Source organism: Astatotilapia calliptera, chromosome 16 (assembly GCF_964374335.1).
Source record: "Astatotilapia calliptera chromosome 16, fAstCal68.1, whole genome shotgun sequence".
Taxonomy (NCBI): Eukaryota; Metazoa; Chordata; class Actinopteri; order Cichliformes; family Cichlidae; genus Astatotilapia; species Astatotilapia calliptera.
In genome coordinates this window covers 22,729,537-22,790,484 of record NC_137437.1, presented here as the reverse complement: position 1 = coordinate 22,790,484, position 60,948 = coordinate 22,729,537, and the positions used below count along the sequence as shown (strand labels likewise).

The 60,948-nt window shown below is 39.1% G+C and overlaps 2 protein-coding genes across 5 annotated transcripts in view; both read left to right on the top strand.

Annotated features, from left to right (window-relative positions):
* The first annotated feature begins 900 nt into the window (after nt 1-900).
* On the top strand, nt 901-37,881 carry galnt13 (polypeptide N-acetylgalactosaminyltransferase 13). Of its 4 annotated transcripts, none has more exons than XM_080290332.1 (14): nt 901-1,355; nt 6,635-6,915; nt 11,266-11,431; nt 13,742-13,908; nt 14,595-14,802; nt 17,720-17,890; nt 18,508-18,625; nt 19,557-19,737; nt 21,404-21,543; nt 23,457-23,555; nt 24,669-24,803; nt 25,105-25,134; nt 27,989-28,211; nt 34,446-34,585. In XM_080290332.1, the coding sequence occupies exons 2-13, from the start codon at nt 6,774-6,776 to the stop codon at nt 28,172-28,174; spliced, it is 1,743 nt and encodes a 580-aa protein (XP_080146458.1). In that variant the 5' UTR covers nt 901-1,355; nt 6,635-6,773; the 3' UTR covers nt 28,175-28,211; nt 34,446-34,585. The 4 variants fall into 4 exon arrangements, with proteins under 4 accessions (XP_080146458.1, XP_026000359.1, XP_026000360.1 ...); XM_026144574.2 differs by having other exon boundaries at nt 904-1,355; nt 11,263-11,431; XM_026144575.2 differs by lacking the exon at nt 25,105-25,134 and having other exon boundaries at nt 904-1,355; nt 11,263-11,431.
* A 7,239-nt stretch (nt 37,882-45,120) lies between these two features.
* kcnj3a (potassium inwardly rectifying channel subfamily J member 3a) overlaps nt 45,121-60,948 on the top strand; it is a 24,266-nt gene continuing 8,438 nt past the window's right edge. The window contains exons 1-2 of the mRNA XM_026145052.2: nt 45,121-47,162; nt 48,132-48,348. Of these exons, the coding sequence (XP_026000837.1) occupies nt 46,485-47,162; nt 48,132-48,348 (895 nt within the window). The 5' untranslated portion in view covers nt 45,121-46,484. The remainder of the gene's footprint in view (nt 47,163-48,131; nt 48,349-60,948) is intronic.

Genomic DNA, 60,948 nt, shown 5'->3' with positions numbered 1-60,948 from the left:
ACACTGCAGATATGAACGGAAGATTTATTTCACAGAAAACAGATTGCAGTATTTAATGCAGCTTCTTTATTGTCGCTGAGGTAAATGAAATAGCAATAAAGGAGAGTTTGGAGTCTGTGGCTGCACATTGTTGACAGTACATCAGAGTTATTATGATTCCCTGAATGTTTATTAAATGCTTCGGTTAGATTTTATCTGGCTAATTGCCCAGGGGCAAAACCGAGTTTCTTATCAATAACAGTAGATGGCAGCATTGTTCAACACGATCCACCAAAAGTCTGCTTCAAAATAGCTGTGATGTACACAAGTGTCTGTGTCGTTTGGAAATTTTCAGTGAATTGACCTTTAGACCGGGTGTAATCTGCCTTAGAGTGCATTTTAACCAGCTTTCTCCTTGTCCCTACTGGAAACATAAACAGGAAAACGCTCTAACAGTTGCTTATAAGCTTTATAAAGGCGAAACTACAAAACCACACGAGGAATCAGGCTTAGTTCAGAATATTAGGACAAAGTTAAAACCGAGAATGTCAATAAAAGATCATTTCACAAAGAGCATAGGTATTTGGGCGTTTCTTTTGATTGCTTTTATAGCTGTATTTCTTGCTGCAGGTAACCTATGCTAAATGAAAAGTATGGGAAATAACTGTCATCAAGTTGACCTCCTAATATATGTCTGAGAAGATTCCGTGAAAACGAATTTAAAACAAAATAAAAATTCAAGTATCTAAAATCAAATTAAGCGTATTTCGATAAATGTATGTTAATATATGATTTAAAAAAACAAACACTATATTTGGTGGCATGCACGCGCCTACATTTACCAGACGCCCGTGAAGCCCTACTTCAAAGGGATTTCGTGAGCGACGTCGCTGTGAGCCAATCAGAGAGGAGACTCGGTATATATGCAGGTCGGTCTGAGCTGAGGTTAGATTGTGCTGACTATTATCTCAGCCTGTCCTCTTAGCGTTACAATATTCACTCGGAAAACAGGTGCGCGGAGAGAGGCGTCTGTTGCAGTGACCGCATATCCATTTAAACGCAAAAGGGGAAAAATAATGGAGACTCTTCATATCCACCGGTTTAGTGCGGCTCAGCCGGAGACTTATCACATTAAGGAGTCCACACAGGTACCATGAGAAGGTTTACTGGACGGACTGGATTTTGGACTACTCTGCGCTGAGATGGACTGCAACTTAGGTGTCTTTTTACGAGATGTTATGCGCTCGCGCGGTAAATTTGGCCCCGTTTTTTTAAACCAGTAATTAGCATTAGATTTGGGTATGTCGTCCACGTTCAACACGTTGCCCGGGAGCGAGTCAGGAACAGGTCAATGGTTCACTCCATCCATAATTTAGGTAAGCAAAGAGTGTCCCCGTTTTCTGTTGCGTGCACACCTTGCATAGCAAGACTAAAATTTGGCTCCTATGGTTACACATCACACCATTAAACCGTGATCTTAATGTGGTCGAGAGCTTGGTTATAGTTTAGATTTAATCTATATTACCATAAAATGAGTGGTTTTGGTTGTATTTGTCGTCTTGTTCATGTGACATCTAACAATTAATAAACCAGTCTTTGAAGCCAAGGCCTAATGTACCTGAACATGAATGAAAGATTGACAGATTGAGGGTAATCAACACTTTTAAGACCACCACAGTGAGCTATATAGATGGAGTCTTTTCTTCCAGTAAGCCTATGATTTTCTGCTGCCACAATCTCTTGCATATGCATAGTGGGCAATCTAAGATCAGTGTATGTATTGTTATTTTTCAGTGCCACTGCCAGTGTGACTTCCAGTTTGTACCAATATGTTTAACCCAATTATTAATTGTTTGTATGCCAGTTTTTTTTCTTTTACCATACATAACAAATACAGTTTTCATTTAACACTTAAGAAAGTACTGCAGCTTTACATGATGCTTGTGACCTTTTAGATGCAGGTGCGTGATGGGAAAATATCAAAGTCAATTATTAGCTGGCCTGGTCTCTCTTACTCCTAAGAAAGCACCCAAACCTCAGTGGGTGCTTTGATGGTCAGCAGGGTTTGTACTGTAAATGTGGAGGAGAAAAAGATTCATGCAAAAATGTTATGTTTTTTTAATTTATTAAATTTTTAGTCTCCTGTTACTGTCACAGCTCCATTGTCAGATGCTGATGTGAGCCGTGTCCAATTATATTACTGTGAAACGCAGTTTGGCAGCTTAAGTATACAGCCTTTCATTTGCATACAGTAGAAGCACTCCTGTTGAATGGGCGAGGAATACATAATTTAACTTGTAGCACTGCACCAGACATTTCACAACAAAGAGTGTTGCTAACAACACAATTAAGTGTCACTTGAGAAGCAGTTAATAATGGCCAGTGGTTTACACTCCTATTGAAAAGATTGAAAGAAAAAAAAATTGCTTCAAGTCGAGAATGTAGACATGTATTTTTAGAGCTGTGCACAGCAGACAGGAAATATTCATCTCTCCAGATGGTGGGACTAATTGAGTCAGACTTCTTCAGACCAGCAAACTCTTGGTGGTGTGGCTGGTGCAGTCATAGTCACCCAAATATGTTTGTAACACACATGCAGCAAAGCAGATGGTTAGAGATGCAAACAGACATCATAAAGGCAGAATCATCATTGATCTGTCTACAGTGTGAGTGGAGGTGATATGCTAGATGCAGACTTGTGTTTCGCTTTTAATGTCACAGTTTTGTTCATTACAATCATTAAGTGTAGACTGCATCCATCTACTTTATTGAGTAGTGTGCAGTTTCTGTCTGAGTGACTGAAATCATCCACTGCACTGTGATTTCAGTCTTGATGCAGCTGGGTAGAGGCTGCCTTGTTTTTGAATGAGATAAGAGTTAGCCTAAGGTAAGCGTGTCAGCCTCTGTGATGGACATTTAGACAGAGGGCACAGAGTTGGACTGAGAGATGCGTGTGTGTGTGTGTGTGTGTGTGTGTGTGTGTGTGTGTAGTGCAAAGTCTTTACCATGCTGCATGCGAAAGATAAGGAAATCTGTCCTTACTCCTCTGCAGGCGTTTTTCAGCTAGTTATGAAAGTAACTACTCAGGTAAGTTATATCTAAATGCATTGGCAATTAAATGCATAGTTATTTATGGAAACTATGTTTAATGTATTTTACATTTTGAGAATATCAAGAGGCTCGTGTGGCTTTAATACATGGGATGTACCACATCATCCTAGGCTGGAAACAATCTGTAGACCATCCAATCTTTTTGATCTGTTTTACTACCCAGAGTAATGTAAAAGCACTGTGGTGTATTTTGTTACAGATGTTCAAAAAACTCCTGACCATTTCTGTGCTTGGTTTGTGTATTTGAATGTAAGCGTTATTCATGACTGTAATATCATCCAGATTGTACTTTCGTAAGTCTTTCAGTTAACAAAAACCTATAATTTCAGTCAAGTATCCTTTTAGACAGAAAATTATGTTGTCTTTCATCAGAAATATTGTGAGGCGCACTTTCCATGCCAATGAGATATTTAACCTCTGCAAATTGCCTCTGGTATTTAAGCATCCCAGATGGTCTTAGCAGCACTACTGATGAAGTGGGTGAAGACTGTACAAGGGAAATGAGCATTCACTCATCCTCTCAAATGGAAGAATGCGAAGGGACTGTGGTCAGTCCAATGTGGGAGACTGGATTTGACCTTCATTCCTCAGTTTTTAATTTTTATTTATTTATTATTCTTGTAAAAGCAATAAAGAATGGAAATAGAAAATGAGAACCGTGTATGAAGAAAATATACTATGTGTAGTGCTATTTGTCTCATATGTTGCTCATCATTATTAGTTATAATTAGAAAATGTTTGCAGTAAAGTTAAACACCTGTAGAGAAGCAAAGATTGCTTGAGAATTGACCGTGATTTATAGAAGCACAGAGTTTGAGTAATAAGCTATTTGGCTATTATTTTACTCACCTTTTTTACTCTCTATGTGTTTATACACGTTTCTGCATTTAATCATTAGTTATTATTAATCTAGGCTCTCTTCCACCATATGTCTTTGCCCTGTCTTCCTCTCCTCACCCCCAACAGGTCGCCCCTGTCTGGTTGTCTGGTTCTGCCAGAGGTTTCTTCCTGTTAAAAGGGAGTTTTTCCTTCCCACTGTCGCAAAAGTGCTTGCTCACAGGGCGCTGTCTGATTGTTGGGTTTTCTGTTTTCTCTCTATTATTATAGGGTCTTTTCCCTGACAATATTAAGCTTCTTTCGGCAACTGTTGTTGTGATTTGGCGCTATATAATTTAAAGTGAATTAGACTCAGCTGAACCTAGAGTCATGATAAAAGGAAAGTATGCCCTAAGGTTTTACACTCTATGGTTTTACATAGCATGTAAATGTTACCAGGTCATAAAGTTAAGTAAATACGACATCAGATGACCTATAAAACATGACAAATTGCAGTACGCTGTGTTATTATTTATTTAACAGAAAATGAACTGAAGTGCAGATCGGTGTGTGAAAAGCTACATACCCACATGATTTAGTGGCTTATAGAACAACTTTTAGCAACAATAACTGTATTATTTGTTCACTTTCTCACATCACTGTGGAGGATTTCTGTCCCACTGTTTTTTCCAATGTTGCTTCAATTCATTTAGTTTTGCAGATATTTGTTCATGCACAGTTTTCTTAAGGTACAGCCTGTTTTCTTTTTCAGTCATTCTGTAGATTTGCTGCTGTGCTTGTGATGATTTTCCCGTTGCATGACCAAATTTTGGCTGAGCTTTAGCTGTCGGACAGATGGCCTCACATTTGACTCTAGAATATTTTGGCATACAGAGGAGTTTGTGGTTGACTCGATGACTGCAAAGTGCCCAGATCCTCTGACTGCAAAACAAACCCAAATCATCACCAATTTATCACCGTACTTGACAGCTGGCATGACATGTTTGTGCTGATTTGCTCTGTTTAGTTTTCACCAAACGTGGTTATGTGCAACCATCTCCACTTTGGTCTCATCTGTCCAAAGGAAATTGTTCCAGATTTTGCAAAGCTAGGCTGTGCTGACATGTTTTTGTTTTTGTTTTTTTGAGAGAAAAAGCCATTCATTCTTGTTCAGTCTTTTTCTAAACATATTGTCTTAAACTTAAACATTTAACTGAGTCTGAGATGTAGCTCATGGGTTTCCTGCATAACATGTGGACAGTGGAAAAAATAGTGATTAAAAAAACGTGGAGTGTTCACTCACAGCCACACACTTACATGCTGTTAGCATGAAAGCTCTTCACTGTAAGCGAAGACCCAAAGTTCACCAAAACAAAGCGTAGGGGACCACTACGAAAATGTTCCTATCAAAAAACCTGATCAGACACTGAAGTCACACTCATGTAGCTGAACAAGAAAAAATAATCCAACAAAGGAATTTGTTGCATTGAAGAAGAGTATATTTTTGTCTGTATATGCTGTCAGTTATACTTCACCGGAAGAAAATATGATTTGCAAAAATCAGTACAGGGAGGTCATGCTTAGAAAAAATGAAAAATTAAGTGTGATATACAGTTGAATACAAAACAGGCTACTGTCAAGCAAGATCATTTTTCATGGGGTGTAGCCTGGTGGTCCTCTCAGCTGTTGCACTGTGTCACATGCAAGTGCATCCTTACTGCTCCACAGAAACTAACAGCTGGTTTTGGCAGATCTCACCATATGTTTATTATGTCCTGACATGAAAACCATTGAACTGAAAGAGCAGTGTACTTTTACAGTGACTCCATATAGCAGAGTGGAGTCCCAACAATGCTGGGACAGGATCCCCTGGAACCCAGATGCTGGTGACGGTGGAGAAGAAGTAATGAAAAGTTAAATGAAGATCTTTTAGTTAGGTGGAGGCAGGGAGGAGGCAGGTCGCACGAATGAGACTCTGAAAGGCAGAATGATAGAAGAGCGCTGAGATCAGAAGGACATGAAAAAGTGGGTCACTAGCTTGTAGAAAGTGGGAAAATGAATGGGCTAAAGTGATGAAGACAGACTCGAGTGTTTTAAGAATGGACTAGCAGGTCAAACACACAGATGAGTAAATAGAGAGCTTACTTCTTAAACTTATGCATGAACTTCATTGTTGTTTTGCCACAAACTGAACCACTACTAGTAAAAAAAAGAAATCGCAGCTTGTATAAGACCCCCTGGATATTTTTAAACATTTCTAGGGCAATGACTCAAAGCAAAAAGTAGATCAATTACAAAATAAATTACAAAAGGAAATATTTGAGCTTCATAATGGTCCTCCTCCTAAAACAGTGAAGAAGCAGTGTCATTACTAGATTATAGCTGATCAATCAATATCTTAGAAAGATCATAGAAATTTTACTTAAGTTTAGCAGGTCATACTCATACTAATGTTTTTGCAGGTCTTTTAAGTAGCTACTGGAAACCTCTGACAGAGGATGCTAACAGAGCAATGGAACTGATAAAGTGAAGCCTGAGAAAGGTTAAAAGAGGTTAATATTGATCTACTTTAATGTAGTTCCTCCTTTGCATTTTATGTCATTTTATTGTAAGGATTGATATCAGTTGGATTCATAGCAGGAATACTTAAACTATTATGATGTCATTTCACATTAAATTTAGTATTCTGTCCTCTTTTTTTTTTTTTTTCTTCTCCCATCTCCTGAAGGATGATGCCCCGCGGTCAAACCTGCTTGGTTTCGTCCCTGTTACTTCACCCTGTCATTGGACTTCAGATGTTTCACTGGCAGCCTGAGCGCTCCTAAGTGCTCGCTATCAACTTGCCTGGCTGTCATCCTAGAGAGGTGATGCGACGGTTTGTCTACTGCAAGGTGGTGTTGACCACCTCTTTAGTGTGGGTGCTGGTGGATGTGTTCTTGCTGTTGTACTTCAGCGAGTGTAACAAATGTGATGATAGGAAGGACCGCTCGCTGCTCCCTGCTCTTCGAGGTAAGTTGATGTTGCAGAATTTCCCTGTTATTTTGTATCAAACATGCATGAGAATGTAAGCTGGAGACAATAATACCTTCTAAAATTTCACTTGAGTGTAAAATATTCATCATCTGTGACAAATCCTATTAAAACAGTGTTCACTGAGGGGAAAGCTTTGCCTGAAAGAGCAGAAAAACACATAAAACATATGAAACAGTTAATAGTTGATGGTAATGTAAGAAAAGGTAGGAATTCTGGTTTTATAACTACAAAAACATTAATACATTTATAGGAATTAGATATTTCTGATGTAGTGTCTTTTTTGCTCAATGGACTATGAAACAAAACTGATGAAATTGAGTTTTTTGTTGTTGTTGTAAAACTGTGCTTTTCTGTATAAAGGTGTGCTGCTCAAATCACTTTAACACACTTCCTCTTGGAGAGTTAATTTCCTCACATGTCCTCAAGTAAGCAGGTTTCTAAGAAGCTTAGTAATCTGCTTTTAAGGTTAGAATGATGCTGAGCTCCAAGTTACTGTCTCATTACCATACAAAAGTCAGCAGTTACATTGGATGTTATTTTGCATTTAAGATCGCAGGATTTTCTGTGTATATGAACTATATCTTAGGATTGCTGTCAAACACTGGATTTTGCAATGTCTCTGCAGGTGTTTCAAGTTTTATCTTGTTTAGTGTACCCCTGTTTTGTTTTTGTTTTTTCAGCTGTCAAATGAAAATATAATTTTTAGTCTAGCACAAATTCACTGCTATATTTTGGGTTTAAAATAGTTCTTTGCTTGGATTCACATTAGTGAAAACAAGTCTTGCATGAAAAATTTGCTTTGTCAGTACTGCAAACCTGCTGAAAACACAATAAAGCACGTGTTAGTATGTTAAGTAGACAAAACAAGCTCTGAGGCTGAATAATGAAGCCCTTGGGGTTCCACGAATGACTGCTCGAGGCCGATTAAGTATTCCCTATAGAATATGATTTAAAAATGCTTAACTTCAGACAGAAAATTCATATCTCTTGCAGTTTAATATAAAAATAAGTTTTGTATATGTCTCCATAACAAATTTCTTCTTTCTAAAAAATATCTACAAGGCAGTTTTAGGTTATCAGGAGTATGGCTGCTTTGGTACACCAGTGCAACAGCTTGATAAACAAAATGTGTAATCAATGACACCAATCAAGTGGTAGCAACTCAGTGCATTTAGACATGGTCAAGATGACCCACTGAAGTGGATCATCAGAATGGGAGCAAAAAGGTGAACTAAGTGACTTTGAATTTGGTGGTGTTGTTGGTGGCAGATGGGGAGATTTCATAAACTTGGCTTTACAGAAAATGGTCCAAAAAAGAGAAAATCTCCAATGAGCTGCAGTTGTCTTTGTGAAAATACCTTGTTGATGTGAGAGGTCAGAGGAAAATGGCCACACTGGTTTAGGCTGGTAGAATCAGGGTGCGTTATTACATGTCAAACCATGAAGCAGAAGACCACACCGGGTGCCACTCTTGTCAAGTCAGCCTCAGTTGCCTGTTTTCCTATAATTCGCATGGTCTCACTTGATTGATCTCCATTCTGCATTGTTGCTGATCATATCTATTCCTTTATGTGCTCATCTTCAGATGGCATTTTCCAGCAGGACAATGCACCTTGTTACAAAGCTCGGATCATCTCAAGCTGTGAATGGTCTTCATTGTCACCAGATCTCAATACTATAGAGCAACGTTGGGATGTGGTGGAACTGAAAATTCTCTTCTTGGATGTGCAACAACTGTGTGATGTTGTCATATCAATATAGACCAAAATCTTCCTGGAATCTTTGTTACATCTATGCCAAGAATAATTAAGCCAGTTCTGTGTACTTACATTTCACAGATGGTACATTAATTCTAATTGGCTGGAATCTTTCTATGAACAAAGCCCCTTACCTGTCATGTACCACCAGAGAGAGTTACAGTTAAAGTACATATCAGAGACTTGTAGAAGCACTCTGTGTGATGTGTGTTCATGGTCTTCTGTGGTTATGTGTTCAAGAGGAGCTTCTCTGATCTTTAATGAAATGGCAGCTGTGCCAGGCAGGAAGCAGAGCAGAGCAGGAGAGGGAAGAAGAGGAGGTAATGTCTGGATGAAAAAGAATGGATTGAGCCTAAGGAGGAGACTCCAACTGTGTAACACTACACAGATCTTTTTCTACGTAAACGAGAATGAAAACAACAGGGGAACCTTAGGAGCCATGTGATGATGACTGCACAAAATCTGCACGCTCACGTGTGTGTTGGTCTCAGCTGTGGCTTCTTCTCTTACCTGGCATTGCCTAAATAGCATGTTGGCTACTGTTCTGATATTCCACTTTTACATCTTTCTCTCTTCCAGAACCTTTCTTTCTGATTTAGCTACCACAGCATTACAGAAGGTTGGAAATATTCTAGAAAACCAAGCAATTTAATTAGATTGCTAATTGCACTGGTCTGTTGAAGTGTTTCTTTAGGCCTCTAGGTTCTCTCTTTTGTTAAAATCCTGGGTTCAGACTGTTTCAACACTTATCCATGCGTACACTGACTCGGGCTCAGAACGTCATTAGGAAGTTGGGCCCTAATCAACTGATAAGGACTTGGAAACCAGGTCAAGAAGTGTCATTAGGGAGTGTCAGTTTATGATAATTCAGAGACTGATAAATTATCAGGCCCTTCAAATGTTATGGGCTCCTTTAAGAAAGTGACCGATGATGTGAAGTGAAGCTAATTGGTGCCTACAGAGTAGGGGAAGACTATTAAAAGATGTCCCTTCCAGCTTGCATTTTCCACTAGGACAAGCTTTATGACCATTGAAGGCTTTGGAAAAAAAATCACAATGCCAACACAAAGCTCACAACAAAGATGCACGGATGTGTTTAGTGCACATGGTTCGTAGCTAACAATCAAAACATGACAACTCTTACCTGTATAGTTTAAGTTGGATCTTGAGAATTTACACATAATTACACATTTAACTCTCATTTTAGCACCTTTCGCTGCCTTTCATTTGCCCTTTTAACCCTATTTTCACATTAGCATATCTAATACTTTGTCAGCCGCTATAAATTAGGCAGTACAAATTAGCTTTCAGATAACACAAACCTGTACTGTACAGCTTCCAGCTTTTAGTCATTGCACTGCTGCTTGGCCGCCATCCATCTATCAAGCAATATTGCACAGTCTCAGCTTTGCAGCTGGCAATTTCACTACAATTTCTTTAGAAACCCAAACTACTATTGATGGTTTGCTTGGTGCTCTCTCTCTTTCAGCAGGACGTTTATCCACACACAAAGAATGATGGATTGGAGTATGGCTGGAGCAGGCTGAGAATGTTTTGATGCTCAGTCATGCAGCTCGAGAGCTGTGTCCATCAGATGTCAGCTGGTGTCCAAATGAAGAGTGTCAGCAGCATTATAAAGAAAACCCAGGATCAGTTTAGGTTATAATCCGACCGATCCCAGTCCGTCTCCACAAAGGGGTCTTAGGAAATCCTCTTAGCAGGAGGCCATGCAGCTAATGTGAACTATGTGTCCCCCTTTCATGGAAATCACAGCCTCTGTTCTAAGAGATTATTAGAGAGAAAGAGAGTGAGAGAGAGCAGAGCCATAAATCAATGGGTGGTTACTTACCTTCGGTGAAAGAAGCTTGCGCTGTGCAGCACCAGTAGCAATTCTGATATTTTCCAGGCCTTTCATAGCAAAAACTGTAGCAATTGTTTTGCTGTCATGCTGCTTTTTTTTCACCTATTAATACATCGGCCTAAATCTCTGAATTCAAAACCTCCTAATAGATTAAATTTTTAAATTAAATATAGCTGGCAAAGTGTACAGTGCTTAATACCCTGTCAGCCTAAGCCAGAACCACCAGGAGAGGGCTTAAGCGGAGTGGATGCACTGTCGCTGTGTTAAAGGTTTTTCTCTGCTGAGCATGCACTGATGTTTGAAGAAACACATTTTTCCTTGCTTTTAATAGCACAGGCTTTTAGAGGCTTTCACTTTTTTTTGTATATACAGTATTATAATAATGTAATAAATGTGAACATGATGTACTGTTCATATGTGAACACCAGCTGCCAGTACATTTATTTCTGTTATCAAACGCACATGCACATTGATCTGGAAAATTAGGTTTTCATGCTCTGGGTGCTATATGAGTTTAGAAAATTTACAAAGTGGACAGAAATAGAACACGCACGCTTTTCTGCACTCTCCTTGTTCCACAAGGTCCATTTTTTATGCAGTAGGATTTGTTTTATGATGCAGTTTGATGTTAATTTTTTGCCTCATTGGTGAGAAAAAATGTTTTCTTATCAAATATTTTTCTGTGGTGTCCTTGTTACGTTACAGCAGTGATATCACGGAGCCACGAGGGTCCAGGTGAGATGGGCAAAGCGGTAAACATCCCTAAGGATGACCAGGAGAAAATGAAGGAGCTCTTTAAGATTAACCAGTTCAATCTGATGGCCAGTGATATGATTGCACTCAACAGGAGTCTGCCAGATGTGAGGCTGGATGGGTGCGTAGGCTCGTGTGTCCTCACTAACAGCAGATCTTTGATATCCATCACATTTCATGGCACATAATGTTTTTACCGTCATTGCTAAGAGGCTTGTTTTGTTTTTGTTTTTTTTTGTCAGATTTTTACTAACATATAATTAACTCAGAGTTACTGAGAAAGCAACAGAGAATAATAGAACAAGACTGACTCACTCTACTCAAAGCAAACAGCCTGGTAAGAATACAGAGGTGACTTCCATGGTCGACACCATATCTGGCATTTTATTCTTGGAGGAATTTTTATAGTGATAAGCCGCTACACAAAAACCAGAGCCAAGTATGTGACGCACTTACAGTTTTGAGCAAGAGCTGAACGAAGCTGTACGGAGACTATTTGAGTGCGAAGGAGACTGCAGAGAGAGCTTAATGATATCTGAAAGTGAAATCAAGAAATTATGCTATCAAATTGATTGAAAGATGCTTATCTAGTCTCATAAGGACTGCAGAAACTAAGGAAATGTAAGAAAAGTTTTATGATAATTTAAATAGAATTTAAACAGTTGGGTCCATTACATGTTATTAGTAATAACAACTGTACCCACTGTGAAAGATATCTTTAATAATGACTATCATTTCCATGCAGGATCTATTAGGTCCCTCGCGTTTTGCATTAGGCTTGACATTTGAATGGGAGTAGGGTTTGTTTACTGTCATTCAAGAGCCTCTTGAACACCTAATGAAAATTCAAAATGCATCTTGTATGAAACATGGGCACATTCATTTAAGGCTGCTGATATGCACAGACGTTTGCCTAGTGCGGAGACAATATCCAAGTGATTCATGTTTAACTATTCCAGTTGAGTTCTTCACGGCACTTTTCATTAAGTGGTTATCAGAGTCTCTACCTGTCAAATGAGAAATAAGCCACAAAATTATCTTTCTAAACTCCTACATTCTTTTTGTTTTAGCTCCTGTTTTTGCCTGTTTCAAGAAGAAGACCACTCCAGATTGTCTGGGATGTGGAAAAACTGTATAAAATACAATACATAAAAATTTATACAGTGCAAAAGAAGATCTATATTAGAGAGAAAAAGTTGAACATTCAGATGATGTGAACTCTGTATTTCTGCCCAATATGGGTCCATATAAATAATACAGCATCTTTATTACAGCGCACAGCCGAGCTGTGCAAAATTTCACCAGCATTATGTCTTCAAGGCAGCCTCCTGGCCTAGTTATGTCAGTCAGTGCTGTCACATTGAATAGACAGGACAGAACTAGCAATGCTGCCTGCTCCGGTAACCCCCCTCCCCCACATCACCACCTCCTCTAGCCATACATGCTGCCTTCACTGTCCACATCCTCTTCTGTAATGTAGCTAATTCTTTATTCAACAGCACTGACTACAGCACCGTCCCACATTTACACCCTTTGGCTTTGACAGACTTCACATTAATCCAAGGACATGCTGACATAGCTGTCAACACTGGTTTAACTTTTTCTACTTTCTTTCTCAATATCTTTCAGTAAACCTATTGTGACAGTGTTTTTGCACTGATGGCGAAACTGGATAACACTTGGGAACTTTATGTTCTCTGATACAAAATAATGGGCTGCATTTTGAAACTAACTCAGTAGTAGTACAGCAACAGATTAGATGCTCTGTGCAGTGGTTCAAACATATTGAGAAATTATGTTTGTCATTGTAAATGACCATTTTAGTTTTGGGATACATTTTCAAAGTATGAATCCTTTTAATAAACAGAATATCAAAGATTATAACAAATGATAATCAGATCATCAGCTATCGTAACATTACAGTTTTACCATATATTAACCTTTTAGAAACTTTAATTGTCACAGCTTGTAATTTTACAGGACTAAATTATTTGAGACTAAAAGTATAATTGTTTTTCTTTCAAAAAATGAAATAATATTTTTAAAATTTGTTATACAGTAATACATATTGTTACACAATAATCTGCAATCTCCAACAATTGTCAGTGTAAAAATCTAAACAGTCTAAGATTAATATATTGTAAAATGGTGATTACATATTAATAATTATCAGTATGAAAAACATCCAGTATAGTTAAAATATTTGTGAAATATTTGAACTATAAAAAAATAAAAATTTAATGTTATTTTATCAACAAAGGACAAAAACACTCTTTAAATTAACTGTCAGCAGATATGGATTTAAATTAATAGGGTTTATTAAAGCTCTGACTTTTCACCTAGTTTGTTGACTCTGCATATCTAAGGGAACTTTCCTCTGTAAAGTCTTATGTCACTGATTTGCCTTTTCCCCCCTGTGTTACTCTGTCAGCTGTAAGACCAAAGTGTACTCAGATGACCTGCCCAACACCAGCATTGTCATCGTGTTTCACAACGAGGCATGGAGCACGCTGCTGCGAACTGTTCACAGCGTCATCAACCGCTCTCCTAAACACTTGCTGGTGGAAATTATCCTAGTTGATGATGCCAGCGAGCGAGGTTTGTAATCTATAAATACACCAATTAACCTTCGATGTAAGGCTGTGAGTCCCATTTGTTCTTGTAATCTTCAAATAACCATTTAAGATCTTTTAGATTAATAAAAAAGCCAAATGGAACGTTTGTGGTTCAAATTTACATAATTTTGGGGTTTTTTACTCTGAGAACTCCTCACTAAACCCTGGAAAAAACAAATGAGGAGTGTGATGTTGAAGACTCAAGTAAAAACACATTGATAAGTACATTTTTGAGCATTATAGAAATAACGGTCGGGTTTCCAGGTTTTGATTCAGCCATATCACAGTTTAAGGAATCGTGAAATATTGAAAGACATGTAAGTAAAGAATTTCTTCCTTTATTGGTTATGCTATTATTTTAGGTGGCACATCCACCTCTGATGAGTCAAGAAACAATATTTATGCGCTCAAGTAATTATGGTCTTACTATCTTTACCTTATTTTTTAATTTGCAGTTCTGTAACCCATAAATATGACATATAATCCCAATAGGTAGTAGCTAAAAACCTTGTTTTCAAATGTTATTATTTTATTTTGGAATCCATAAGATCTCAGCTGGACATAAGCTGACTAGCTCGAATTGATAATTTGATGACCTGATTGAAATCTCATCATCATATTGTCCATATTTAACTTGTTATGAATTTTCTTTTGCATAATTTCTTTCAGATTTCCTAAAGAAGAAACTGGAGAACTATGTGCGTACTCTGGAGGTGCCGGTGAGGATCCTGAGGATGGAGCAGCGTTCAGGTCTAATCAGAGCCAGGTTGAGGGGGGCAGCCGCCACCACCGGTCAGGTCATCACCTTTCTTGATGCTCACTGCGAGTGTACTGTTGGCTGGCTAGAGCCCCTGCTGGCTCGCATCAAAGAGGACAGGTAGGAGCTAAAATTGACATCACTAAGTATTTTGAATTTAATGCTGTTTTTTTGAAGGCACTGATAGGAAATCACACATATGTTTGACGTTTTTGCAGCAGTGCACCACACTACTGCAAAACCTCCTATTGTTTTGACAGTTTAGTGTTACTATTGAGCCCTAAAAACGCTTTATTACTGCAGTTGTTATCATATTTCGCCTTGGTTGCATCACTGGGTACTTGAGCCAAAACTATCTGAATACTGATGGGAAAGCAAACTTTCAGTTATTAATACGCTGCCTGGCACTGCTGATATGAGATAATAATTATGCTGCAACCTCAGAGGAAAAGATAGCTTCTGTCAATCTGCAGGTTATGCAAACTGTGTAGAGTGTAAGGTTGAGAACCCAAAAAACAGACACAGGAGGCAGCAGGGTTTAACAAAAGGTAAGCCGTTTAATTAGGCTGATGGCAGACGTCCACAGAGCAAAACACGAAGAGAAACAAAACCTAAGCCGCAAGAGCATGAAGACAAAACCACCCGGGTGATGATCACAGACAGGGACAGAGGGGAAGACAACAACACTTATATGACAGTATTTATAATTAAGGGAAAGCGGACACAGCCCTGTAACGAGACACAGGTGAAGATAATCAAAGACAGCGAGTCAGGTGGGGAAGTAAGACTAAATCCAAAACACCGGAGACGAATCATTACAGGGAAAAAAAGGGAAATGGCTAATAAATGCAGAGATTAGACACACACCTACACACAGCAGCTTTACACTAAGGCAAATACTGGGAAATTTCAGTAAAGTTATACAAGAAAGTCATTAAAGCAAAATAATCACAGCATCAAAAAAGAAACTGTAATAATAAACAAAACCACCAACAAATAAGAATCCTGGGACCATGACAATTAACACCGTCATCATGTCAACACTATATGACTTACGCAGTATCTGTATTAAGTGGGCAAAGGTTTGAGTTTGCTGCATCTGTAAAACCATTAAACAAATAGCTTTGATTTAAAGTGATGAAGAATTCATTTAATTTATGCTGTTTATCAAAATATTAAGATACTACATAAGGCATTTGCCCATGCTCTGTAGACACATTTATGCCATCCACTGTTTCTGTGTGACAGTAATGAATGATGATGATCCTCTTGTGATTCTTACCTTATCTGAGGTCAGACACATTAATTTACCCTCAGGAGGAAATTGGTATCATATGACTCCGAATATTGTATTATGGAGCCATTACACTTTTACTGAATGCTGCTGCACATGTATTGATGTCTTTAAGTCTGAGTGCAGACTGTTGAGATGGTGCAGAAATTACACTGTATGTTCAAAGATTAAATTTCCAGACCTGCTCTTTTTGATAAAGAAATAATTTTGTCTGTGACTATCCTGAGAGGAAGTACATGCATTTATCTTACAAAATAATACCTGTGCAACCATACTTCCTACACATCTGCACCGCCCTTCAATAAAAACAACGCAGGGATTCCAAGAAACTGTATTTACATTGTCTTCCAACACACAGAACTGAGAATGTTTATCGTTGTTTGTCAGCTGCCCAAGAATTTCGGTGGTCCTGTGTTCGATTTTGTTCAATGTATAATATGTAAAATGTTTAAATAAAACCTCTTATTGTGGGGTAGCTACAGTCTTACTGTGCTGTTGTAATGCATGCAAGAAAATTGTCTCGATCAAATAAACATAGACATTGTCTGGATGGCAGCATATAAAACATAGAATATATCTTTTTAAAAATATATCCCATAAGATTTTAGCCTTTCAACTGCGCTGGTAATAAGTTGGGTGGTCCTTTTCCTCTTTATCCCATAGGATGTAGGATCTGTGATTTCCATCACACCACCTGACAGTTTGCCTACTTCCTCTCAATCCATCTTAAATGAGCTCGGGCTCCGTTTTTCTTTGCATGGTAAATTTTTAGCTGCGATAAAATTGCGTTCAGTTGCAATGATTTTCAGAGCCCGTGAAGTGATTTCCATTACAGAATTGTAGCTGTTGTTTTTTGTTTTTTTTGTTTTTTTTTCTACTGCAGTGTTGCCTGAGGGCAAATTCAAAATATTCAAGCTTCAATATTGGTTTTCTCCGTGTCCCTTGTGTACCGAGATCTCCCCGGATTTTCTGAATATTGCTTGCATAATTTCAGAAATGAAATTATTGTGTTATTCCATGTGCCTGCTTTTCTAGGTGTTTTTGTTGTCACTGTTGATCTTTTCTTTGGTCACTTCCGCTTTCCCACTATTTTAAATTCCACTCATTCTTAATTTTGTCGTCATCCCCTCTGATCCCGTAATCTTCTTGACTCCTTCTCCAAAGCCAATCAGCCTCTCAGATCCCTGTCCTTTAAAACACAATGTCATTCTGCCCTTCAAACTGTTACACAATCCTCATTCCCCCAGCTCCACCTTAAAAATGTTGTTAGATATAAATTCAACATATTAAGCTATTATATATTCCACCTAATATTCAATATATTGTCTTTATTTTGGGATTCATCTCTGTTTTTACAGAAATGTTGTTTATATTACAGCAGCTGAGTGGACAAAAGGAGAACAACACATTTGATGATTTAATTTTCATATTTTCTTGTAACTTTTTAAAGACTAACCAGTTAATTGATTAATCAAAACGTGAATGTTCAGCTGATTGCAGCGCTTTACGATTAATGATCATTTTCTTCAGAACATTTAATAATGTGAGTAATAGCTAGTTGCTGGCATGGTGTGCATAGAATTTGCAGTTACAACCCAGAACCTGATTTCTTCACAGTATGCGGTCGATTTTATGATGGTGGGATGTTGAGGCACGTTGAATATGATAATGAACCACATGCTTCATTTCAGTCAAGCCTGTTTCATCATACATGTGAACATTATGGCACTTTGTGTGTTTCAGGACTGCAGTGGTGTGCCCTATCATAGATGTCATCAGCGACGAGACATTTGAATACATGGCAGGCTCTGATATGACTTACGGTGGATTCAACTGGAAGCTGAATTTTCGATGGTATCCTGTTCCCCAGCGGGAGATGGATCGACGCAAAGGGGATAGAACACTCCCTGTCAGGTACATCTGTGTGTGGCTTTGCACTTGCATATCGTCTTGAAATAAGAGAGGCGAGATCAGATTAAACGCTGAAAAAGTTGGAAATATTTTGTAAGCTTAATTAAATGCAGCTTTTTTTCTGTACAGCAGGCTACAGAGGAAATGCTGAAAGTTAAATTTCTCTACAAAATATTATTTTATAAAAAGCTCCATTTTTATCTAGAGCTAGAAATAGATCATCTTTCCCTCTGTGTCCCACTGATGCCAGCTTCTGCCTAAATGGCATCCACAGAGTTGTGATGTTTCTCTTTGTAGTATAAGCATCCATGTATTTTGAAACAGGAAAATAGAAACTGCTTAGAGCTGCCTTTTTTGGCTTCACAAAACTCATCTGTATGCAAATCACTCCAAGCAGCAAACAATATCCTTTATTTAGGACTGACTTGAGTATAGAATGAATTAAAAGATAAAAGTAATTGCCCCTCTAAGGCTTTGTTTCAAATTGTCAAACAAATTGGCCTGTTATTATATCCTCAATGTTCCTCTTAGTTACAAAAAGATGCTAACGAATTCAGTATGAGGAAATGAAATATTACAAAAAGGTTTTGTGTTGTTGCCTTAATTTATGTTTTTTGCAGGACTCCCACCATGGCAGGAGGATTATTCTCTATAGACAAGACGTATTTTGAAGAAATTGGGAGTTACGATCCAGGGATGGATATCTGGGGAGGAGAAAACCTGGAAATGTCTTTTAGAGTGAGTGGTTTCTCTGTGTACCAGCACATGTTTCTGCCTTTTGATGTTCCCTTTTTATAGATATTTATAGATATTATAAAATTGGATGATCTTTCTAAATATAAAAAAAATAAAAAAATACACTGTTGCAAACATTTTTTGTTTCCTGCTGCAACCATGTGGTTGCTGCTGCTGATTTTTTTGTGAGAGTCTCTCTTTGTGCATCATCCTGGCAAATGTACATTGTACATTGATGGGTTTGAGCACTTTGGCAGACATCTGTGGACAGATTTTTGTCATTGTTGTAATGTCACAACTGTACAGGATGTACTCATGAAACCTTGCAGATGTGGAACTGACATCACATGAAAGCCTTAGATGTGTGTGCTCATATTACATGTTGGTGTGTACTTAGCTTTGAGCTTACACAAACATTAGGGAAAAATATTTAGTCTCTTTGCTTTATGTTTGTACAGTTTATTGTAAAAAGTATATGTTATTATTACCAGTTAGTGATAGTGTGGTTCGTACTTCACCTCATGAGTCTCTCTGAATTTGCTATCATTGAAAATTTAGTTCTGGGGACACTTACTGTACCAGAAACTATGACAAGGGCAGTTTATAGAAGGTGTTTTTGTCTTCCTGTCACAGCTTGTCGTTAGTAATCAGAAAACATGAAGTGCTGTTATAAGGCATGCCTGTGAGCTGCAGCATCTAGTCACAAACAGATCTACAGTAAGTGTGTGTGTGGTACGATGGTACGCTGTTAAAATTTAAGAGCAAATCTTTTTACTGGTAACAAACGTTATCATTTATGTAGGTCACCTAAGCATCAAGGGGGTAGAACAAAGGGAACAAGCATTCACTGACTGTTTCATCAGTTTTTATCCAGCCTATTTGTCTGCTTTCCTGTCACATACTACATAAATCTGCCTTGTCTCTACGCTTGCAGATTTGGCAATGCGGTGGCTCCTTGGAAATTGTAACATGTTCACATGTGGGCCATGTTTTCCGGAAGGCCACCCCATACAGTTTCCCTGGAGGAACGGGCCAAGTCATCAACAAGAACAACAGGCGCCTGGCCGAAGTCTGGATGGATGATTTCAAAGACTTCTTTTATATCATATCACCAGGTACAGAGCAATGAAACCGCCACCATGTCACTACTACTCTCAGCCACTAAAATGATGCAGAAAACTGAAAACCAAGAGTTTAAATCAGCTCTGCTGATTTTACATGTTATAAAAAAGGTTTCAGTGTGCACTGCTGGTCAAAGGAAGACGTGAACAAACCTCATTGCTGGACCCCTGTGTGGTTAATTTAGCAAATTGGTGTAAAAGGAAAGACATGTCACTTCCATTTTAGTCTTTCATTCTCTTGCAAGGTTTTTTTTATTCTTATGCAAATGTACATTTTCTTTTACTTTTATATTTGAATTTAATGCAGCTTTGCCATCTTCAAAGTGGGATTAATTAATTCCTTCTCTCAGATACATTTTTTTTAGTGCTCTCTTGAACTTGGGTTCAGAAATTAGTCACGAACGGCCATCTTTCAAACAGAGCTCAAACACATATGGACAAACTAGAACAATACGACTGTGCAGATTGAGAGATGAGTACCCCTCCATCTGTCGACTTAGTAATGTGATTACCCTTTTGCAGGAAGCGGTATCCCAGAAATCTCGGGTTAACTGTTTTAGATGCCAGCCAACCTATAAGGGATCATCCCCAATCTTTCGATCTTACGGCACAAATTGTGACCTTCTCTTCCTCTCAGTCAGGCAGGATTCTCCACGGGCATGTGTGCAGACAGAGCCAGGGCTGTGATGGATGATTCTCTGTATATTGTGGCCCCGCGATGACTGTCTGTTCCTCCAGGACATTAGGGAGAATGATCTGGGTTGTGCTGCTGCCAGACCTCCCTTATTGGTGGAGAAGAGCACAGTAGGTTGCTCAGGCTGAATTTGGGAGTGGCATCTGGTGATCCTATTAAAAGTGTACCCCTTTCCTTGTCCTTCCTCTGCACTGGATCTAAGAGGCTATTCATCATGAGCTATAATATGTGATGCTTAGCCCCCGCAGATAGAAAAAAGAAAGGGAGAGAAAAGTAGACTTCAGCTCACTGTTTTTATCTGCCAACTTGATATTTCTGTTTCCCACATTAAAGCCTGAGATGGTATTGGTAAGCTGTTTGCAATATCTTAGTTATGTGTGATAGATAGATAGATAGATAGATAGATACATACAGTGCTGTATGTCTTACATGTTGACTGGTTTTTGAAAGCTGTCCTCTATTTTCCCTCATTGCAATCATGCTCTTTCATATTAAATTACCACCTTGAGTCTATCTGCATTCAAGCTACGAGTCCTCAAGCGGCACTTTAGGAAGAAACCATCTGTCTAATGTGTTTGTAAGTGTCTGTGCCCAGTCGCTGTCTAATCCTTTCTTAGTCTTTAGTTTCATCAAGGCTGATACATCAGGCAGTTCACATTTGGCTAAAGTGACTTACATCATGGCCCACAGTTATTGCACAGCTTTTGCACTTGTGCGCTATTGAAGGAGATGCATCTTCCACATTACACTGTTTGTAAATGGGATTGCAGGCTAACATTATGATTGGGATATTTTCAGGTAAAGCGCTTTGTTTCCCTTCATAAAGGTTCCCTCTGGTGTCGGGTCTCGGTGGTGCACAGACACAACCATCCTATTTTTCAGAGCAGAAAATGTGTCTCTTAATGTGACGGATGATGTTCACTGATACATATGGCTGCATTTCCTGTCTTGACATTTCATTTGCAGGCGTGATGCGGGTGGAGTACGGAGACGTCTCCTCTCGCAAAACCCTCCGTGAGGCCTTAAAGTGCAAACCGTTTTCCTGGTATCTAGAGAACATCTACCCAGACTCCCAGATCCCAAGAAGATACTACTCTCTTGGTGAAGTATGAGCTCTCTTATACTCTAATCTTCTATAATGTATCGCATACACCGGCTCCTTCTGCGTTCAGTCAGATATATCCTTTTAGCGCCTGGCCTCATTTTTTTCATTTTCTTTCAGAAAGACAATATCTCTGTGAGATATAGCCTGAAAATATCAGGATCTAGGAAAGGCTTAAAAAAAGCTGAAAAACAAATAACCAAGTTTGTATTGAACGTGCATAATAAACAGACGTTTGGCTGTTCAAGGAGTCGGTATTGATCCCCCCCACATGTTGAGGCAGTGAGATAAAGCTCGTGTATGCATTCTAGATAGTTTTGTATTCTGCTCTTTAAAGAACAAAAAAAGACTGTTTCCGAGTACCTACCTTAGAAATCAGATTTTTCATAGGGTTGTTAATATGTAGAAATTGTAAGCATGTAGTATGGTTTGATAACTACTCATTTACAGTTTTGACACAGCTTATTTTACGAGAGATTTTTTTAGTTATTTCCCTTCTGCTTTTTTAAAGTGACCACAATCAGCTTCTTGATGAACATAGCTTTGTGCGGGAAGCATTGAAGCGGGGGTCAACTCAGTGCTAACATGGGCCGTGCTATCTGGACATAGATGGAGGTCATGTAAAAGTAATGTCAGTCTAAGAACTGAGTGTGAAATGAGGTTGTAATCCTCTAACACTCATACAGCTGAGGATGAGGGGACTTTTCTCTCTCCTTTGCACTGCTCTCCTATACTGCAGTAAAAACTGGTTTTCTCTATCTCCCTTTAGCCACTGCAGCACCTTTTTTTTTTTTTTTTTTTTTTTTTTCCATTTTCCTCTAAACCAGACTACTTCTGGCTGATTCTCATCCCCCATAACACACAGTCAGCCTTTCCTTAACAGCCGGAACCATTAGGTTTTATATCACTTAATTATTATGAATGCCATTCCGTTCCTGCATGATAGGCATGGTAATGGCTTAGGCAACATACATAGTCAGCTCCGCTTCAGCTCTGTGAATGTAGGAGTTCATTAGATAGCTGAGTTGACTGGAAGTCAGTAGGAGCTGTGATAATTGCTTATTGAGAAGTGTGCAGTCAACTTAGCTCAGTTTCATCTTTAAAAGTGGATATAATGAGCAGAGGTTGGACTAAATTAACTCAGTGACATGGTATATACATGATTTTAGCTATAGGATTTATGGAAGATGGTGACAAACTTTTTCCAGTTTCCAAAAAGAAAGCATCATTAAATCTGTGACTTGCATTTAAAGTGGTTTCAGCATTAGTGATGCTGCAATATTTGCAAACCTGGGGTGGCAACTAACATTATTCTCTGTTATTTGCTTATATGATTATTTTATCAAATGCCAAGAAATAGGTTAATTTTTTAACCCTTTAAAGCCTGAACCATGAAATAATTGCCAGAAAATTAAAGATTTTGGAAATCGAGTGATTATTAAACCTTCTGACAAAGAATTAAAAACAAAACACTGATGTATGTTTCCAAAACTCATGGATCAAATATTTGGGTTTAAAAGGTTAATTAAAAAACTAATCAAACCCTAAAGATACTCAGTACAACTGAGTGAACTAAAATGCTGTTGCTAATTATATATTAACAGATTAATTTCTTTGGAAGACAATATTTAAGATGTAGTGATTGATAATCAATTTGCACAAGAGATCCTTGGATGAAGAATTCAAACAATAAGGGAGGACAAAAAACAAGGACTTAGAAAAGGAATTTTTTTTTTATTGATGTATTAAATGGGACGTCATTATTCTGGTAATGTATGTTTTTTCCTGTTCCTGTAGCCTAGCTGTTGTCAAAAGAAACATAAATAAAATGCTATGATGTAACCCTTTAAGACTTTAGTGTTACAAAGTTAATAAACTTGTACTTCTTATTTGTAAATCTGAACTTCCTGTCTATAGATCAGAAATGTTGAAACCAACCAGTGTATGGACAACATGGGGAGAAAGGAGAACGAGAAGGTTGGCTTTTTCAACTGCCATGGCATGGGTGGAAACCAGGTGAGGAGATAACAGGAAATACTGTATTGAGAGTATTATGCTTAATTGTGAAAAGAAATACTATTGTCTATATTATAATAGAATTTGCAAATGTAACTTTAAATCTGAATGAAACTAAGCACAGCCTTAAGCGTTCTACTTGGGTAGCAGCCAGGTGTTGCTAACTAAACATACTTGATTAATTGATCATTAGCAGGTGTGAGCACCTCTATAATTTGCTGATCTGGAGCATTTAGGTGTTAACACAATGTTCCCAGGAGTAGACATGCCAACAAATTTACTCCAAGGTCAGGGCATGTAATACTTAAAGATATTTAAAGCACAATCCCAAGAACTAGATCTCAGACCATCCAGGCTTCAATTAGCATGTTAAAGCCGAAGGACTGAAAAATAAAATGATCACGGTGTTGCAATGGTCCAGTCAAATCAGACCTCAACTTGACTGAAATGTTATGGCAGGAGCTTAAGAGAGCTGCGCAGAAACAAACTTCAATTACTCCACAGTGATTCGAGAGAATGATGATTTCAAATTATTGCTCATCATTTCAAATTATTACTGCTAAAGATGGTTCTCCAAGCTACTAAATCATGGGGTGTACTTAATTTTAAAGTGCAGCCTCTAGCAGTACATTATCTTGCCCAAAAACTTGACTTCAGGTTGGAAGCAAGGAGTGTGTTAATCTCCAACTTCTAAGTCAATGTGCAGATTTTCAATACAATGCTTTCTCTCTCTCATTTCTGAAGCCCAGTGTTGATTAGACTCAAAGATTTCTAACCCAGAATTCACTTTGGTCCAATCAATATTCTTTATACTCGAATCTCATTATAGTTTTTTTTTCTGCAGCACACAAGACAGAATATCTGTCCAGTCTTGTATAAAAAATATCTGTAGAACATCCTGGAAATGCCCAATAAAGTACACAATAAATTTTTAAAAAGCTCTGGAGTGTAAATAAAAACAAAAAATAAAAAATAAAAAATAAATTAAGGTTTAAAAAATATTTACAGTTTAGTCATCTATCCCTAAAACCCCTTACAATACTGTTGTTTTATTTTTTGTGATGTTGATGTTACTGATATTTTTCAAGAGCTAAATAAAACCTCTTCCTGTAGGTGTTCTCGTACACTGCGGATAAAGAAATCAGAACAGATGACCTCTGCCTGGATGTCTCCCGCCTCAACGGGCCTGTTGTCATGCTCAAGTGTCACCACATGAAGGGCAATCAGATGTTTGAGTACGATGCTGAGGTAGGATCTGTGGCCCTTTTAGGATCCAAATAATTCAAAATAAGGGTTCTAAAGCAAGTGGCCATTCTTTTCCCCTGTTCCTCAATTTAACGTTTGTACCTTTACCTGTCAAAAGGTAATTTCATGAGCAATAGGACACTGAGGATCTTTGGTCGTGGGAAAACTAGAATGACTGTTTTCTGCCACAAGATGGTGCTGTGTGCTGTTGTTGTTTTTTTTTTGTTTTTTTTTAAAGCACCACGGAAGTTGAGTTGCTATTTCAACCCAGCAGCTGTTTCTCTTTTCTCGTCTCATTATGTAGTATGTTGGCAAGTGGGAATATGATTTTGAGGTAAGCTGTTCAATTTGTCCCTCCTGAAGTGCCACATTGTGATTTAGTATTGTGAGTATGAGTGTGTGGACGCTGAAGTGTTAGTGTTTAGTACGGTAGATCGTTTATATAAATATATTTTTTGGATGTGTACTGAAGTCTTTTTCTACATCGGTGACCTGGAATCACGCATTGCAATTTATCCTTTTATATTTTGTAGACAAATATATTGTATGTGCAGCAGAACAATCAAGTCACCAAATAATTTACATCGCAGAGAGAAACTGAAGTCTAACCTATAACCCCCACCCCAAAAACAAGCAAACAAACCAAAACACAAGTATCACCTACAAATATCAAAGACAAATGATTGCATGCATTAGGTGCAAAATGGTGAGATGAAAAAATAATAACCTTATGTCTTTTTTTTTTCTTTTTTTTTTTTAGCTGTGTTGCTCATTACAGGTATTTCTATATGTGTGTATATATGTATGTATCAAAGTCTTTTCCTTTTGCAATAGCACTGAATTAGAAAATATAATTGACAAAGCTAGACGCTGCATATTGAACACCAGGGTTTCACTTTACCTAATATTCCTGGGTATGCAAGCAGTAATAAGCTTGCATTTTTGATATTCAGTCAAATGAAGAAACAGATGTTGTGGGCAGGAAACAAAGACATTTTGAATCTCATAGGAAAACTAAATATTCTTCTCAAGCCTTGTTTCCTTAGAATACATCAAAATACATTATGGATTACACAACTCAAAAAGCATTTTTATATGAACAATTTATGCATTTTTAATCCTCTGGGAGATGGTTAGACGAGGCAGCGTCGCATGCAGAGTTGTCTATGAGTGATTGAGATGTCCTATCACTGACATGGCGGTATGACAAAGTGAGGAAGCTCAGAGGCCTTTCCATCGAGCATTGAACAAATCCATGGAGAAATCCTTTCATTACACTTTGCTCTCAGTGTGTTTTCCTTAAAATGGGGGAAAAAAAAGAGAATAAAATGAATAATTCATAACGAAGAGGACCGGTCTCTGTTGTAAACAGCTCTGGGGTTTCATCGCTGTCAGTAGCCGGTGTTATTTTTAGCCCAGGTGTGACTGACAGGGACTGAATCCTGGATGACTACAGTACCATTAACATTTCATCTGGTCATCAGTTTCACTTTCACAGAAATACCTGGCTTCTCCATATTCCTCCTGTATTCATTTACAGTTGTGACCGACATCCACTTTCCTGTTCACCTACTCTGCTGTTTCAGCCAGCAATAAGTTCTATTTGCTGTGCTTTCCCTCGCATGGATATCCCACTCAAACACATGATAGCCAAAATTTCTAAGTGCGCTGAAGTTTTCACCAATTTATCTGTACTTTTTAACTTTGCTGTGCTTGTCAAGTTGTGTTTTAGCTTTAGTAGAGTCTAATTAATGTAGTTTTTAAACTTTTTTTTTTTCCAGCCAGTTTTCTGGCTAAAGAAACTCAGAATGTTCTTTATTTTTTTTAAGACTTAAAATATTTGAGCTAATCGTTATTTAATTCACACTTGAACTATTGCAGCAAAATGCAAGTAATGAGTTTATTGGAGATAAAGAGTTTGAGGCATGGATTGGCATATTGATTGAATAGCTATTTACAAGTGAGGCACACTAAGCCACAGGCTGTATCAGGGAGTAAAATGGGAGAATCAAATAGATAAACTCAAATTCCTGCAGGTAAGGGGCATGACATGACCGCGTTTCACCACTGTTGGACATTCTCTTTATTACGCTTGAAGCTCACACAAGTCGGCTCAGCTTCCCAGCTGCCAGCCACATACCAACAACAACAGCAACACCACAACAGGACTCTATACCGATCTTAAGTTGGCGAGGCGTGATTGCGATCCTGTGCAGCTGGGTCCGCTTTCCCTGCCGACCACGCCCTGCCACGAATTAGAACATAGATATTTAGTAAAAACATGTCATCTAACTTTTTTTTTTTTTTTTTTTAATTGTCCATCTCGTTTTATAAATTGCCCCCCAAAATTATTTGCATTGTGCTAATTTTGGCAAATATCGTCTGCCTCATTGTAAGGACATGTTCAAATTGTTGATGTGGTCATTTTCTCAGGGGTTTGAACTTTGAAACCAACCTCCTAGACTTTCAAGTGGTTGCTTTGGAGACAGCAACCAGGCCTGCAACTACTTGCAGTCAGTTGCTGACCCCAAAGCCACTTTGTGCATCAAGATGTCTATTAAAAATAAGTGGGTCTCCTATCAGACTGTCAACAGTCTGCCATTGAATGGGGTCAAGTTGGCAGTTACATGCAATCTGTGAGAACAGAGGGATTCACTGTGATAAATCAGCAGAATATGGCACCTTTATATTAAACATTAAACTGTGATGTAATTGCTGCAGGATGGCAGTTTAACTAAAGAATGACATAGGCACTCTGCTTGCTTTTATATAGGAATTTAACCAGGAGACTTTCAATGGGCAAGCGCTTATTGGTGCAAACACACTCAGATTCATAAATGCAGACAGATTTTAATGTGTTGCCAATCTGTCTGCATCAATGAGATCTGCCTACAAGTGATTGTTGCTACTGATTTGATGCAAGGAGGTTGCCATCCTGTTACCTTTTTTCGTGGGTGACTGAGCCAATAGTCACATGAATAATTTGAAACATGACCCATATCGCTTATGAAGATATGGTCCATCTAATAACTAAATAAAACAAGAAATGGACCAAATAAGTCAGACATTTAGTCAGTGTCTGGGAAAGTTTACTGCGAAGAACAGACGCATCAGTTTAAGAATTACTTTATGACTCTGTGACTTACCTTGAAAACCATCTGTCCCTTTTCCCTCCTGGCTCACTGCAGAAGCACACCTTCCTCCACATCATCACCCAATCATGTCTGACCATCGGCCGTCTGGAGGACGGCACCTATGGCCCCACTGTGGAGTACTGTAACAACAGTCCAATACAGTCGTGGATCCTCCACAACTACACTCGTCTGGAGGTCGCTAGACACCTCTACTTCAGTCCCACGGATTATTTTCTCTAAACTCAAGTCTGCTCTCGGGGGCTACGGGGGGCGTGAGGTGAGCAGATTAGCACAAGTTAGGTGTAGAATTAGAGGTTGGTGGTCATCATAGTTGCTCTGTAGCAATGTAGTTTCACACTGTTAGAATTCACTAGACCTGTTTGGGCTGTAATAGGCAACTTTGGCTGTTTTGAGAGTATGTTTGATTTTCTGATTTTTGTCAGTGAGAGTAGACTTGTGGTTCTTCCAGGTGTACGCCTGAATGTGCATGTGTTTTAGGAAGCATTAACACTTTTTTGTTATTGGTGACCTTTCAAGGGGGGAGTGCACAGAGACGTGGGAAGAGCTTCATTACACAATGACAGATGTCCTGTCAAGATGCTTCTCTGTATAAGATGCTATCTGGAAGACCTTTAGCTAATCTTTTTGCTAAATTACATCTCAATTGACATTTATTTTCCAAAATAAATATTATATTTTGATGTGAAAATTCACTGGCTGTCCCCTGGACTGCCTGCACATGATGAATGATGGCCGAGATGGAGGACGTGCTTATTTTTAGCTGATTATCTGCATGCGGAGCTTATTCAAATGGGCTCGCCATTGTTTACAAGTTCTTTTGAAGTGATCCTTCATTGTGAACCTATCTTTCATGGCTGTAGTTGCTCAGGCCACTCTCTTATTGGCCAAAAGCAGCTGTGTACACAGTGTTCCATGTACATTGTAAAATGCCCATTATCAGTGTTTTTTCACCACTAAGCCTTCTTATTTACATACTTTTGTGAGGAATGTTCTTCAGCTCAGCATTTCTGTCCATTTCGGAGTTGTTATTTTCCTGCCTTTTCCAGGCTTTGTGTCTGTCAGTCATTCTCTCTGTAGCCAATTCTGTTCTGTTGAGTAATTTGGAGTGAACATCTCAGAATCCTGTACTGTTGTATCTCTCAAAACGCTAAAGAGCAATTTCACTGTAGCATGCCACAGTTTCTGTGTCCAAGCAGGGCAAATTGGGTAAGGAGCTCCCGGGACTGCTGGTGTGTGTCAGAGTTGTGGCAGTATAGTGACCTGCTGTTAGATGGCCTGATTTGCTGTTCACTCTCAGACGTCCTCCTAGCATAGCAAGCAGAGAGGAGCACGTACACAAGAGAAGGGCTCCATTAAAGCAAATGACACTGTTGCTGAATCTGCCCTGAGATACAAAAGTATCTGCTGTGTTTGTATCCCACAAAAAAGCCACTCCTCTATCTAGATCCCCAGCAGCAAGCACAGAAGATCACGTCAAAACAAGAACCTCTCTGCCTTTCAGCAAGTCCAGTGTGCTGTGTGGTGATAAAGAGGATGCTATTCCTCAACCTGGGTTATGGTTAGAAACGGTCATCATTTAATTAGCTGGTCTCAGCTGTGCACACACTCGGTTTCTTGCTCTGGAGACTGTGCTTGGTTTGCTGGGAGGAAGATGGGAGTTTTCTCTGCCCCAAAGCAAGCATGAAATAATTATGAGCAAAGGACAGGGCCTCCATATTTCGAGTAATTTCATTGAACATGGAACTTTTTTCTTTTTCAAATCATACTTTTCTTGTGCCACATGTTCCCCTGGAGTAAATTTAGATTTTGAATGAAAGGAAAAATAGTATCTTTATGATTTAAGGCTGTTTAGAAAGGCTTTGTAAATGATTATGCCCTGCGCATGGCTCAAAAATGTAGTATTCATTCAGTCTGGATTAGGAAAAAATTGTTGATCTTTGCTTCTTTTTTATTCTTCTTCTCAATAGTTTAGGGAGAACTTTGCTATGAAGTTACAACTACTATTAAAGAACTACTTTTTAAATTAAAGTATAGTGTAGCACAAGCTTACTGTTCTTTTCCTTTGTTTTTAGACAGGTGTGTGAGGTTGTGTGCCACCTGCTCTCTTTGTTCTCACTCTGTTTGAACAAGTGTGCCCTGTAGGGCAGTCTGCAATGTGTACTTCAGGAAAGGTGTGTGTGTGTGTGTGTGTGGCTGTGTTTGCATGCACTTCTTTGTATCCAGGCAGATAGTGTTGGGCCCTTGTGTTTTATAGCTTGAGATCAAACATGGCCTGAGCGTCTCCGTGAGCTCATTAGTCTGAATATCCTCTGTTAACTGTCAAAGCACAATCTTGTTTTAATGAAGAATTATGCCTCGATTGCAGAATTTAAAAACCCCCAAATCATGCTTAATGACCAGTTTTTATGCCATGATGTATTTTTAGGTTACTTGTTCACCTGCGTTTTATTTTTTATGCCAATATAACATTGTGTTAAGCTGCAAACTGCTAAACCTGAGGCTATCTCTGTTTTGGTTTTCATTTATACGCTTATACATTTTCATATATTACATGGCATCTTTGTAGCTCCTAACATAATTTTCCCAATTTCTCTCGTGGCATTGTTTTTCTCTGCAGAGGCTCTGCTTCTCTTTACAAACCAACTCTCAAGTCCCCTACTCCTCTGCATGTGATCATTAGGATGAGAAAAGCAACTCAAGTGAGGAATGAAATTGCGGAAGCATGTTACTACTGAGGGTTTAAACATAAATGGTTAATCAAGGCTATTGAGGGCTCTCTCACAGTTGTTAGTGGGGGGTGTTATCTCTGGTGACGTGTGGCAGATAGCCACAGATTCTCTCCTGTGGTACATACCACTTGTGTGGTGCTTGAGTTCGAGCTCATCACAACAGGTGTGTTATTTCCAGTCTGGTCCAGTTTGTCCTGTTTTCTAGCCTTTCTGGTTTCCACGAAAAAGCATCACATAGGACAGACAGGAGCGATGGAGTGGAGCAGGAGAAGGAATACTGTAATTACATTAACGGGGACCCTGTTCTATTTAAGTGTCTTGATGAGCTATGGCAGTGATAGTGAGCCAGTATGCACAGTACCAGATCCCTGAGAGTGTAAATGGTTTTCACTCATCATTATTTTACTAAAATGTCTTTCATGAAGAAAGCCAGTTAATCAGTCATTGTCACCTGAGCCCAGTTAGACAGAGCCCAATCCAACTTGTCCCACGGTCAATTTAGTTAGCAGATGATGGCATATTTGGCCTGTGATGTGTAATGAAGCCACTGTGAGAAATGTAAGGTTATTAAAATACTTCTATAATGATAAGCTTTGCAGTTACACACCTTCATTAGTTCTGTACAGGTGTTTTTACTGGTATACAATGCTGTGCAAGTCTAGAGCAACCTCTTATTTCTTTATATTTTGCTAGGAAAAAGGGAACTAAGTGCAGTGATTCTCAAAACGTGCAAACATACATAGAAATACAGTTTATAAGGCAACAACAGAGTTTGAGCAATTGCAATGAGCTTGAAAGTCAATATTTGGTGTTACTGACTTTATACTTTAAAAAAATGACATGGAAGCTGCCTAAGACAGTTCACTCTGTGTTAAAGTAGTCTTTAGGAATAATTCTCAAGGCCTCTTGAAGGACAGTCAAAGCTCTTCTTTTGTTCCGTGCTTTTACTGCATTGCAGTGTGTTTGAGTCCACGCTGAAAACTGAAGCTGCTGCCAATCAGATGCCTTATAGTTGTTGGTGGGTCAGAGTCTGACTTTACTTCTCGGTGTCAATAATTCCATCTATTTTGACAAGGTCCCTAGCACCACTGGCTGAATTGAACCCCCAACCATGACCGATCCTCCGCCATGTTTAATACATAACTGTGGACACTCCCTGTTGTACCTTTCTCCTGAACTCCTCTGTTCATGATGATTTGAACCTAAATTTTCTAAACTGGATTTATCACTCTATAAATATAATTTGGCATGTCTTGGCCTTTTATCTTCTCTGCCTCAATTTCAAACAATTTCTTATGATGTGTCAGTGAACAAGAGATGGATCAGTTCAATGGCCAGATACATCTCTCTGGTTCTGTGTCAGGTCTTTGCTGGATTCCCCCCCCCCCCCCCCCCCCTATTTTATAAGGACACGAGAAATACAGTGAATCTGCTGTAGCCACTTCTTTTGTCCTTCACTTGTCTAGTTTCCTCAAAAATTTTAAGGACACACTGCACACCCTGCTCAAATATGGCAGGTTTTCTGCTAATAACTCTTTACAAATCACCTTGTTGGTAGGGATGGGTACCGGTGTCCGGTGCCATGATGGCACCGGTTCTGACATAAACGGTAGTAACCAGACCGAAAAGCAGCGCACATTTCGGTGCTTTATTACGGTGCTTTATTTCAGTGCTTTATTTCCTGAGCTGTGATACACTTTAGATTCTAGCCAATCATTTTACGTTTCCGAGGATAGTAGGCGGGTCCAGGTACCTACGTTCTTTTAGAGCAGAGCTACAGATTAAAAATGCCCAAGGCGAAGCGGTCAAAAGTCTGGCTGTACTTCACAGCAAAAGATGCAAACTCAGCAGCCTGCAACAAGTGCTTTAAGCTGATACTGTGATACTGTCAAAGGAGGTAACACCTCAAATCCGATGAAACACCTGGCGACGCAATTTAATGCTGTCAAACTGTGTTGTCTTTGAATCAGCTGAAAAATGGCAACAAATTGTGGTTTTTTTTTGTTTTTTTTGTGACACACTGCTAATACATGGACTGGTTCTTATATAGGTTTTTTTCAACTCTAACTGAGAACTTAAAGTGCTTTATACAACTTGCCTAATTCACCCATCCATACAAGCAACTTGGATTTACTATCTTGTCCAAGGATATTCGGCATGCAGACTGGAGGAGCCAGATATCGAACCACCAGCCTTCTGATTAGTAGATGATCTGCTCTACCTCCTGAGCTACAGCAACCATAGTAACAAAAATGGAAAATTTTTATCAGATTTTACACAATTTGCAACTGAGAGGCGGTCATTGTGGTGTACTGATTAAGGCACACACAATCATTAGGGTAGCGATATTTGTTGCAACTAATGTCACATTGTAACCTTTTTCTTCTCCTCGTGATCCCTGGTTACTTATGTGTTCTGAAAAAAGATGCTGCTATAATGTGTCGCATTAACAATAAAAACACAGTTTATCCCAAGCATGGTGTTGAATAAATAATCGTGATGTGGTCAGTGCTAACAAGCACCAGCAGTATTACTGCTGGTGCTAATGGTGCCTATTATACTGTAGCACTTTGATCAAAAAGTAAATATAATGAGCTGCAGTGTTAACAATAAACTCTTTTTCCTAGGTTATTTTAATAATTGGAATAAATAAATATTTAAAACTGTTTATTATTGTTCCTGAGAATGGACCAGATCACCACATGTATGTGATAAGGGTCACTCAGAGGAACAAACATTATTATCACCTCACATCGCTATCATTTCAGCTCTTTGGTTTGATTTTCTGGCCTGCAGTGAATGGTTGGTGAAAATTAGGAGCTACAGGACCGGATCTTTTCCTTTGTTGATGGCACAGACCAAAACAGAGATAAAAACGGAGTATAAACAGACCCTACATTAATTTTTAAAGCTGCTTTGTAATTTCGGGATGTGTAAAGAATGTGTTATTTACATTCGTAATCAGAATATAATCACTTTTTTAATGGTCCAAAAATCAGCTTTAAAGACTAGAAAACGCCTCAGTAGACCTCCTTGTTAAGGTCAAATGTATGCACAGGTCTACGTTTACTTTGTATGCGATCCACTTGTTCATGATGTGTCTTCACCTGCTATTCAATGAACATACAGGAGTTTGCAAACCTAAACATAGTGATAAAACTGAAAACACTGTAGCGAGTTTGTTGCAGTGGTTTTAACATTAAAACAACTCCTTTTCCCATTACCACTGAATGTGGGGGGGAGTTGGCTCTAGAGAGGTTGATGCTTTTGAAGCTCAGTCAATCACAGAAACATCCTTTTGTTAAAGTGCCAATGACAAGTTTCTCCCCCGACAGGAGCCTCGATTTCCACAGCGTTTCACAGTGAGAGATGTATTGTATGAGGGGTAACCCTTTTTTATGTTCCTTATTTTGTCATTCTGTTTTTATTGTTTTAATAAATGGTGCAGGCACAGACTTAAGTTTATTTACTGGGTCAATGGTACAACAAAGCTGAAATTTGGGAAATTGGTAGTTAAAATGAATCTGAGGGTTGGTTTGAGTGATGCGCATAGATTCAGCTTTTCTTCAGACCACAGTTGAAGCAGTGAGGCACTGGCAGCTGACACTGATGCCCTCAGTGATGACCTGCATCTTTGAGAGTACATGACTGTAAAACACAGGGGAGGTTGGTCTTCAACTTGTAATTGTTTAATGTCATGCGTATATATTTACATCAGTTGTAACTGCCTGTTGTTTTGTTTTTTCATCTTTTCTCTCCAGCGACTTACTCTGCTGCATGTGAATAGCAACCAGTGCTTGGACATGCCCTCTGAGGACGACAAGATGGTCCCCACATTGAGAGACTGCAATGGCAGCCGTTCCCAGCAGTGGCTGCTCCGTAACATGACCCTTAGCGTCTGACTCTTCACCTCAGTCCTCTGTCGTTCTCCACCCAACCAGTCCTGGCTTTCCTTACCCTCACCAGATGGCTCTTACCACACATCATGCACCTCTTGCTTTTACATCCTGGCCAAGAAATGCAGAGAACTGGGCAGCAGCGGCTTTTCTTCCATTTGATCGTATTACAGTTCAACACAGGTTTGAGGATAAACTGCACTGGCACCTGCATTTCTAAAAATATGATGAGCTGTAGCTTTGGGAACTTTTACAGATCTGAACTAGGATAATGACGTATCGGGTCGTGCATGGAAAACACTCACATCAAAGGAGTCACACTGTGATGGACACCTGCTAGCTGTGAATCTGCTGCACTGACTGCTGATTAGCTTCTGGAAAAACATAAACAGGAGACCATTTGTCATTTTCTGAGACGTATCTTTGCAATGGTTGAGATTCTATAACCACCACTGTATCCAGACAGGCATTGATGTATCTACTATAGGTACAGTTGTAAAAGAAAACAGCTGGTTTGCTGCTCATTCTCTTTTCGTGTCGGTGTCTACTGTGTCTATGCTTGAAGCAGAATGGTGGTCATTTTAACTGCAACTGTTGACTAACATATGGAGATCAGCACTGATAGGTGTTACCCTCTTAAGGTGATTTACTGAAGGGATAAAGTCGTAGCCCTTTATAACCTACAAATGCTTTTCCTTCTTCTTTATCAAGCCCACTGTAGCATTAGCTATTTAGGACGTGTCTTTTTATCACATTTCATGAGACCGTGTGGTAATAAATCTGCTCGAGAGAAAACGGAAGCCCAACCTTAACAAACTGAACAATCAAATTTCAGTTGAAGCCCTGACACCCATATCAGTTGTTACAGTTTAACTTAGGAGGAGTGCCATTTTTATGAAGATCCCTTAAACTTGGTTAAAGAGTTGTACTAATCTCTTTAAAGTTTCTAGTACTGTGCAGAAAGTCTTGAGCCACCCTTAACTTCTTGATATTTGCAGTGCTTTATTGAAGTATGCAAACATACATGGAGATGCAGTATAAGACAAAACAGTTTGTATAATTCTAGGGAGCTTTAAAAAAAATCAGTTTTTAGTATTCTTCAACACAGCCTGAACTCTCTTAGGCAGCTTTCTTGTAACTTCCATAAGTAAGTCTTCAGGAATAGTTCTCCAGGCTTTTTAAAAGACATTCAAAGGTCGTCTTTGGATGTTGGCTGCCTTTCTTTCCATTCTGTCAAGTTGATCCCACACTGCTTTATTAATGTTGAGATCCGGGCTCTGGGGACGCCAGTCCATGATTGACAGTGTTTCACTGTGTGCTTTTCTATCCAGGTATGTTTTTGCTACATTGGCGGTGTGTTTGGGGATGGTGGATCTAAATCTGATCAATTTTGATGAGTTTTGAAGATCCCCCAGTAATAGTGGCTGAATTGCAGTCACAACCATGACAGAGCCGCCACCTTGTTTTACAGATGGCTATAGAGACTCACTATTGAACCTCTCTCCTGAATGCCTTTGTTCATAGTCTTGGTTTAAAGAAATTGTGGGGAAAATGTTTTTGCAACAGAATGCTAATAACAAAGCGCCTAAAGATACCCCCCCCCCCCCCCCCCCCCCAAAGAAAATGCAAAATCCCCCCAAAACATTAGTCTGAAAATGGTCAGGTGCAAGAACTTGTCTGAAATTAAAAACAACAACAAAAAAAGCAGTCAATGTCCAAAGACAAAATTTTAAAGATTCAAATGATAATTATTGCTCAAGACCACTTTAAAAATTGCATGAAACTCTTAACTACTTTGGAAGCAAAGCAAAAGGAAATGAGGGGCAGCTCGAGACTTTTGCACAGCACTATACCTGAAACATATCTTTGAAATTCCAGGTCGGTTGTTAACTGACGCAGCTGTTGATGTTCCGTATTACTCCAACAGGAATTACATCATGGAAGTTAATCTATTACAGGTGATGAGAAATATGATGTTGGTTTTGGACTAGAAATACAAGTGATACATTTTGAATGAATGTAGATTTTAACAGGTACTTTTGAGAAAATCACACTGTAATATTATAGCTATCAAAACATCATTACATCAAAAAGATTATTTTTAAGTCTGTTTCCATATGATTTCAAATTCTTTCCATAGGAGATATCATGACATATCCGGGTGCAAATCTTTCCTTATAAAAGTTGTTACATGTTTGGTTTTTAGTGATTTTGGATGGTTGAGGCGTTTTATGTTTGAAAAGGATGGTTTGAGATAAAATATTGCAGCTTATTGATATTAAATAATTACCATATCTCATAAATAAATGATACAAAGTCTTGATCATTGCATTAAGTGAATATGAAGTATATCAGTACTCATCGTTACCTTTACAGATATCTTTCACCACATTCGGCAAACAAATTGTATTGTACATAATGCTGTTCAGATGTATCTAGCACCATTGTTGTTATATATACAGAACCAATTATTTTTCTAAGATGCTGTAAAACTGGAATATTCTTGCAAAACATACTGAATGATGATTAAACGAAACCACGTGATAGATTTGGAAGTAATAAAAACAGTGCTGACTGTGGGTTTTGAAATTGTGCTGTTTTGGAAATCCTCATTGGTCCCACAAAAACCAATTCGGAGACTATCTGAAGGACTAAGTACATGAGGGGTGGGGTATACTGCCCATGCTGCTTGAATACTGAACTGATGCCAGGTGCCTGCTTGGCATTCAGATTGAAAACCAGTGACCTCTTTGATATTACGCACACACATTTATTGTTTTTCATTATCTTAAAGTGCATGGTGTTAGAACAGGAATGTAATGTTTCAATGTGTGGGTTGCACATTTGTCATCTGTTTGTACATTTCGCTTTTTTTTTTTTTAATTTTTTTTTTTTTGTAGAAAAAATAAAACTTCTGAACATAAAATAATGATTAGCTTCACTGTTGAGCACCTGACAGCTTGTCGCACCAAAATATACGGTTGATTAATAAGCTTTTAAGGCCTCACGTACATCTCATTACCCGGGGTTACTCTGTCCTTTTTAAATGTAGCAAATTGTACCGTCTCTTTTATTATGAGCTAGAAAAAAACACCAATACAACAGGATACTATAAGAGTTACATTGTAATGAATGTTAGTTGTTGGTTTTTTGCTTTATGTGTAAAGGAGTTTGTCATTATTCTGTGTGCTTTTAATCACAGAAGGCTCGACCTTTCAGGTGACTCTGAAAAAGTCTGAGACACAAAATTGTTCTTTTTGAGCAAAGCTTTGAAAAAATAAAGCTAGCAGAATACCCAGCAGACACTGGACGTCATGAATTATACAACTTTACTAATTATTATTTGGAATATTCATTCATTTTTCTGATTTTTGTTCAGTTGATTACTTAACGGCTTAGCCTTGAAGCCTTAAGTTGTTGAAAAGGACAGCATATATTTTTAATATTTGTTTTCTATACTCAAACCTCTTACAGGCAAAGTTGTCTGAACAGCAAGTCTGCACATTTCAGAAGCTGGAATCAGGAAAAAAAAAAGGCTTGATGACTTACTCAATAAATGTCAGGCTTATTGATTGGAACCAGGATTTCCAAAGTGCTGCCCACAGTCCAGTGGCCACCATGATATAACACAAGGTAGCATTTCCAACTTCTTCTATTATAGCTATCAAATCAGGCTTCATAATAGACTTCATAGCAAATCATGTTAATACTTTCAAGAACAGCTGGTGTCAGTCTAGTCACCCAACTAAAAACTAGTAAAACGACTAAAAATGGCATAAAACACCTTCCTCACTGCAAATGTGTTTGAAATCGGCATTTTTATCCAGCACAATATTATCTGCTGCCACTCTTTGTTAGCACAGAGCGTAGGAATTAAAGAAACGATTTGAACATGCTGACGAACATCCTTACACTCATCACTTTATACAGTAAGTTAGGCTTGACTAGTACCCACTTTTGCCTTGCGAACTAATTGAATTTGCTATTGCATAGATTTGTTTTCTGCACATCAATGATGCAACTGCCTCTTTCCACCACATGAGCTATATTAGATTGTAACCAGGTGCCTATGAAGGCCGTTTAAGTACAATGAACTGTCATGTTCCAGTTTGACATTGGACCAGAGAATTGCCGCTCACTTGGTGTTTTCTCTTTTTCGATCCATTCTCGCGAAACCCCAGAGATGGTTGTGTGGGAAAATTCCAGTACATAAGTAATTTCAGCCAACCCGGCGCCAACAACAACAACGCCATGTTCAGATGACATCTCTTCCCCTAGGTGATGCTCGATTTGAACTTCAGCCGATAATCCTGTCATTATCTGCATGCCTAAATTCACTGGCTGTGATTGGCTGATTAGATATGATGTTAGCAAGTATGTGAGTCTCAACACCTTTCTCACATCTACATGAAACAAAGAATCTCTGAAGCTAATTTTTTAACTTGTTGGGTATAGCATCATTAATCCAGCAAAAATATATATATATATATTTTTAATATAGTGCCAAATCCCAACAATGGTCAATACAAGTCACTTAACACTGTAAGGTAAAGACCTAGTAATACAGACAAACACCAACAATCAGGCGACCCCCTATGAGCAAGCACTTTGGCAACAGTGGGAAAGAAAAACTCGCTTTTAACAGGAAGAAACCTCTGGCAGAACCAGGCTCAAGGAGGGGCTTTGAATAAAACCTGACAGCCTCATAGAGATGTGTTGGCTCGAAGTGCAATCCAGAACAAAGTCCATGCAAAAATATTTGTACAAAAAATATAAAAATAGACCAATAATGAATATTGACTGTGTTGGGTGTGCTGATGTTCCTTGTTTCTGCTCAGCTTCGCATTTAAAGTACAGTGAGGAGAGTGGTGTAAGTCTTCATTTTTTCATCAAATAAAAGAAAGAATAACCATTTAAGCATAAAATTAGAAACAAAAACTATTTGTGCCTAAAGTCTCATTAGACATAGTGGGTAAATAATAAACACTCATAGCAGATATACTGTGCATTTTCATTGTCCTCACTTATGGTAGCTTTTTGATCAGTATTTCTCAAAGCTCTCTAAGGTGCCCACTGCAGAGGTATTAACAGTTGTTGTTGTGGGGCTGACAAAACATCAGTGCCTCACAGCGCTCCCAGCAGCTGCCCTGAGGGGACTGACTGTGGTTTCAGACAGTTTCACACCTGTAGGAAGCGAAACCCAGGCTGGTTAACGGGCCCTGTGAGGATAAGATAGCGGGTTTGTGGGCACACCAGGAGGGTCCATTAAGGGGTGAGATGCTTTAAAATAATAGCCCTAATGGAAGCCTTATCTGTGGCTGTCTGCAGCTTTCTGTCGCTCCGGAAGGTAGAACATCCTCACGATGAAGACTCTGCAGTTCTCCGCTATTTAAAACATGGTCTTTTTTATGCTCAGGAAATACTGTATAAATAGGTGGTTTTATCTAGAGACCAAAGACCATATTACACCATGTCTAATTCCCCCATTTTACACAACAAAGTCCCTATTATTCCTGAGACTGTTTGTTTAGAAAACACAAGGGAATTATTTAATGTTTTATTCAAAAACGTGAATTCATTCAGAAGCCAAGCATGCACACTATAAAAGTACCTTTAGGTTTACAGTAGTATTTGTGTCACCAGCAAAATCAAATGAGTGCAAAGGAAATATTTAAGTTGCAGCACCGGTGTGTGAGACTTACTGCAGTGCATTCAGCTACATGTGGCAATAAAAGACGATAGTGTGTGATTTGTGTGCACTAAATTGTGTCTTGTGTGTTGCAGTTAGTTATAGTTAATACAAAAGTAACAGTATGAACAATAGAATAATTGTGTTGAAGTGCATCAATGTGTTTTAGTGGGTTATTATAAATAGTGCTATTAATAAGGTTGGTAAATGCCATCCTTTTAAAGGTAAATCCAAGCATTAACTTGAGTTTTTTTCCCCTTTAAATCATGACTACTGTTGCTTATAGAAAAGCTCATTTTTGTTTGTTGTTTTTTTTTCCTTGAGCCCATCCTGGTGGAATTTCCAAGGACGCAACAGGAGCAATTGAACCTCGTCTCCTTAAGTCTGATAGTCTCCCTAACCCGTTTCCATTAAACCATCATGACAAGAAACTCAACACTTTCGTGCCCTGACTTCAAATCCAAGGCTGGACATTTTGTGTCCTATCCCTCCAAGTATCTGCAGTTTGCTTGATTGTATACCGGTCTGCCTGGCTCTCCCCTGCACTATATATAGGTTTCCATCAACTAAGTGAATCCAATAATGGGTAGTAGAAGAGAGAGAGAGGGGATAATCAAACCTCTGAATGTGTCTTTTCGCCTCGCTTGAGACCAGGGGAGAAATCCTGCACTTAATTGTTGAGGGGACCTAAAGTTCCAGAGCGCCTACGTTGGAAAGCAGCTTTAATTAGACATAGTTTGAGGCTAATATCTCAGATGGGGTAACATCCACTGCCACAGGAGGCACCCACACACCCACACATACCGAGAATAATGTACAGTACCTGCCTGTAGATGTGCAGAGCCAGCCTAGGGATTCAACTGAGACATTTCTGATGTATGCTTGCCATCTCTTGAGTAATTTTTATTGATTTTCAGGGAGGAAGTGGCTCTAACAAGCTTCTCCTATGTGATAATCTCCTTTTTACGACGAAAGCAGTGATTAGGAGGAAGGGCCCCGCTGCTTTCAGCAGTAATTGTGTGGTAATCAATCATCAATCTCCAGGAGCTGTTCGACAAAGCACTCCTGTTCAGATGCTATTTTTGACCCAGGCAACAACTAATAAGGTCTCGCTTCAGCTAGGGACAGAAAAACCAACAGACGCAGAATAATATTCCCATTTGCTGTTCAGTGTACCTACAATTTTTATCTCTTTTTAAATCTATGATTGCGTAGCTGTAAGAGGTATGATAGTTTGTTTTGCGGTTAAATGTTGCCATCTCTTTCAATCACTGACAAAAAGCTGTAATGTCATTTGATTACCACAAGATGCTGACAATTTCATATGTCCCTTGGAGGCACCACATTGTGACCCAATTGCTTTACTCCCATTTCTCCACCAAAGCAAGGGCTGAGGTGGGTCTGAGGTGAATGTCATGAAACTTGGTGCAGAGGTGTAGCAAAGGAAGAAGCCGTTCAGTTTATGTGTATGGTTTGTGTCTGCAATATATCCTTTTCTTTTAAATTGCAAAATAGGGCATTGCCCCATGGGCTCATTGAATGCACTCCCAGGGTGCCCTTTTGTTTAGAGATGCTGCTCTTCTTATCCACCACATGGTTTTACATTACATGCCAAGTATAGAGGAGAGTCTGATAATGCTTCAGCATCCAATCAGCATGCTTCAGATCATGTTAAAGCCTAATCTTTGCAGGGAGAAAAGACATAGCACACATCTTTTATAAGAAGAGGATTGCTTGTTCAAAATTCAAGAAATCAATACTGTAGCAGCTAAATAAGATTACAGAGAATTTTTAGTGAGGAAGTCGTAAATTTGTGGGGGGCGTAGAAGAACAAATCCATCAAAGCCAGCATCAAAGCTGAGGCGGTTTTCCCTGCACTGTCTTTGATTGTAGAGATTATAAAGGAAGATAGAAAATAAGAGAAGATTGCCTGACATGATGGCTGATCTTCCGAGAATAACCTCAAGTGCTATCCTAGCTGATTTAGGGAGGGGGACAAATGCATCTAGTGTCCTACATTGGTCTGATTAGATTAATAAATCAATCCCATCCTCACCCGCCCATCAGGTTTTGCCCAGGCTATTTTTAAGAAATGGGTTACAGAAGATCATCAAAGTATTTCTGATCACTGACTAACACATGACACTAGCTGTTGCATAACTAACATCTGCATGGAAAGCGCTAGTTATAGATGGCAAATGGAAGAAGTGCTTTTGGTGGAGAAAACCCCTTTTTCTTTGTTGAAGCAAAATGCACTACTTTTTTAAAATTCTCTCATTATTAGATGAGAACTTATCTGCATATATTCCAATTTAGTGCACAGAGTTACACATCAGCTGCCTCCTGGTGTGTGACAAGAACAAGCCCGGACTTTAACCTCTTTCTTGGATTTAGCTGTCACTGACAAGGCCTACCGTATGTGCTGAGCAGAATTAAGGAAGCGTGTCTGCAGGGTTGGGGATGCTTGAATGATGCTTCAATTAATGGTTTCTATAGACTCCCTTACAGTTGATAAGTTCTGCATGTTTGGATAAAAAACACTTACTAACACTGCATGATCTTTTTTCTTTGTAATTGTCTCTGTGGCTGCAAGTTAACCTGAAATCAATCCATGTGGAAATGGGAGCTTTTGTTGTGAATTACATGAAAGTAAAGGTACACAATGACAAACGGTTCCAGTAACCAGGACTGTGCAGTTTCAAAGGTTCCTGCATACCATCTCTGAATTGAGGAGGGAGCCTGAGGGTACATCTTTCACCTTCTCACAATGCTGTTAGTCAGTGGTGCTAGGTTTGGTCATTATGCAAATGTACTGTTTATAAGATTAGGGAAACCCGCAGTCAGTTGAGACTGAGGAAGTCACTTGGATGAGTGATGAAACATTTCTCTTCTCTACTTCCTAGAATTTGGCAGCATTTCAATGAAAATCATGGGCTAAACTCACATGCTCACACACACAAATAAAAAACAAAGCAAAATAAAGGCAAGAGGATTCATGATTTTTTAACCCAGGTTGATCTGAGTTACAGTTTGAGCTATGCAAGCAATTTTATGAAAGGAGGGGCGAGCACATTTCACATTTCAGACAAACAGTTGATGAGGATTCAAATCTCCCTACTCTTACTCTCTGATTGGTGAATGCTTTTTTTTTATGTGTTCACAAAGTGTTCAAACCTTGTCTCTCTGTCAGGCAGCTGGTTGAATCTGATAACGAAGCCCTGCTTGAAATGGACTAACTTACATTTTCAAACTTTTAAAGCCAATTTCTATATCTGTCTGTCAGTATCACTGACTCTGCCACAGTTTCCACACATTTAGAATTTTGATTTTACTATGTAAGCATTAACAAGAGTCATTGTTAGTAAGCCACTGGGTGCATTGTGTGCAGGGTGCTGTGTTCAGCACACAGGCTTTTGGCTCTTTTATATTCATAAAAAAAAGTGTTTTTTTCTTACTTTACTCGGTGCCTATTTAATCAGGAACATTTAATTTTCTCTTGATTTGGAGGCCTCAGGGGATTTTTAAATCATGAACACTGAAGATAATCCAAAGGGACTTTGTCATTAAAAAAGCTCCACTGTATCCTGGAGTTAATTGCTCTTTTTCTGGAAGTACATGCAGGAGAGACACTTTGACAAAAGTAGTGTACAGACTTTTGTTTCAGTGAGCATATGTATGAAATACAGCAATTAAAAATTTCTAGCTCGTGGTGCTGGCTGGCTGGCTGATGGCCAATCCAAACTAATAGCCATATTTTTTGCTCTGCAAATATGTGAATAGCCTTTTCCTCTTAATGAGGGCCAGAATGCAGGAATTGGGTGACCTGTGTCCCCCTGCACTCATTATAAAAGCACAGAATTGTGCAGAAGCTGAAGCCAATGTTCACCTGGCAATTATGATGGCCTGGTGACTGATGGGGAAATCTTTTCCTGTGTGTTCTCCTCAAGAGGACTGAATCACAGTGCCTTGCAGACAGTGCTCAGAGGCATCTCAACTTTGCTCTGTGCTGCCATGCAATCATTCATTTGGAAACAGTTATGTCAGGCCTTAGTGCTGTTTTTAGAAGCTACCATTGGTACAGTAGGGCTTGCTGGGTTCTGACTGGACAAGGAATATCATGTGGTTAAGTACAGGGACATAAAAGATATTAGGGGAGGTAGATTTCGCCTGGAACCAGACTGACTTAGCAGAGACTTTGCATTGAGAAAGGGTTAAAGAAAAGGGAGCAACAGGCCATTATAGATATTTACACTACAAAATCAAGAGATACCGCATGAAATGGCAGTAAATACAAAACAAATGATTGATATTCACAGATGACTGTGTGTGATACTACACCGGATGCAACAAGATGTGTAGGTGACTGTCAGGCCTGATTCAGAAGGTGATTTATTCATTTGATCTATTTACTCTTTCTGGGGTGAAAATGAATACAGCCGAATCAATCCACATTGCTGTTGCGCTGATGATGCAGTGTGTATCCTGCTTTAATGCTTTAATATCTAAGAGGCACACATCATTGACTTCGATAGGGGTAATTGTGATTTTAGCAAGAAAAAAAGACATAATCACAAAAATAAAATAGAAAATAATAGAGATGGAGATACAATAGACAAGCTGTTTGTTTTAGGCTGCTCACCCTGCTTCATGTGTTTGAGAGAAAGCCTGGGTAACTATGGTGTGGGTGTATTCCCCCGTGGCCTTGATCTTGGTAATATGATGGGTGAATTCTGGTTTCAGCTTTTTTTGTCCTCCTGAGATCTAAAAGAGTTTGCTGGGAGTGACAGCAACTACACCGCTGAAGGTGTTACTCTGTTAAGAGATCTAGTGTGTAGCATAGATCGGGTGCAGTCACCCATGGGATCGATGAATGTGGGGGTCAGCTGTGGCTGTCGGTACAGGTGACCCAGAAGAATAGCCACTAAACATTTCAAAATGTTCACTGGCATTGGGACGATTTTTCCTTAAACTGGTTACTTGCTTAAAAAGACTAATGAGCATTAGTTTGGCAACTTTTTATTTTATTTTATTTTTTGCAAAATAGAGATAAGCTGCAGGAGGAAAATGTAGCTTTTTAAAACACGCAAAAGGCATTTATAATATCCTTAATAACTGTTATTGGCAATCTATCTCTAAGCCAGGGGTTCATTCTTCCATTATTGGAGTCTAAAATGTTGCTTTCGGTGCAATTATTTGAAAGTCATCAAGACATCTCGACTGCAATTTCCCATATTTGATCACTTGAAAAAAAAACCCGAAAAAAAAAAACCTGTCAAATCAGGCGAATCCTCTTCCCTCCTCCTCCAAATTGTCTGTCTTTGTAGTACCACTAGGCAACAGTGAGTGCATCACTGAAATCGTGGAAGTGCGCAGGAGCCGAACAGGGAAATCGAAGGGAAAGAATGATTTAAGCAGCCAAAAGAGCATCTGGTGGATCTCTGCCGCTGAACTATGAGAATCCAGTCGATATTTCTCTAAGAGAGGAGAAAAGGTGCCCGAAAAGAACCAGGCAAACAGCGTCGATGCGCGCAGCAGCAAATGACGACAGTGGGACAGTGATTTTCTTCCTCCAGCTCGTCATTTTTTACAGTCATATACTTGGGCGCAATTTATCTTCTATGTGTAGAGATCGCAAAGGAAGGACTGGAAACCGAATTATCTCCAACACAGCCGCAAGTGCGCAAAGAGCGTTTTCATCTTGGAAACCGTTTCCACAGACTAATTACGCAGAGATAATTGTCTTTTATAGACCACTTAAGGATTTTGAACTTTCCAATGAAAACTTACTTCGTGAGTACAGTTTTGAACAAGTCGATATAGCCCCCCAACCTTCACTGGCGATGAGTAATCCACGACGCTGCAACTGATAAACCTCTAAAACCTGGACTGCGACTGGCGCGCTTGGATACCTTATCCTGTGCGTCGCTTATTTTATTTTATTTTTTTTTTCATATGGCTTCTATCTTTGGGGTTTGTAAGCTGGTCGTCCATTATTGATATTTCATGGCTGTAGAGTGTAGCAACAGTAGTGTGTGGCGAAAGAGGACGATGCAAGTCTAACTCGGGAGAAGACATCGCACTTTTATCGCCTTATTTCCCAAAAAGGAGACATTGCGCACGGGCACTAACGACTGCAGCAACTAAAAGCCAGACTTTAAAAAAAGAAAAAAAAACATTGAATCATTTGTTATTTCTTTCGCTGCTGTCATCGTAGTATGTCTGCACTTCGAAAGAAATTTGGGGACGATTATCAGGTAGTGACCACCTCATCTAGCGGGTCTGGATTCAATCAGCCTCCCCCAGAGAAAAAGAAGAAGAGGCAGCGGTTCGTGGACAAGAACGGGCGATGTAACGTCCAGCATGGGAACCTGGGTGGTGAAACCAGCAGATATCTCTCAGACTTATTCACAACACTAGTAGATTTGAAATGGCGCTGGAATCTATTTATTTTCATCCTCACCTACACAGTCGCTTGGCTCTTCATGGCCTCTATGTGGTGGCTCATCGCGTACATCAGAGGAGACCTCAACAAAGCCCACAATGATAAGTACACTCCATGTGTGGCCAATGTCTATAACTTTCCCTCAGCCTTTCTCTTCTTCATAGAGACCGAGGCCACGATAGGATATGGTTACAGATACATTACAGACAAATGCCCCGAGGGGATCATTCTCTTCCTTTTCCAGTCGATCCTCGGATCGATCGTCGATGCATTTTTGATCGGCTGCATGTTTATCAAGATGTCTCAGCCCAAGAAAAGGGCCGAGACTTTGATGTTCAGTGAACATGCGGCGATTTCTATGCGAGATGGAAAACTAACTCTCATGTTCAGGGTCGGGAACCTGCGTAACAGCCATATGGTCTCTGCACAGATCCGCTGCAAATTGCTAAAAGTGAGTGATGATGCTTTTGGGTTTGTCCCCAGTGTTTCTCATAGTTCACCTCATGAGTTGTTTAGAAAACTGATACAGAAAGGCCTACACACTGACATTTAAGCCTACTCCTAACTGTTCATAGAGCCGCGAGGCATCTGTTGGACAAATCCTCATTTGTATTTCCAAATTTCATAGACTGCAGTGGATGCACGTTACACCACATTTGTGACATAACTCCAGGAAGATCATTACCTACCCTAAATCAAAACACAAAAGGCATATGGTTTCCAGGAATTATAATACAATTACAAAAAGAACAATAACAGTAAAAAATAATTTGGCAACTTTTTCCAAGCGGCCTGCACCTTAGTAATAACATTGTGTGTCCATGAGTTCATTTCTCTACACAAGAATATTCTTATTTGTCACTTCCCATGCCTTTTACTGCTTTGCTTCATAAACACTTTCCATAATGTAAATGTACATCCACTACCATAACAACAGACAAGAGTATGCTGACAATACAGCAGAAACATTGCAAAAAAACCCTGCAGCTTCTATCACATTAAAGACGTATACGCCACACTGCAACAACATCCATGTTAGTAAATGATGACAGTTGCTTTTTTGCTTTGCTTTGTTTGTTCGTTTTTCCATAGGGGCAAATAAGCCACGGCAGGTGAGTTTAATGCATGTGAATCCACTTTGATCAAGTGGATCAAACTAAATCCAGTTTATTTAATTACACATGTAAAGAGTCAGTGACACCTCCAATCTATGCTAAAATGGATATTCTCAGAGCATGTGTCCTTCTTTTGCCTTAATTTAAGAAAATTGTAGTAATTTTCCTGATAGACTGGTTGGATCTGATTGCATATAAAATGTGAAAAGCTTACACAAAGGCTCTTGATAAGCTGTGGATAGCTGTCTTACCCCTTCCTTCTCTCTACTGAAGAGTTCTCTGTCACTTTCTGTATGCTTCTTTAGTCTCGCCAGACCCCCGAAGGCGAGTTTCTTCCGCTGGATCAGCTGGAGTTGGACGTGGGTTTCAGCACCGGAGCAGATCAGCTCTTTCTCGTCTCACCACTCACGATCTGCCATGTGATTGACACCAAAAGCCCCTTCTACGACCTCTCCCAGAGGTCCATGCAAACAGAGCAGTTTGAAATTGTGGTTATATTAGAAGGAATAGTGGAGACCACAGGTGAGTAAGAGCAAACATGCATTTTTGTTGGCTTGCTGTGGTGAAAATGACAGCTTGTAGCCTGTTTTACTTCAAGTCATAGCTGCAGTCTACATCTTCAGTATAGGAGCATGTTGGATTGTCTTTTTAATGGTGCTAAAGTACTTTGATGTGTTTCTGTAACAGAAATGGATAATATTGAGCTTCTTCATAGGTGTTAATGGTTGACATCCAAATGGACTTGGTATTGACCTCTTGATTGCAATTCATTGATTTTTATTTCTCTGGCAAACACACAGAGCTGCTAATAATGAAAGTGGTTGGCATTTATAAATCACTGATGATTAATTTTGTCTGCAGGCTTTAAATGAATTTTAACACCTTGTGTGCTTTGAGAAGTTAGGCAGAATTTTAAACCACACTTAAGTGCAGAACACTTGAAGCTCTAGCAGGTCACCGTTTTGGTTTTACACCTTTTCTTTTTGTCATCTGCAGTAAATTCCATTCCTCCGTCTTTGTGCCTGAACAGCTCTTACCTCTTGGATGCTGTTCTCAGAGGGCATGATAATTTGCTTTCTAAGGTCCCTTTAGAATTAGGGGAATTCCATTTCCACAAGATGAGCAATGCCCCGAGTAAAATTCTCCACCGTGGTCATTTTAAATTCGACGATTTATTTGACACAGTTGCTATAGTAAGAGTGGGGCGAGCTCCCTCAGTGTTACAGAGTGAACACAGGAGCAGTTGTAATAGGCTGGTTCAGAGAAAACAGCATATGGAGATGTGACAGGGAAGCTTGCAGGCCAACACTGCAGACAGTAATTAGCATAGACATTCAATTCCTGATAGATAATCATGATAGCAATTTATTGCAGTTGTATCAAAGATTGAGCTCACTGTGACCCTCCAGCTCAGGGCATGCAGTATTTATGATTCGTCATTTCACTGGCATGTTGCATAGATGAAAGTGCGCTGCACATTATTGAGTTGTGTTAATATATTGCAGTTTGTATTACGTTTTAATATATTCCAGTACGCAGCATCTGTACAGACTTAATTCTGTGAAAGACAAATTGAGGATGTCTCATTATAAATTAAATAAATAATCACTAAACATCTGGTGTAAAATGATCTAAATCTTAATCTTTCATCTTGCTGTGATTGTACATCTTTTGTGACTGTCGCACATTTGGCTAGACAACTAAAACTCGCTGTTTTAAGCAAGTGCGGCAAATCTGCAGTGTAGCAATGCGATAAAAATCATCATTGTTATATTTGCAGATATTTATAGCGTTACGCTGTCGCTGAAGCATGTGTCATCGCATCATCCGTTTGTTTTTTTGGGGGGATTGTTGTGCTCACGTTTGTATTCCACAGAAGTGTCTGTATGAAGGCGCACTTGCGGTTACGTGAAGTTGGTGAGAAGGGTGATGTAGAAACAATCTATAGTTAAAAATTGATGTACAGTGAAAGTCTAAATCCTCAGACGCTTTCATTTCTGGCCAGTGTAACTCTGTTTCCATGGCAACCTCTCCTTAAGTATTCAGGATTGCAGCACTGCACCTAAACTTAGATATTTTTTATATTCTTATGGTATAGGAATCATATAATCATTTTGGTAATAAATTGGGTAAACATGTTTTTTAAACATGAATCTAATTTCCAGTTGTTGACACCACCTGGCATCAAGGAGACTCTCCTCTGAAATGTGAAAAGCACACAGAGGCGTTACTCTTCCATAAAGTGCTTTCCAGAACAGGTGATACAGCAGAGAAAGAATAAGATGAAATATTTATGAGGCTTGGTGTTTACTAGTGAAGAAGCTGCCCAACTCCCCACTATTTTCTTTTTTCTCTCTCTCTTGTTATGCGTGGAAAAACACTGTCTGGAACATGAGTTAAAATACTCTCCAGATTAAAGCCTCGCCATCACTGGGCTGTTGGGCTTCCCATTAGATAATAACAGACACAACACTGTACCCTTTTTGACACACTAACCTTTCGTTCCTCTAGATCACACGAAAATATTTTGTCAGTTCTTTTTCCGCACAAAAGAAGAAAAGAAGAGCGTGAAGGAACTCAGAATTGTTCTATTTTGCTGTAACCTCAGAAAACCCCTACATTGTGCAAAAAGGCACAAGCCTACCCTCTTCTCTTTTAAACAAGAGCCTAAGGTGTTTTTAATCACTGCCTCAATGTGATACAGCTTCCAGATGAGACGTGTAGGTTGTCTCGTGGCATCCTATCTTTTTTCTTTTCCGCAGTAATACCAGTTGTGCTCCAGAGGATAAATTGCAGTTAATGTACTGTGCATGCTGCCAGAAGAGCAGACTAGCTTTAGAAAAAAACAGCATAGGCTTGTAGTAACAAGTTTTAGATGAGTTAATGGCGCTAACAGGAATAATGTCAAACAATCAATAGAAGCAACACACACCAATTTACTTCCCAGCAAGAAATTTTAGCAGTGTGATGGGCTACAGAGCAGTACGCGTCAGGCTCTGTGTCTGTGTGTGCTTCATCCACCTATTACTTACTGGATCTCTGTAAAATAATACCCGGCTTAGTTATTTCAGCATTATTCGAGCACTGCAGGCCTGACAGGTGCTTGGATCAAAGAGGAGGAATTTATTGCAGCAGGAGTGGATAACAAGTAATGACTATAAACCAGCTAATATCTGATGTTTGCGACTCTGGTATAACTCTAATGCTTAATAAATACAAATGCATTTTGTCCTTTTAGAGTAATGATAACATTTTGTACATATGTGATTATACATTTGACATTAAATGCACAGTCTGTGATAGACTAAGGCTGTAGGGCAGAAATATTTGCTCACTTTCAATAAGGTAGGGTCTGCAGGAAAAAGTGATTATTATATGCTTAAGCGTTTTCTGTGCATGCTGGACTCTGTTTAAACTGGATGTGAAGATGCATTTCGAACAGTCAGACTGAAGAGTAATTAGGTGTGAAAAGCGTGGCTCAGTCACCATAGACCTGTGTCATGTGTCGTTATGTGTCTCCAAGGTGTCTCGCTGACCAATCGTGCTCTGATTTTTTCTACATCACTTCCGCTAGAAGGTCAAATTTATTGTCTGTCGCCAGTGAAGCAAAAAATTTATTTAGCAAGGTTGAGCAAAAAAAACCCCTAAATGGCTCAAGATGTACGGGTTATTCCAGCTATTTAGGGTAGTGAGAAAAAGGACTACCATATCCTGCACTAATACATCCCGTGTATTGTTTTGTTTTGCCTTTTTTGAGGCTGTCTCAGAACACAATAGTATTTGCACAATTCATTTCAATTCAATTTTATTTATATAGCACCAAATCACAACAACAGTTTCCTCAAGGTGTGTTATATTTAAAGATAAAGACCCTGCAATAATACAGAGAAAGCAGAGAACACCCTTCAGAGGACGTAGGGTCTATTGAGTCCCAGATCAATCCTGGCAAGTGGTCTAGTGGCCGTTTACACTCGCTGTCCATTTGTGATTATTCAGAGTTTGTCTCATAGAAACTGTTAATACAGCAAGACTGCAACAAAGCCATCCTGCCTACAGTCTCAATTTATTTATCTGATAATACATATAAATATACATAAAGCTTTAGATTGTCATTTTTTTGTATTTTTTCATAACCGAAGATATTAGTGGTCACGTTATTTTTTCTCTTTATTTACTACTAGAATTAGTTAGCAGTATACTATTTATAATGGAATCAACAAAAAAAGATTTTTCACAAAAATATTTGAATATGCAAAATTAAAGTCCTTTTCAGTGAGTCTCAGATGAAGGCAGAGTAAGCAGATGAGTGACGAGACTTTGGATGAGGTGCTCTGGACAACCTCAAAGAGTTGGCGACAGGGACGAGGGGTGTCAGGACAGCTGGAAAGGGAGATTGACAGATCGCAAAGAATTAAAAGAACAGGGGCGGATTGATTTGGACAATGTGGGCAGATAAATCATTGGAAAAAAGTAGTAAGTCCACAATTTGGATGACAGTGTGTGAAAACAGAAGCGATGATGAAAACAGGGCAGCAAGAATAGCCCATATAACCACAATTGATTTTCCCCACTTGGTGACACACCTGCTGAGAAAAAAAAAAAAAAAAAAAAAAAAAAAAAAAAAAAAAATATATATATATATATATATATATATATATATATATATATATATATATATATATATATATATATATATATATATATATTAGGGGTGCAACAATACTCGTATCGGTATTGAACCGTTTGATACAGTGCTTTCGGTTCGGTACGCATATGTATCGAACAATACAAAATTTTAAATTTATTTTATCAACTTTCCTTCTGACGATGCTGTCTGTGTTGAGAGCTCAGTGGATCTGCCTTCGACTACTCCGCCTAGGCTGCACTGATCTGCACAGATCTGCGCAGATCCACTGAGCGCAGCGCAAGCTGAAGCTAAGCTAGTTGCAACATGGCAGCTGCCTCAACGCTAGCCGAAATTGAACCTCTCACACCCTCATTCAGATCTGGCGTTTGGAACTATTTTGGTTTTCATGTGAAGTATGACCCTGATGGTAAGCGTGTCATGGACATTAGAAAGTAAAACAGTATGTTGGACGTGCCACGCCAGTGCGTTAGCGCAGTTAGCTTGTTAACGTGTTGACGCCGTCCAGCCCAATGCACGGGGCGATCCGCGGTTACTCGTTAAACGGAGATTTGCGGCGTTATGGCGTTACTGTCATTTTAACAAGATTAACGCTGACAGCACTAGTGGGAACACAATACATATGACTGCACATTTACACCGACATCATCCTAGTGCAAAGACAAGTGGAAGCAGACAAAAACAACACGCATGCATGCTACAAACTTTACCCGAGTCATTTAGACAGCCATTAGCACATGATTCTCCTTATGGGGACCTGATATGTTTAATATGCTGCTGAGAATATAGCCCAGAAGAAGCGTATAGTATAGCTTTTATTTTGGAAAGAGCCATTTGTCTGTAATAAACTCTTTTTTCCAAAGATGAGTGATTTCTCGATCAGATAGATTTTTTTTTTTTTAATATTTTGTTGTTTCAGCAACATTACATTTAAAAACTGTACTTTTGAGTTAAAATATATATTTATAATTGTGTACGTGTACAGCTGCATGCTGTCCTTCAACCTCTGGCTGTCTAGATCATGTCCAGAAAATGATGTGAGCTTTATAGACACCTGACAAACTCTCTGGGGAAAACCTGGTCTTATTAGGAGAGATCCATCCCACTTTGGATGGTGCTGCTCCCATTTCTAGAAGAATGGCTGAATACGTAAAACTTCCCCAAAACCCGACATTCCAGAATTTGGACTGTAAAGCAGACTTGCAATCTTACGCTCCTCTCTGCAGCTTCCCTTCTATTGTTATCCCTCCAAAACCTCATCCTCACAGAGACTGTGACTGCTCCCAGATCAGCTACAATAGATCAACACAAAAAATTACATTAAAAATGACTTTTGAAACAGCACCAAAGAGCAAAACAATGAAATATGGTTTTATAATCATTAGATTTCTCTCTTCTAAATGCTTATGAGTAAATGATTTTATAATTGTTCAGTTGTGATTTATGTTGCTTTACAGAAACCTGGCAATGGCAGGAATAATACATTAGTTTAAATGAATCAAACCCCTCACATTATACTAACTGTTAAGTGTCTTGAAGCATAAGCCCAGGAGGAGGAGTGGCAGCAATCTTTCATGTTAGCTTACAAAGACCTAAAAGGAGTTATAATTCATTTGAATGTTTTACTCTTATATATCCAATCAAAAACAAACAAACACATAAAAAATGTTTTCTTTGTCATTTATCATCTACCTATGCCTGACTCAGGCCTTTTGTATGACCTATCTAACTGAATTTGAAATCATTCTCAATAACACCCCACCATAGAGCACTTTGCTCTCAGATTTCAGGCTTGTGGTTTTCAGACATTCTCAAAGTAGAATAGGAGGTAAGGCCTTCAGCTACAAAGTTCCTCTCATTTTCTGTGAAGAACTGGCTCAGTATGAATTTGGGAAATGGACAGCCTCTCTACTTTTAAGATTAGACTTAAAACTTTCCCTTTTATAGTTAGGGCTGGATCAGGTCACCCTAAATCATGGCTTAATTACACTGCAATAGGCTCTGTCGGGGACTTCCCATGATGCCCTGAACCGTCCTTCTTCTGTCACCATTTTTCACTCATGTGTTTCTACACCACCTTTGGACTTTTGCGTTTAATGTTGTCTTCTCTCTGCCGGCATTAATGTTTGACTCTGTATCTCTGTGCTCTCATTTTTGTTTCTTGAAGTAGATGGCTGCCCATCCCTGAGCCTGGTTCTATTAGAGGGGTTTTTTATGTTAAAATGGAGTTCTTCCTTCCCACAGTTGCCAAGTGCTTGATCATACAGGCTCATTCCTTAGAGTTTAGCTCTAGTTGGGCAGGGACTTACCTTATGATATTAAACACCTTGACATGACTGTTATTGTGAAGCGGCAATATATGCATAAAACTCAATTAAAAGGAATTGCATAAGGAGGAAATGAAATGACAGAAAATATTCTACTTATGAACTTACCTCAAATATGAAATTAGTTAAAAATAAATAAACAAAGATACTCTGATTGTTTTCTATAAATGCATTTTAACATCAGCAAATTGTTAACTTGCAAGGCATGCTCCTGGTCTGCAGTACGGGCTGTATAGTTTGATGAACGTGCAACCACTCATTGGGATTAATTGAATGTGAGGAAAGATCGTGGTTTTGCTTTCATACAGAATAATTTTAAAGTGGCTTGAACAACAAGATATGCAGGATGCAAACTCTAGTGTCAAAGCCCTTCACTTTGAATCCTTCCACTCAACCATCCACTTAAATTACCTCCAAGATGAGGTGCAGAACTGAACCAGCCCTTTCTTGAAAAATCTGTTTATGTGTTTTAAAACGAGTGTCACATATAATCACAGGTCAGAAAGAACATATTTTTCAAGAAAATAATTCACGTTAGTTTTACATAAATGTAGTTTCTACAGGCTGGGACTGGGATGACTGTAGCTCAGGAGGTAGAGCAGGTCAACTACAACTCAGAAGGTTGGTGTTCAATCCCAGACTGCTCCAGTCTGCATGCTGAAGTATCCTTGGGCAAGATACTGAACTGAAGTTGCTCTCCAGTGCTTTCATTGAAGTGTGTGTGAATGCTAGATAGGAAAGTAGAGCAAGTGGAAACGTGCTATAAAAGAACCAGCTCATTTACTATTTGTGCTAAACAAGTATAGGCATCAGAATATAATACAGGCACCAGACAGAATATGAATGTACAGAGCTGCTTTTAAAAAAATCTGATAGCTAACCCTGTTATTTTTCTTTTTGACATGATTTCCAGTATGACTCCCGTTATCTTTTACCATATAATACCTTGCATCACCCATATTGACTGAAATCATACTCTTCATGGGCAACATTTTATCTCATACCAGGCAGCCAGCATACACAATAGCAGGGCCCCAAACCCAGCCCACCTAAATACAATGCAGTCACACTTTTTTCCTGGTATGACATGCCGCACGTCTGCTGTTGTGCAGCACAGCAAATGACAAGTATTGTTCTAAATATATATAAAAAAGTTGATCTTGAATGTCAGAAAAATAGAAACAAATTGTGATATAATGACATATTAATAGCGCTGCAGGTCATTTTCACTGTTCTGCTGCAGCGCGGATGGTGACCTGAGTTTGACTTGCCAGATGAATCACAACTACTACATGCAGTCTTAAAATACATCAGAAGTTTAGATAAGTGTCCCATTAACACCAGTAATGCTGCTCAGCACTACGAAGGCTTAAATACCGAGCCAGAGGCAATCTGTTCGTTAGTGGAGGTGAATCTTGAGAGCTCAAAATAAACTGTAGCTGCCAGTAACAGACGTTTAGGTTGCTGTAGCCATGAAACTCATTAGTGTGTTGCGAATAAATGTATTTCATGATTTCCACAGCGCTCCTGTGCGAATGCTGTGTTTTTTTCTTTCCCACGGAGCTAATGTGCATCTATGTAATTTAAGACCATGCACTTTTCAGATTAGAGACGTAATAAATAACGATAAACAAGCTAATGATTTATTTCGTGGGGCCTCATTTTCATTACAGAAGTGAAAGTCAGCACATTAGTCTGTCCCTGAAATTTTGTATTATGTTTTCAGTCTAACATGGCGGCAAAACAGTGTTGAAATCTTCGCAAACCTCCGAAAAGTGTTTCTAAATTCACTCATCGGCTATGAAAAGCAGTGATTCATGAGCATAAAGTGTATCATCAGCATAAACTCTTTATCTTTTCAGAGAGATGTGACTTTCATGCAAATTTGTGGAGTGTGATCATTATACTTGTTGCGAAATTCATAGAGTGCTGCATATAAGTCATATTTAGAAATGTTTTTAAGCACAGTTGCCAAGGTTCTTCAGGATTTATACTTCATGATGAACTCGGTGCTCTTAGATGTCATTTAGTTGGTTGGATTACTTTTTTTCTTCTTCTCAGTTTTCACTCAGATTTTGCTTCATTCTTCTGGTGACGCATCACTTTTGTACCGCGGGCACAAACGCATTCAGCTTACTGCACTAACTAATGATCTCAGTGTTTCGAAATGATTTTCCTCTGTGTCGTACATGAAACACTGAATCACGCTTCATCTCTTGATTTGGTTCTGAGGCCGATAATGAAGGAAATTATGGGTAAAACATCAAAAGCACTCTCTTTTCATCGATTAAGTTGTGCATTGATTTGGATTGTTTGCAAAGGTTTCTTTCGGCCCCCTCTTTTTCATACTGCTACAAAGATTTGTCATGAATTACTGTTATGGAATAAAAAATAGAATAACCCAGCTATCTGCTCATTTTTTGTTAAATGAGTGTAGGTGGCAGGGGTGGTTGCTTATAGACTGGAGCAGCTACTAATGTTTATTCATGTGCTTTTGTATGCATAAATACTGTATAAATACTGACTGGAGAGATCAGCCCTGAATGATGAATCTTCTACCTTCAGTTTGTTGGAACAGCAGTGTGTCTGTTATAAATGAAGTTTGTGTTTGGGCATGCGTTAAAGTTTTAAAACACGATGCAGAAAATATTAGCATTTGGATTCGTCTACATAAACAGATGCTCGAGATTTATCATCAGATTGTGGAATCAGTAATAAAAAAGGAATTAAAAAGGCTTGGCACTCATTTTATGTAAATAAACAACAATGAATACTGATTTGTGTGGAGGAAAAACTATTAAGTTATATAATATCATCAATTAAGTTGTTGTGCAACAAATACACATACTTGGAAAATGAAATTAAGAGTAATAATCACTTTGATGTAGACTCTGTCTAGTGGTAAAGCCAGCCAGCATAATTAATTGGGAACATTCATTGCCACTGATTAACAGAGCAGCCAATGTCATGGCTTGATCTGTGCTTTATCATCAGCAGCAGCAGTAATTGAAATGAACACTGAGACCTTTCTTTTACGCCAGAGGCCTCACAGTTTCATTCATATGAGCAAGAGGCCATTGCCCCGGAGGTCTGGGGTCACCTGACGTCAGTTACAGACGCAAACCCCGTTTATGAGCCAGCTGTGAAAGATCAGAGGAGCTGACCATAATTCATTTTGAGTCATTGAAGCGAGAGCATGTCCTCTCATCTCAGTGTCATGCTCCCTGTCTCGGGCCTGCGGGTCAAAGGGTTAAAGTGGGTTCGGTGGAGAAGTTGAGAGTCGCAGCTCAGGTGAGAGCAAGGCTTTCCAATTAAATCTAACGTGCTCGGGGTGAGAGCTCCTGAGAGAGGTGTCTGTCCCCGCAGAGATCCACCTGTGCAGCTGAGGAGATAAACCACGTGTTGGATGCCTTTCAGCTTTAACTTTAAATATTTTCAATGAGACTTTCCTATATAAACTTTACCTACAGTATAGCTTCACTTTGCATTAATATTTAATGAATTCAGTTGTGTTTTCATTTATGTACTGTATTTCAAAAGCCACTTTACTGTAAACTGCTTTATTGTACCTGAGTAAAGAATCAGGTTTTGCATGTATTTCTCACTTGAAATGAATAACTTCAAAGATCTGTAGCTGTGACACATCCAGAAAGAAAAAAGAAATGACACAGAATCACAAAGTTCTATATAAATTTAATGCAATGCGTCACACTAGTCCCACAGTAAGAACTAACTTTATGAAGCAAACCGTTTCATTTTATGAGAATGTCAGAGAGGTGTTGGTTCAGCTAAAGTCTGAGTCTAGATTATGCTGTAGTTGCACTGGATTGGGTAATTGGGTTTTATTTGCAATATATTTCACTCCATTACAACAACAAGAAAAACTGAAGCTTCATATTCATCATAGAAACAAGTCAGAGCGTCTCGTAGCCTAAGCTTTATAGGCATCAGACAGATTTATTTCAAAGCTGATTTGCTTATGTTATATTTAAAATGTGTTCAACGTATTTTGTCCAACACCTGTAGCAACTGCTGCTCTGCACAAATGCGTTTCCTTCATGTCGTATTGCGACATTAGCATTGCAAATTTTAGGTAAACAAGGATATTCTAGGAAGACGTGTAAGATTAACATCTTATGGCTATTGCACATACAATAATTGCTCTGGGGCTGAACCCCTCATAATGGACATTGCAACGAACTAGCTATGACATACCGGATTCATTATCCCTTTCAGATGCTGCCATCCCAAGGGGTGAGCACGGTAATTGTGTCTTTAGGGATTTGTCAAGTCTCTGTTGGATGGCAATAAATCACTGGTAGAAGAGGTGTGGTGGCAGACCTGGAATGAACCTGCGCGATAAAATAGCAGTACCTCAATATTTGCCTCTACTCCGAGTGCGAGAAATAACTGACTTGGTTTGAGTAGATGTTGTCTCTCAGAAGATGCGTGTGCCACTTTGTTGTGAGGACACTTCTTTTTTTTTTTTTTATTAATAACACAAACTGGAGACCTCAACATTGACATGACTCCAGCCATAATAGAGGACAGACACTCAGGGCAAGTGTTACGTTGTTATGCTTGTTTAAGAGGTTATCACCCCAAAGAAGGTTGTGATGCACTCGCAGCATTGATTTGCGGAGCTGTGACCGTCCCTGAAGTGCAGGTGAATCAATCCCGAGGCCTAAACACAGAGCCCCATGAACATGTTGTTCTGAAGGCTTGTCTTCTTGCAAGGCCCTCCTCTGGGATGTCTCTTTCTATTTTTGCCGCTCAGACATGGTTTAGTTTACTGGAATAATGCGCTCTCAAGCTCAAGTGACAAACTTGAAAAAAACAATAGAGATTCTTTACTCCTTTTAATACCATCCAAGCGAGATCTCTTAAGGCTTGAAAATCCCTCTTTTGTCTGCCCCCCTCTTAGCTGTAACTCCTTTTCATGACTTAAGAAGATTTAATAGTGGCGATCAATATGAGATTATAGCTTCTTTCACTCATTCAGTCTGTTTTAAGGAAAGAAATTGGCTTTCTGATCGTTTCTGAACTCAATATACTTTATAATGAGAAGCAAATCTTTCATATTCTCAGCTGGTGTGGACACCTACTCAGTGTGATTTCTCCTGTATGAACAATAAAGGTTTTTTGGCCTAAAGGAAATCCATTGATTGGCATTTTGCTCAACTGCGTCCCTTTACGACGGTATCAGCTTTGCCTTCATTTGGTAATATGCGCTCTTCTGGCTGTGTTAATGGCCCTCAGCCATATGTTCCTGTAGCCTGCCCGACACCCCACCTTGCGTGGAGATGCTTGGCAGCCCCGCTCCTATTCCTTTTCCTTCCTTCCCTTTCCAACAGCCTCCACACTCAAGCAATTGCCACAGCATCCAGTCTCTCCCCTCCCCCATAGCAGTGCACTTCCCCTGCCTTTTCCCTCCATCAGCTTCCTTCTTGTTCTCATTGCTGAGCCCCGCGCTGTGGGGCTGGAATAGAATCTGAGAGCTGCAAGCAACTTGAAGCCATCTTCACAAAGGGATTACGCACTAAAACAGTATTTAATGAAGGGAGGGGACTTATTTGCATCCTTGAAAAGTCCAACTGTGAAAAACAGGTCACTGAATGCTTCTGGATTTCTCTACAGTTTACCAGTTGATTGTGGTCACCATAGAAACAGCTGATCAGGACTTGTGGCCGCAATAGCACTATCACTATCAAATAAGAAATTTTATTGTGTTGCAGGAAAAATTTAATACTAGAGTCAAATTTTACAAAAAAAATAGCTGTGACAAACTAAAAACATGTTATTCAGACCTGTGAGCTGCACTTCTCTTTCTTCAGCAAGCAGATATGGCATCCATCGTCATCATCCTCTGATATTCTTCAGTTTTTCATGACCTAATACAGACAGGGGAATGCTCCTCCCTGATTTAATTGAAGAACAGAGCAGTTATTATGAATTAATTGTTATACCTCGCAATCGCGCGTTGCAGACAAAGACGTGATGCGGATAGCCTCGGCTGCAGCAAATGTTTGACAGGAGCGGCGCACAGATAAAAGGCTGAATCTTGAATAATGTTGTGTGACCGTGTGTGTGCAATGTCCAGATTCTCATGCTTGTTTTTGCTAGCGTTTTTCTCATACATAACACTTGAGC

Coding starts and splice junctions, on each gene's coding strand:
- galnt13 (XM_026144574.2), top strand. CDS start 6,774: ATGCGACGGTTTGTCTACTGCAAGGTGGTGTTGACCACCTCTTTAGTG. Junction 11,432..13,741: donor CCAGATGTGAGGCTGGATGG/GTGCGTAGGCTC, acceptor TTACTCTGTCAG/CTGTAAGACCAAAGTGTACT. Junction 24,804..25,104: donor TGTTTGAGTACGATGCTGAG/GTAGGATCTGTG, acceptor CTCATTATGTAG/TATGTTGGCAAGTGGGAATA.